At 40.3% G+C, this 60,948-nt stretch overlaps 3 protein-coding genes and 1 long non-coding RNA gene across 7 annotated transcripts in view; 2 read left to right on the top strand and 2 right to left on the bottom strand.

The window, feature by feature from the left end:
- Window positions 1–539: 539 nt before the first annotated feature.
- On the bottom strand, window positions 540–897 carry LOC117807071. Its single transcript, XR_004629904.1, has 2 exons — window positions 809–897; window positions 540–649 (listed from the first exon to the last, which is right to left on the bottom strand). It is a non-coding gene; the product is annotated as an uncharacterized LOC117807071 (long non-coding RNA).
- A 1,551-nt stretch (window positions 898–2,448) lies between these two features.
- fxr2 (fragile X mental retardation, autosomal homolog 2) lies at window positions 2,449–32,631 on the bottom strand. The gene is made up of 17 exons (XM_034676133.1): window positions 31,710–32,631; window positions 28,254–28,306; window positions 25,961–26,054; window positions 24,105–24,176; window positions 21,288–21,436; window positions 19,650–19,743; window positions 19,284–19,400; window positions 19,022–19,192; window positions 18,831–18,909; window positions 17,982–18,145; window positions 16,075–16,161; window positions 10,244–10,463; window positions 9,211–9,390; window positions 5,612–5,806; window positions 5,401–5,508; window positions 5,112–5,200; window positions 2,449–4,208 (listed from the first exon to the last, which is right to left on the bottom strand). The coding sequence occupies exons 1-17, from the start codon at window positions 31,758–31,760 to the stop codon at window positions 4,098–4,100; spliced, it is 2,034 nt and encodes a 677-aa protein (XP_034532024.1). The 5' UTR covers window positions 31,761–32,631; the 3' UTR covers window positions 2,449–4,097.
- Window positions 32,632–40,690: 8,059 nt separating this feature from the next.
- On the top strand, window positions 40,691–48,151 carry haus4 (HAUS augmin-like complex, subunit 4). The gene is made up of 9 exons (XM_034676563.1): window positions 40,691–40,904; window positions 41,104–41,243; window positions 41,497–41,628; window positions 41,745–41,885; window positions 44,236–44,332; window positions 44,445–44,590; window positions 44,725–44,855; window positions 44,975–45,043; window positions 47,771–48,151. Exons 1-9 carry the CDS (start codon window positions 40,838–40,840, stop codon window positions 47,955–47,957), a joined length of 1,110 nt encoding a protein of 369 aa, XP_034532454.1. The 5' UTR covers window positions 40,691–40,837; the 3' UTR covers window positions 47,958–48,151.
- Window positions 48,152–55,276: 7,125 nt separating this feature from the next.
- Window positions 55,277–60,948, top strand: part of dock11 (dedicator of cytokinesis 11) — a 139,291-nt gene continuing 133,619 nt past the window's right edge. For 2 of the 4 annotated variants that reach the window (XM_034677073.1, XM_034677076.1), the window contains exon 1: window positions 55,293–55,593. In XM_034677073.1, the coding sequence (XP_034532964.1) occupies window positions 55,489–55,593 (105 nt within the window). In that variant the 5' untranslated portion in view covers window positions 55,293–55,488. Of the gene's footprint in view, window positions 55,594–60,948 lie in introns of all 4 variants that reach the window. The other 2 variants (XM_034677077.1, XM_034677075.1) reach the window with 2 other exon arrangements.

The raw sequence follows: 60,948 nt of genomic DNA, 5'->3' as shown, positions 1-60,948 counted from the left end.
CATACTACTTACTACATACTGAATTTTGGACATATCAGTACGTACTGCTAGTGTAGTAGGCGATTTCGGAAACAGCCTTAAACACGACTCATTCCTGTTCTCGACCCGGAAGTTCTGCAGAGACTGAGGGGAGCTCCGTCAGGTCAATTTATCCCCACAAGCAAAACTGGTAACCTGATGATTGGTTCCCACCCAGCTGAGGGGCATAACCTGCTAATCAGCCGGTTACACATCGTTAAAGAAATGTTGTTCTTCTGAACTCACAGGTTTCTGAGTCAAACACTTCAGTGAACAGCTTCCAGGCCCTGACTGCAGATCAGTGGTCTGTTCCCTTCATCCCACTCACAGTAGATAGCTGGTCTTTGAAGGTGTTTACCAGAGCTCTTAACTGCTGCAGTTTTCCCTTATACACTAACAGATCATGTAGCACAGATACCTTGCAGTAAAGTTTGATCATAAAATCACATTTTAAATAAATCTTTGGAAAATAAAACAGAATACCAAAGAACCTCCCAAATAACAAACAAAACCATATTTCGCAAAATTAACATTTTCGCTTTTAATTTTACAACGTATTTATGGTGTAAAGCCTTTTCAGGTCTTCATCTTACATCATTTGAAGATAGATATTCTGAATCCCTAGGTTGAACTGAAAAAAAAGATGCATATTACATTGGTGTACTCCATTCCTACAAGGTTATACATGCCTTATAACACAAAAAAATCCAGACGTTCAAAAGTAGAGAAAAATGCCTTAGACTTCCTGAAGTTAAGTTGAAATATTTACGATATCTTTATCAGAACTTACCAGACGTCCTCCTGCTGGTCTGTGTTCCTCCTCATATTACAGTACCCTGGTCAGTAGTGATGGGGACATGAAGCTTCACAAACCACTAGTTGTATTTTTTGACTCCTCTAGATGGCGCTCTCTGTTCAACAAAGGGTTGAAAGCACACTGAATTGCCATTCATTGAGTCTTCATTTTTAAACCAAGAGCGCCATCTAGAGGAGTCAAAAAATACAACTGGTGCTTCCCAAAGCCTCATTTCCCCATCACTACTTGTCAGTATGCGTCTTTAACCATTGTTTGATAGTCTTATTATTTCTCCTGATTCAGCATTTACTTTGTTTTTGTGAGCCAAAATATGACATATTGCGGGAAGTGAAATAAAAGAGGAGTCCAATACTGGGCAGAGACTTGGCCCAGGATTAGAATCATTGGCAGGTTGATGCATCCACTAAAGAGGAGCAGCTGAAACATGTCCAAGCAGGTCCCTGTGAGTCCAGACAGCAACTGTGATCCTGTAAACACTCTGCTGAGTCACCCTGCTGTGTGGAGTGGGTTTATAACAAGAGAAGAAGAACGGTAATGTCCCTGTGACTGACTGAGACAGGTTTGACTGAGCAGCTCACATTTAAATATGCGAGGGTGAAAAAGAAAAGAAAAGGCTACATGCTAAAGAACTTCACTGATGCTCCTTGAAACACAGATTTAGTGCTGCTTAAAATAGCTCATGACAAATTTAACACTAGTGACGCACTTGAATCTTCTGTTCTGTTGATTTCTGCAGCCAAGTCAGACATATTTGATTTTATATTCACCCTGCAAGACTTATTACTGTCAGAGTCTGGACGTGTTTCAGAAAGCACAAACTGTTGAGAGGACGTGTATACCAAACAATGAAAAGTCCTTTATTGCCATCAGAACATGAGTGAGAAAACCAGAGACAAAAATCTGACAGAGTGAGGAGTCGACTGTACAATCAGCACGCACACACATACACACACACACACACACACACTCAGAGCAGCCAGCAGTCTTTCCACAGGACGGGAGGGATACAGATACATAAGGAGAATACAGTACTCACACAATGAGGTATAAAGGTAAACACAAACATACCAGAGAGGGCTTCAGACTCCACTCACACACATGCAGCTGAACTGAGGTACAAAGACTCAAGTGCTCGTTCATCCTTTAAAAACACAACATACAGGTGAGCAGCATCTGGGTCATCTCCGTTTAACCACGCCCCCGCTCGTCTGTCTGTCTCAGAACCTTTGGTCATGTGGACGCTTGCTTGTCTTGTATTTTAATACTCTGCGAGACTCGGAGTCCCTTCCCGACTCCGATCCGACTCTAGAAACTTTCAGGTGAGCAAGAGGAAGGAGGAGAAATGTGTTTTTTTTTTTTGTCTTTAAAGTCACAAATAAGTTTCTCTCTCTTCAAAAGTCGAGTTTCTACATTAGTTGGACATTCAATGTGTACATTAGCAGCAGTTCTAGTGAATGAAACAATGGCTTTGTAAGTCAGATTAATAAGAACACCCTTTTTCCTCATGCACAGGACAGGCACCAACGACTACTCGTTAACTAAACGCCATGCAGAGTTAGAAAAATAGACTGCAAACTCACAAGACAGAGAAATCAAAGTTCGTCTCCAGAGGATTTCTTCAATTTTTTATTTCATATTTTTCTAAGATGTGGAAATAGCAACAAAAAGAACTTGAGAGCGGTAACCAGACAACAGTAACAACATGAGCAGAGAGCCACTGAGGGTTTTTCAAGTCCCTCTCTGACTCCATCTTTCAAGCCCAGACTGCCAGGTACGAGACGGACGCTCGACTCGTGTACAGTTTCCTGCTGCGGTCCTTTACTGTGCGCCACGCGGGCGACCACGCCGACTTTACACGCACCCTGGTGTGTTTGTGTATACCTGTAAGTGTGGGCCTGTGTGGTGTCGTGTGGCTCTCATGTCATTTGAAGCTGTCCCATTCCCACAGTCCCGCAGTCTCCAGGCCCCTCCCCCACTAGCAGCACCCCATCCCAGAAAAGGTGGTCGCCCTCGTGTGCATCCGGAGCTGTGCGCTGCTGTGGTTTATCAAGACACTAGTGTGGCTGGAAGCTAGCACCGCCGCCCCCTCCGACAGAGAAAGAGGCACGGTTTAGTTCTCCTTTAAGTCTAAGTCTAGAGTTCAAGTCTGCCGTCGTCTGGTCTCAGCCTGTCCTGGTTAACGAGGCTGCACGGGTGCCACCCTGGACCCTCAAAGAACCGGATTTATCAGGTCTGGTGATAAGAAAGATGGTGGTAGAGATGCCCGACCGTGTGCCCGCCCCGGGCTGTGTTGCGCTTTTGTTACCTCACCCCACCTTGTTTAGTTTTGTGGTTGCCGAATCTCGCAACTGTGCACACAAACACACGTACGCCATCACGCACGCACTGACCCTGACGCTGTCTATTCTATCCGGAACGAGGACAAGCGCCTTGAATTTTTGTGTTTGGCACCACTTTGTTTCCTCCCTCTGTTGGCCAGCCACTTCCTCCTTTTCTATTTCCCTTTCTCTCATGTTCCTCATCACTCCCTCACAGGTCTGTTCTCTTCTTGGAACCAAAACAAAAAGGAAAACCTAGAGGAACGTCTCTCCCTCTTTTCTTCCTCTCAGGAAACAAAACAAACTTAATGGAAAAACTCAAGTTTATTATTTATTTTTTCAAATTCAAGGCACAATGTCGATCAATATTCCAATCTGTCTGTCTGTCTCCACTCCCCGGTACAGTGTGCGAACATCGCGTCGTATAAACTATTGGACTGTCTGCTCGTACACCGCTCCCCGACAGCTTACATCTCTCTCGTCTGTAATGTAACACTGTTAAGAGACGCGTCTGTTTTGGTTGAGAGAGCGACCGCCAAGTCCAAACCAGTGATAAACAATGAACAAAATCAACGGAACAAAAAAAAAAAAGACACAAATAAAGACAACCTTTTGAAAAACAAAGAAAAGTCTTGTCCTGTTTCTCGTATTTCAGTATTTTTAAAAATCAAGTCATATCCACCAGCTCTTTTTTGGCAAGCTAGTTGTTTTTTTAAATAAGCACTAAGTACTGATAGATAGGATAGCATACACCGTTAACGTGTGTTTTTAAGTAGATGCGTTTGTCGTTTTTTTGTACTTTTTCACTCTCATAGTATGAATTCAGGTATTTTGTCAGGTACTTTTCACTCATCAGTTTAAGGTTTAAGTTAATGCAAGCAGGGACAGAGTTTGCCATGGAGTCTTGCTCTAGACTTGGGTTCGCGAGGGGCACGGCCGGCTCTTTACGAGACCCCGTTGACCAAAGTCAGGGTCTCGCTGGGCGAGGTCATGCCTTTGCTGGGGGAACGCTTGGAAGGCGTTCGCTCCGGCTTTGGCGCGCTGGTCCCGTTCTCCTGTGGGTACAAGAGGTCCGAACATGTGAGGATGGTCCAATGAGGTTCATGTGTGTGAACAAATGAAGCCTGATTCACACAGGACCAGTATTTACTGACAAAACAAAACCCACCTCTGGGTTTCTGTGCAGAACATTTGCACAAGTCTGTTTTCAACATGACTTTACCAAAGCTCTGTTTAACATAAAGCTAATGATTTAAGCTAATGAATATGGGAGCTAATATACACTACCAGTCAAAAGTTTGGAAACACCTTCTCATTCAAGGGTTTGTATTTATTGTAATGATTGTAAACACTGTAGATTAATACTGAAGACATCAAAACGATGACATAACATATATGGAATAATTGAAAGAACAAAAAAGTGTTAAACAAAGCAGAATCTGTTTTATATTTTAGATTCTGTAAAGTAGCCCCCTTTTTCCTTCATGACAGCTTTGCACACTCTTGGTATTCTCTCAGTCTGCTTCATGAAGTGGTCTCCTGGAATGGTTTCTAATGAACATGAGCCTTGTCAAGAGTTCATTTGTAGAATGACTTGCCTTCTTAATGTGTTTGAGACCATCAGTTGTGTTGTTCAGAGGTAGGGTTAGTACACAATGGATAGCCCTATTTGACTACTGTTGTAATCCAGATTATGGCAAAACCAGATTATTTCATAGTTTTGATGTCTTCAGTATTAATCTACAATGTTGGAAATAATTAAAATAAATAAAAACCATTGAAGGAGAAGGTGTGTCCAAACTTTTGACTGGTAGTATAGTTTACAATTCTTCAACAGGTCAGATTCCCTCTCAGTGAAATCACCTCTTCAATCATTAAATTGCTCCAGGTCTCTACGTAATACTGGTCCTGTGCTAACAAGGCTCCAGGCTGATGGCTGTGTGCGTTTCTGTCCGTACCTTGGGCTCAGGGCCGTCATGGTTTTCCTTCTGAGGCAGATTCTGTCTGCTCTGGGACTCAGCACGAGAAATGTAGTCAGCAACCGTCACTGCAACACATTAAGACCCGTCAGCTGCAACAAGTGTTGGGGGCGTATGTGTCCGAACGGTGAACATGCAGATTCAAAATGGTCCTATAAGAGCTATCTGCTGCCATAATGAACTAATGAAAAGCAGGTCGAGCAGAGGAGGGCAGCTTGAAAGAACAGGATGAAAGATTTGTTTTATGTAGTGAAGCAGTCTGACTCACCACTATCAGCTGTCTGTCTGTCACGGCTGGTGGAACCTCCCTCGGGGCGGCTGCCACGATTACGGCGGCGCCTACTTCTGTTGCGACGTTGAGGTCGGGCTTCTTCATCTAAAGGTCGGATCAGAAAACGTGCAACACTTCAGCATGTGTACTCCTCTCAACAAGACACAACAACGACAAAGACACGAAGACACAACACCGAGGTCCTCACCCAGTCCGTTCTCACTGGGTCCAGCCTGGCCGTCAGACTCTGCAGCAGCATCCATCACGCTGGGCTCCTGGTCATTGCGGCGGCGCCTGGAGCGTCTGCGGCGGTCTCCGCCCATGCCGTCACCCAGGTCTGCGTCAGCCAGCTCTCCCTCGCCCTCCAGCAGGGAGTACGGGTTGCTGTCTGGGTCCCTCAGCACTGAGAAAACATCAGGAGGTTATCACGCAGCGTTCACTGGTTTACTCTGATTTCACAAGAAAGACAATATATAAATATCTTTGTTCAGCAGAAAGTCACTGCAGTAATGTTTCTCTTTCTCACATTACTGTAATCAGTCCCTCCAGGATTTCGCGGGATTTTTTTGTGATTGTTGCGGCCCAAAAAGCCTGAATTTGCGACAGCTTTTTGAAAAAAGCATTCTTGATGTGGCCACTGACTGTATTTTGATTCTCTTGATTCACAGAAAAATGCCATGAAAGGACTGTATTGCACATTTACGACGGTCCCTGAATGCACCTCGCAGCGACTGATGCACAGTCAGTTCACGCACTCTGAAATTAATCTGCATCTTTGATGACTAGGAGTTGATCAAAACTTACTGAATGTGTCTGATGTTTCACCAAACTGGATTAAATCAAGCTGTAGATGCAGAGCTTTTTACGGTAACCACGGCAACAACGTCAAACATCAAATAGTAAACAGACGTCCCCCGGTTGTGTCTTTGTCACTAACGCACACCGGGGGTAAAAATCATCAATGAAGATGGTTCATAAAGTACACCTGCTGCAGGTAGAGACCAAGCTAACACTGAGCCCCTCAATCTATAAATAACAACGTTGTCATGGTCACTTGTCCTGCCTGCTGTCCTCTCTCTTCACCCGTTCTCTGTGCGTGTTTTGTTGTTGAAAAGTGCCAATCAAGTGAGGACTTATGTTTATGTTCCAAGGAAGTCAAATTGATGACAAAACTGATGACATACAGGGGCTGAGATTGAGGTAATTGGCCATATTTGCGGGAAAGTTAAGCTGATAGTAAAAAATTGCAGGGCCGCGAAAAAATCGCGCTGATTGGTTGAATTTGCGTCGATAGTTGCGATCGCGAAATCGCAACTTCCTGGAGGGACTGTGTAATACAGCTTGAAATAAATGATGTGGTACACAGGGTTTCTGCAGAAATCAGCCAGTCAAATGTAATGCTTTTGAATGCCATTTTGATGCTACACTGTAACATTTGTAATGACATGACCGTGAACTCAAGTAAAATGAAACAGGTTTGTTTTTTGTAAAAGATGATTTTTGTATGAAAACTGTCACTACAAATATCTCATCTTAAACATATCAGAACTTATGGAGCCGAGTGAACTTATATTACACAGTTTTGTCCTTTCCACAGGTGAAACATTTGACTTTCTGAAACCGGAAACATTGCCTGGAACAATTCAGAAATGCTTTCATTGGATGTTTATGAGTGGTGCTGCACAGCAGTGCTCAGACACCAGAGCACCTCCGCCTGCAGCGTTGCATTAGCCCTAAAAGATGCCCGAAGACTGCTCGATTTTCCGACGGTAGCGGCGGCCCCGGTGGGAGCTACAGCTGCAGTTGTGCTGTTTGTGGTGGTGGTCGAAGTAGATGCTGAAGATGACTGCATGTGAGATTTCACAGCGTTGACACCCATTGTACCATGCTTAACTTTTCTTTTTTTTTTTACAAGCACTGCAAAATCCTTCTCGGTCTTGACCATCGTCGGGCGGTAGGAATTCTCTTAAAGGTGACATATCACGCTTTTTTCATCAATATATATTGGTCTAAGAGGTCCCCAAAACATGTCTTTAAAGTTTATGCTCAAAAAAACACTTTGAAATCAGATTTTGGTCTGCCTGAAGAACCCTCTTCTTCAGTCCTCCTCAGAACAGTCTGTTTTCTCTCTGACCACGCCCCCTCAGGAAGTGGCTGTCCCCTCGGCTCTCCAGCACGTTGATCTAATGTTTACATGTTGGCTGAATATACACGGCTGCTCACAGACCCCCGTTACTTCAACCCTCTGAATCTGATCCAGAATCTGATCCTGATGGAGAGGCGCCTGCAGCAGGACCTTTCTGAAGGATTGGTCACAGATTTAGTGTTTCTTGTTGTTTTATTTATCAGTATGTAGACGTGTGTCTTGGTACACAGCTACGAGCATGTAGCTATGTGGCTATGCTAACTAGCGCTAGCACTTATCCATGACAAATAAAAATCATCCACTAGATCTTCAAATCTGCAGACGTGGGGAGTAAAACCGACCTCTGCCAGAAAGGCAGCAGGACCTTTCTGAAGGATTGGTCACAGATTTAGTGTTTCTTCTTGTTTTATTTGTCAGTATGTAGACGTGTGTCTTGGTACACAGCTACAGCTATGAACATGTAGCTATGTAGCTATGCTAACTAGCGCTAGCACTTATCCATGACAAATAAAAATCATCCACTAGATCTTCAAATCTGCAGACGTGGGGAGTAAAACCGACCTTTGTGTTTATTAAGACAGCCTACAACTAGCATGCCTCCCTCCTAAGCTCCTTGTTAGCACACATGTGTGCAGGTAATGAAAAACAGAGGAGGGATTCAGTATTATTTTATACAGTCTATGGGCTGAACAAGCTCCGAGCTCTGACTCCGTGACAGACCGGATATTGTTGTTACGTAACAAAAACACTGAAGTCTGAAACGGCTCGTTTCACACACATTTACAGAAAGGTGGAGAAATCAAAACAGGGGCAGAATGGATTTTTTTCATTCTCGGGGGGTTTGTAGACATGCCAGGGAAACATATTTCAGGTAGAGAACCATTAGAAAGTCCATTTTGCATGATATGTCACCTTTAATTCCACGTTTTCTAGCCATTTTTGCTGGATTTGAATTTCCCCATTTCCCGTCTCTTTCTCCACACGGTTCAGCCGGCCACTTTACAAACATCTGGTTGTACGGCAAATGTACCCGACGGGCCACAGACAATTATCGCATGCTTACACAGATGCACATATCTGGTGAATCACAGTTTATAATTATATATTATTATATGATTATGATTATATATTATAAATAGTTTTCTTGAAAACTACAGGAAGAATTTTGAATGCCACTGAGAATCAAATGTAATGATTTTTAATGCCATTTAAGGCCTTAATTTTCACAAAATCAATGTAATGACTATTACTGCTTTTTAATGCCCTGCAGAAACCCTGGGTACAGGTTGGCTTCCAAGAGTGTCTGAACACAGAACTTTAATTAGAAATTCTTTGGTTCAGTGTTTGTTTTGGAGAGGAGGAGACCTCTGATGATAATATGACTCCAAGTAAAAACCTCTGAACGATGAACACTGAGGGGTACATTTGAGACTTAGTTTACAGCCTGCCAATATGTTGCTCCATTGCTTTGTGTGTGACACAGCTAAGAAACAGAGCTGTTAACATCATTTAAAAAACAAGAGTCTCCTCAGTTCATATTCTAGGGGAAAGCTCTAGTACGGATTGATCTAAAGGGCTGTGAAAACTGCTCCAAGTGTCCTTAAAGGTCCTGAAACTACACTAAACTCCAAGAAGAGAGTCTATCAGTAAACTTCTTTTACCTGAGCTGATGGAGTTAGAAGGCTTGGCCCCGGGCCCTCCACGGCCTCGTCCTGAGTTAGCTCCTCGGCCCCTTCCTCCCCGCCTGGAGCCCCTTTCATCTCCACCTAAGCCTCTGGGTCGCTGGTCTCTGTCGTTAACATCGTCTGACTCAGAGGCGTTGGACTGTTCAGAGTTTGTGCCTGGAAAAAAACCCACAAGTATTTAGTTTTAGGGATGTAAGGATAAATCATAAGACGGTAAAAATCCATACAAATAAGGGTGGATTAAAATCGATTCAACGACATTTGTATTGTGATATTATTTTTAAACAGTAGAAGGCGCTATCTGCATTTCACTCCTCTTGTTCAACATCATGAAGTCTCTTGCGCTGCTCTCTCCTCACTCACTGAGTGGAGCGTAACAGACATGGAGGCAGCAGGTGAAGACCGAGCAGGTCAGGATGCTCCTTTGTGTTTAAGGTCTGAGGTCTGGCAGCATTTTGACTTTCCCTGATATTCATGAAGAACAACATGTCAGTTCACAGCCAGGAGCATCAGCTGCTCTTTAGTTTATTTAAAGAGATTGACCTTATTTGTTTTAATATTTAATACTTTCATTTGGGAATCGTCCACTTTCCATTTCTTTAGAATTGTTCTGAAATTTTCCAACAAGGTATTTTTGTAAGCTCATTTTGAGTTTTTCTGCAAGGTGCTGAAAACAAGTGTGCAGTGGTTTTATTTGAGTTACAGCACACCTTCAAAATGATAAAGGATGACTTTGTTTACAAAGAAATATAAGAGAACAAATATATATTACAACTGTCCATATCTGAGAGTGAAATAAAATAAGTTATTTAGATTTTGAGTTCAATCCAGTTTTTGTGAAAAATGTTAGAGGATCATGAGTGAAGCAAAAATCAGGATTCAAATCAAACCGTGGGTTGAGTGTATCCTAACATCCCCACTGAGTTTATAACGACAGAATTATCTTCTCTTTTCTGTTTTACTTTCTGATATCTCAAACTGAGTCATGTTTCAGCCTCATCGTTCTCACCGTATCCAGAGTACTGGCTGTTGGAGGCCCTGCGGCCTCTGCCACGGCCCCCGTAGGTGCGAGAGGTGTGCAGTGAGTTGCTGCTCTCGTCTGTCAAGTAGCCTTTCTCCCGTTCGACACCAGGGCCCCCGGTTCGGCTGGCGGGTGCGCGGTACCCAACTCCGATCTGACGGAGCTGCTCGTCAATCTGGAGACGCTCCATGCGCAGCTGCTCCACTTCCTACAGGACAGGAACAAGGAGACAGAAGTCGACAGTGTGAATACAAATCGAATAAAAAGGACCAACATGAACGACAAGATGTTTCACTTTGACCATGAAGAATCTGTTCAGTGTAAAACTCTGAGACTGCTGTGAGAAGACAAAGTTTCATTCCAAAACTTGGAACTGTTTGTCAGACAAGATGTAGGTGAGCTCATAATAGAGCTTTAACCAATCCATGGTCTGAAGTCTCTGCTCTAGGCCTGGGCTCGTATGCACATCCAGCCATTACACCAGGGGTGTCCAAACTTTTTGCAATGTCAGAATACCTCGGGGCCAGTGGCTCCTACTGAGACTTTGGAATCCTAAAAGTTATCTATGAAATATTAAATAACAATTATTTTAAATGTTTTCTCAATAAAATAGTTAGTGGGAAAAAATATTGTCTCATTATTTTCCTATGGCAGGATCATGATCTGGATTTCATCAATCTTCTTTTTCATGTTGTTTTTGAGACTTTTCTGACCAACAGACAACATTCTTAGAACAAAATAATTATTTTCTTGAGTTCTGAACATTTTTTATCCACCAAATTTTACCTTTTCTGTACAATTTCATAATTTTGATCTTGTCTTGTGTCCTCTTTTGTGTCTTCTGAACTTTTAGTGTTCATCAAGAACATTTTCACATCATGATGAAAACATTAATTTGAAAACCTGTCAGCTTTAAGAGTTCTTGTGTTTCTTCTTTATTGCTGTCTTGCAGAATCCCCAGTGCTTTGGCATTATACGAGTAGTCCATGAAGCTTTTTGAGACGTTTCTGGATTGACTTTAGTTTTGTTTGTGCGCTTGAAAGAAACTGTGAATGTACAGATAATTCAGAATGTGATTCATTTTTGTGCTATGAATAACACATTTTAAGATGGAAGCTTGGGGCCATAAATAAATGGACCTCGGGCCGCAATTGGCCCCCGGGCCGTACTTTGGACATGCCTGCATTACACAAACGGGACCATTAGTCTTAGAGTACCGTTATGGAACGGCCTGTTGGGTCGTAGCGTTAGCTGCATGCACGACTGTAAATAATCGGCCAATTAACTAATTGCGCCATGAAAGGGAGGCTGGTGCAAAACGTCACATGTCCAGGGAACCTCCTGGAAAACCCTGATCCAACAAATTCAAACTGCACATGCCTACTACACATAAACAACAATAAACATGGTGAGCGGTACCGGTGTGACCGGGAGAAGATCAAGAAGAAATGGACATTTTATAATAAGAGTATAGAATGAACAAACAGCTGTTATCAGCAAGTCAATCCTCAAAGATAACAAACAAGGAACATTTTAAATAGTGAATAGCCTGTTAGGGTTGGGTCAGTGTTATGGTGCTCTCTCTTTAAGATTATGCTGTGTGTTGTATGAATGTGTACTATTTATTGTATTTTTTCATATTTATTTATGTGTTCTTGTGTCATAGTGGTGATTTTTGAAGGAGCAGGTAACATGTGCAGCACTGATATCAAAAACAAATTTCCCTACGGGGACAATAAAGTACATCGTATCGTAGAAAGGCGCACAGTAGACAACATGAAACATGAACGCGGCTTTGCGCAACAAGCACCGCATCCAACGTGGTCCAGGTGGAGGACCACCTGTCCCCCCATTGAAGGATGAGGACTTGTTAAAGGAGTTGTTTGGGACTTCCGGGTGAGGGGAAAGGGCGGAGATGATGATGGTTAAGGTCAATGTGTAAATGATACTAAGAATTATGATTAGTTCTACGGATATTATTAGTATTATCATGGCTATGTATATTTACTATTTAGTTATAAGATCTTTTTTTTTTTCTTATTGATTTATTTATTCTAAATTTTTTATCAAATCAAACTAATTACTTTTATTGTTTTTATTATTTATTTTTTTATTTGTTATTATTATTACTATTAATAATACTATTATTAATACTATTACTATAAATACTATTATTATTACTATTAATATTATTATTATTATTATTATTGTTGGTGTTAGTGGTGGTGGTTGTGGAATTGTAGCCCTTTGTTATGGTTGACCGGGCTTCTTGCTTGCCCATTGAACTAGTTCACCCCCCCTTTATTTTATTTTATTTTATTTTATTTTATTTTATTTTATTTTATTTATTTTTATTTTTATTGTGTTTATCTATTATTCTAATGATTTGGTTTTGTATGTCCCACCCCCCCCCTCTCCACTCCCCTCCCGAATTGCCTTCGCTGCCTTCTCCCGCCCAGCTTGTCCCAAACTACTGTCCTATTTTGATGCAGTTGTACATATGGGGAGACAAATGCCCACAAACACACACATACGGACTCACACAAATGAACACACACGCATACACGCACACACGCACACATGCACACACACGCACGCGCATGCACACGCACATTTGCGCACTAATTTCTGTAATGTTCACTTGTTGTCTTGTCTCTCACTTTTTGTATATTGTGTATGGTATTGTCATGTCTCTCACCTGTCTTGTATCGTTAAGCATCACTTTAATAAAAAAAAAACTAAAAAAAAAAACTAGCTCAGGCAATAAAGATTTCTCACCGGTAAAAAAAAAAAAAAAAAAGGGAGTTGTTTGGGAAGGATTCACTTCACAGTATTGCTGGTAGGTTACCTAAGAATTATGTTCTAACTTCTAATTCATTCATGTGAAATAATCTACTGAAGTACTTTTATTTACATTTTATATTTCATCTTAAGCGGTAACCCATAAGCACGATGTCCTCCATCCTTTAACCAGCCTAACAGGTGTGGTAATCCTGCCGTTAGCACCTGTAATGGTGGGGTCTACCTCCATTAAATGTAATGTTGTGTTGGGGCGTTAACCTGGATCATGCATGCCGCTAATTGATTTTTTTCTTCACCATTAGTACAAACAGCCAGTTTTCATTGCTAATGGCTGGACGTGCGTACAAGCCTGGGCCTGTTTTGTGCTCGTGATGAAGTCTTTCACTCCACCACTGAGGGGCAGTGACGCAGAATGTTCCAGATAGTTCTTGGGCAGACTCAGTCCCCTCCTCTTTAAAAAAAACTCTGCACATGGCCGTTTGTCTCACTCACTTCTGTTGAAACATCTAAAAAGTTCTGAGAGAAGTCTGGTCGGCTGAGTTTGAGCACAAACAATCAAAGTCTTCTGAATTGGAAATTAGGAAGAGTCCGTCTCAAACAGCTGAAACATCCTGGATGTGTCTGGAATGACAAACTGGAGACGGACATGATCCCCTAACTTCTAAATCTCTTATAACAGAGACCACATGAACTCCACATTGTGTGCTATGAGAACAGCTGAAAGAGCTTCACAGTGTGTGTGTTGGCTCTGACGCTCTCAGCCACTTTGATTCACAGATGCCAAACTGGATAAGACAGATTAGCCCGCCTGGTTGTTTAGATTGGTCTCAGGGGACCCTGAATTTGGAAAAGGAGCGGTGATGGGACTATTTTGACTGTGAAATATTCGACTACATCATCAGAACATTTCTAAAAACAGTCCACAAGAAGAGGGTGGAGACTCTTGGGATCAGAATGAAACCAAATGCTTAAGTGTCTCAAATCAAACTTCAACCCTGAAGTGAGCAGATGGTGACTCCACTTGTTGAAAATGAAGATAAATTCTGTGTGATCACTTCTCACTTTGTTTATGACCACAATAAAAACTCTACTGAGGAGTTTATGGTCTCAATTTAAAGATAACTGAAGATATACTGAGAAGAGAGACCACATCACACCAAGTTTAAAGTCTCTGCTTGGCTTCCTGTATGTTTTAGAATTTAAGATGATCTTATTGGTTTTTAAATCTCTCAATAGTCTTGCTCCTTCTTATTTATCAGATTTGTTTTTATCATGAGCCAGTGAGAGCCCTCAGGTCTTCAGGTAGTTGATTTTAATGGTACCAAAGCTAGAACAAAGACCCACGGTGAGGCAGCTTTTTATCATCACAGCCCACGTCTGTGGAACACCCTACCTGAAGATCAGAGGGCTGCACACAGTGTCAACATTTTTAAAAGCAAACTCAAGACCGACCTTTTGAGTCTTGCTTTTAACTGTGTTTTACTTCACCTTACTTTATTTCCTTATTTATTTAATTATTCAGTCATCCATTATTTATTCATTTATTTATGCATTCATTCATTTAATCATTATTTAGTTCAAATTTTAGTCACTTTTATTCTATTTTATTTATTTAAGTATAGCATCGTAATTTATTTTAATGGTTTAATATTTTAGTGTTTTATTATCTTAGAACTGTATTTTATTTTGGTGAGTTTCATTTCCTGCGTTGAGTTTTAACATCTTATTTTACCTCCAGTGTATCCTCATCAAGATATCAGGAGAGCAGTTTCTCAGTTCATTCAGCAACTTATTTTATTTGTTTTATTTTCATTGTTTTTATTATTATGTTGTTGCATATATTGTGTTCTTAACCTTAGGATTGTGGGGTGGGTTTGGGGTCTGGGCTGGGGTAGGGATTAGGACAGGGGGTCTTTGTATATATTTTTTTAATTGATTCTACCTAAAGTTGTTCTTATGTACAGCACTTTGTGTTAAAATGTCATTGTTTGAAAAGTGCTTTCTAAATTTGATTGATTAACTGATAGTGGAGTATGCTTCAGGGTGTGGCTACTTCTGATTGACACATTGTAACCACTAGAACCTGTTGACCAGCGTAGAGTGGTAGCAGTAGCAATGCATGTAATGTATGTGTATCCTTTTACCCAAATATGGCCGCCTCCGGCTCCAAAAGCACCAGAGAGGGACATAAAAATGATCCCAGCATCTAAAATGTAGTCCACGATCTGATGGGTGAAGCCCTGGCGGCTCCTTCATTCATACGGTCTATGATTCATATCAGTGTCATATTTCTGGGGATCCCCTCCACTACCATTCAACCAAACTCAACACACAGTGACATCCAGGACTGAGTTAAAGGTAGCATGCTGGCTTTTAAACAACTTTAACTTTTAGAGTAAAATCTTCCAGTTGAGCCACGTGTGCCGTGTGATACATGAGGGAGACGGGACCTGGACTCTTGCAGTGACAGCAGTTTCTCTGCTGGTTTATTGGGGGCTGATTGGGGGAGTCGGGGGGTCTCACTTTGCAGTGTGACAGCTGCCTCCACCAACGACAGCTGAACCTCAGAGGAGGTGTGAAGGAAGTGAGGCAGGGTACGGGGGGAGGTCTGGTGTTATTTTTGGAACGCTGAGGGTCCAGATAGCTGGTAATCTAAACTCCAGCATACCCTTCACCCCCTCGCAGAGAGAGGAGCTATTTATAAAAGCACATGAGGTAAGGGCAAAATGAGGTGCTCTCAGCAGCTTTCTTCGGGACGGGAGAGGGACAGGTGACCAATACGAGAAGCCCACCGCACATACACCCACACTCCCCAACCTCACCATGACACCCTGACCCATCCAGAAAGGATCTGTGCCTGCCTCAGCTAAGTCACCGGGTATTCTAAGAAGAAGCATATTCATGGGAAAGTGAAGGGAGACATGCAGTCAGAGGAAGAGCGTGTGTTTTTTTGAGTGACAGAAACAGAGGAGAGGATGGTGCTGCCCTCTACTGGTGAACACGGAGGACTGACTCACCTGGAGATAGGACACGTGGTACTCCAACAGAGCCTGGGCATTGCTGATGTTTTCTTTAGTCCCCACGAACACAAAGGGTACCATGCCCTGAGGACCACAGAGGGGGGTAAAGAGTTGAGTGTTTGTATTTTAATAACAGATATCACTTTACTGTTGAAAATAATTAAAATAAATAAAAACCATTGAATGAGAAGGTGGGTCCAAACTTTTGACTGGTAGTGTACATTGTGATAAATAAGAGACAATCCCTCTGAACAGAAACATACCAACCCATCAGAGACTAAGTGCAACTAGATGCCCACACATGTCAAAGCAGACAGGATACCTACTCTACGAGGCGCCGTTTGTAAAGTTGTGCACACTGAAAATAACAGCTACAATTCTCCACTTTGAGCTCCAAAACAACATCAAAATGTAGAGTGAATCTTTAAATGACACGTTTTTAAATCACATTTAGAGCAATATTGGTGATCTTCACATTTAATTTTGTTGTGAAAAATATATTAAGTTAAATCACTGTTAAATCCAAATGTTAAATATAAATCTAAATGTAATATATGAATCTGAATGTTAAATATAAATATAAATGTTTAATCTAAATGTTGAATATAAATATAAATGTTGGATGTTAAATCCAAATGTTAAATATAAATATAAATGTAATATATAAATCTGAATGTTAAATATAAATGTTTAATCTAAATGTTTAATCTAAATGTTGAATATAAATATAAATGTTGGATGTTAAATCCAAATGTTAAATATAAATATAAAAGTTAAATGTTTAATCTAAATGTTAAATATAAATATTAAATGTTAAATCCAAATGTTAAATATAAATATAAAAGTTAAATGTTTAATCTAAATGTTAAATATATATATAAAAGTTAAATGTTTAATCTAAATGTTAAATATAAATATAAATGTTCAATATAGATCTAATTGTTATATATGAATCTAAGAGTTAAATGTTAAATACTAATGTTAAAGTGTTTAATCTGAATGTTAAATCTAAATGTTAAATAGAAATAGAAATGTTAAATATCAATGTTATATATAATTATACATTTTATATAATAATCTAAATGTTAAAGCTAAATGTTAAATAGAAATAGAAATGTTTAATCTAAATGTTGAATATAAATATAAATGTTAGATGTTAAATCCAAATGTTAAATATAAATGTTAAATGTTTAATCTAAATGTTAAATACAAATATAAATGCTAAATGTTAAATCCAAATGTTAAATATAAATATAAAAGTTAAATGTTTAATCTAAGCTAAATGTTTAATCTAAATGTTAAATATAAATATAAATGTTCAATATAGATGTAATTGTTATATATGAATCTAAGAGTTAAATGTTAAATACTAATGTTAAAGTGTTTAATCTAAATGTTAAATCTAAATCTAAATGGTAAATAGAAATCTAAATGTTAAATCTAAATGTTATATATAATTATAGATTTTATATATAAATCTAAATGTGAAATATAAATATTAAATATAAATGTTAAATATAATTATAAATGTTATATATAAATATAAATGTTACACATAAACATAAATGTTAAATATAAATATAAATGTTACATATACATATAAATGTTAAATCTAAATCTAAAGGCTAAATATAAATCTTAATGTTAAATCTAAATCTAAATGTTATATTTAAATCTAATTTTTAAATGTTAAATCTAAATGTTAAATGTTGCTCTGCGATCTAAATATTTACTCTTTTATACTAATTCTCACTGACGCCTAGCGGAAATACCAAAATAAAAGCTTCATAAAGTGATACAGACTTAGAGAGAAGCACGTGGGACATACACTCTGCTGCAGTTAAGAAGCTTTGCTTTTTCAGAAAGCAAAAGAAGGGGAGGGGGGTTTATCGGGGGCTATTCACCTCTTTGCCGCTGGCAGTGTCGTCCCTGCTTGCCCCCTGCCTGGCCGCCGCCACCTCCTCCCGGGGAAGCTTTTTGTCGTTGTCTCCCTCGATCCGAACACGCACCACGCCGGACTTGTCCACGATTTCCTGGATGACTTTGCCGCTCTTGCCGATAACTTTGCCTGAGAGGAAGAGGAAGACAAGAAGGTTCAAATATCGTCTTTACAATAGGCATATACACTACCAGTCAGAAGTTTGGACACACCTTCTCATTCAATGGTTTTAATTTATTTTAATTGTTTTCAACATTGTAGATTAATACTGAAGACATCAAAACTATGAAATAATCTGGTTTTGCCATAATCTGGATTACAACAGGAGTCAAATAGGGCTATACAGTGTGTACTAACCCTACCTCTGAACAACACAACTGATGGTCTCAAACACATTAAGAAGGCAAGTCATTCTACAAATGAACTCTTGACAAGGCTCATGTTCATTAGAAACCATTCCAGGAGACCACTTCATGAAGCAGACTGAGAGAATACCAAGAGTGTGCAAAGCTGTCATGAAGGAAAAAGGGGGCTACTTTACAGAATCTAAAATATAAAACAGATTCTGCTTTGTTTAACACTTTTTTATTCATTCAATAATTCCATATATGTTATGTCATAGTTGTGATGTCTTCAGTATTAATCTACAGTGTTTACAATATTTAAAATAACTACAAACCCTTGAATGAGAAGGTGTTTCCAAACTTTTGACTGGTAGTGTATGTGGAGCAGTAATGAATGTGTGCTGTGATGAATGGGACGTGGTCACACACACAATATGAGCTCACTCATGAATGTTTCGTTGCTCACTCACCTACGAGGTTCCTGGGTACCTGAAAGTAGTCTTCTTTGAACTCAAGATATTCTCTAGCCTGTTTTACTGCCTCTGGGGTCTGTAATACAGCACACACACACACACACACGACCACATTACACCACCGTACATCTATCCAGATATGAGGACAAGAACTGACATTTAAAGATTTAATCTGGTGAAGTGTTTACCTCTCCGTAGATCCTGAATGTGCAGCTCTCCTCTTCCAGTTCGATAGCTGTGACACCGGTTACCTTCCTCGCCTGCTGGATGTTGGCACCGTGGGAGCCGATGGCCAGGCCCATTAGGTCCTCCCTGACCTTCACCACCTCCTGGTATGCAGAGGCTAACTGCTTACTTGTCTGGTAGGAGAAAGACATCAGGCGTTTGAATGAATCAGGAAGACTGTAGCAGCAGCACTCGTGTGACTTTATGATATTTCAGGGTGTTTACCTCCAAATGTTTGGTGGCTTCTTCGTTGCGGGACATTAGCATAAGCTTGGTTCGGATGCTGCGGAAATGCATGTCACTCAAAAGAGTTGCACGCTTTACTGTGGTTTCATTTGTTGACTGTGAAGATGAACAAAGAAAAGAGAGAGTTACATTTCTAATCCAAAAGAGGAGGATCCTTTGATATACTAAATTACTTTCTGGAGACAGGAGCAAGATACTGTGCAGGAGCTGGAGTCAAATCCAAACCCAACAAAAGCTTACAAAGAGATTGTTTTAAAGGAATACCACAGCTCCTTTGTGTTTGTCCTCCTTCTAAGTAACGAGGTCGTACTCTCATTCATGAGGTGAGCTGAAGTGTGTACTAACCAGCACAATGAGCTCGTGTGTCTGGGCGCTGTAGAAGATGCAGTTGGCTCCAATAGCTTTCCTGAAGTCTTTGTGGATGTTGTCATTTGCACAGCTGTCCATAAGAAAACAATCCACAGGAGAGGCAGCTTTGTTATTCATCAGCAGCAGAGGGACGGTTACAGACATGTCAATTTAACCATTCACACAAGGAAACGCAGAGTCTGCCCATTACACTTCAGCTCATCACCCGGCTTACTTACTCATCTTCTGGTTGTGTAAGAAGCTTGATTCTGATTGGTCAAAACCCCTTGACAACAGTGATTAACTTTCACTAACATGAGCAACACCAGAGGCAAACTGATCACACGTCATGTTAAATCAATCAAGAGAAACTATTTCATCACATTTAGAGGAATATTTGTGATCTTCTTCACATTTAATTTTGTTGTGAACAATATATTAAATAAGTGTTAAATACAAATGTAAATGTTAAATATAAATATAAATGTTAAATTTAAATGTAAATGTTAAATATGAATATAAATGTTAATATAAAAATAAATGTTAAATACAAATGTTATATATGAATGTTAAATATAAATAAATATAAATGTTATATATAATATAAATGTTAAATATAAATGTTAAATATAAATATTAAATATAAATGTCAAACATAAATGTTAAATCTAAATGTTAAATATAAATCTAAATGTTATATATGAATATAAATATTAAATATATATGTTAAATATAAATGTTAAATATAAATATAAATGTTAAATATAAATTTTAAATATAAATTTAAATATAAATGTTAAATATAAATGTTATATATGAATGTTAAATATAAATGTTATATACGAATATAAATGTTAAATATAAATGTTAAATATAAATATTAAATATAAATGTTATATATAATATAAATGATAAATATAAATGTTAAATATAAATGTTAAATATAAATGTTAAAAATTATAAATATAAATGTTAAATATAAATGTTAATATAAATCTAAATGTTATATATGAATATAAATATTAATTATATATGTTAAATCTAAATGTTAAATATAAATCTAAATGTTAAATATAAATATAAATGTTATATGTAAATCTTGATTTTAAATGTTGCTCTACGATCCTAAATATTTAGCTGATATGTAAATTCACACTGCCACCTGGCTGAAATACTAAAATGAAGGCTTCATAAAGTTATACAGACTTAGCAATAGCATCTTAGCTTGTCTGTACCAAAGACTGGGTCAGTTCTGTCTCTGAGCGTTGTGAAATCTCTTACTGGACTCCAAAACTGTCTTTAAAACATTTATAGCAGGGAGTCCAGCTATAACCTGTAGGAGACAGGATTTAACATTGATTTTAACTTTATATCTTTTTAACAAAAAAAACAAAACATGAAGAAGATCACAAATATTCCTCTTAATGTTATAAAAAAAAGTGACTTTTAAAATTAACATTATGTTTTTATGATGTTTCAGAGCTAAATGTGGTGAAATGTTGCTGGTATTTTCAGTGTGCACAACCTTACAAACAACGCCCCATACATAACCTGCTAACCATACATTATCCCTTACTTAGTGCAGCGCTGTTACTTCAAACAGATCGGTGAATATGACATCATAAAATCACTCACATGTCCCTCAGGTCTTCTGGGACAGGGATGGGGACTTTGTGGAAGGAGGTTTTCGAAGAAGGGCTGTTTGGGTTGAGGGGCCTTATACGCTCAGCTGTGACAATCTCATTGTATGTGGCGTCGCACGCCGCGTATTCAATCACATAGAACTGAAAAACAGCAGAAGAGACACAGATTCATCACAATGAGCCCAAGGCTGACAGCGCAGATAAGCAAACTGAATTTTGAAAACACAATCGAGACAGAAACAGAGCAGAACAGTGGTATTCAATTGATTTGTTAGAACGATGAATCAGCCAAATGTGTGTGTCCTCAAATTAAGAAATTACACTTCTCATTTCAGATACATTCAGTCAACAGCTTCATTAGGTTCATGAGATATCTCTCTCATCTCTCCCGCCGCTGACAAAGGAGGATGAGACGCAGAGAAAAATGGGAAAATGTGGAGACAGGAAAGATGGAACAGTGAGAGAGAGAGGCAGAGAGATGAACACTGCACACTCCATGCTCAAAGGACAGAATTAAAGCCATCAGTCAACGCTAGACATTCCTGCAGGCTCTTATCAGGCCGCTCCAAATAACAGCACTACACCAGCAGCACCTCCCCTGGCACAGGAGCACTACAAAGCCGTCCTTTCCATATCCCACTGACCCACTATTCAACCTGCAGATTGTGTCGGTGGAGGAGATAACCAGAGTGTTCACCAAAGAAGCAAACTGGTGGGGTACTGCTCTGACAGCGGAGGAAACAAGAGGTGCGTGGGAAATATTAATGAAGGTACTGTGTCAGAGTCAGACTGACTCTGTGAGCTCATCAGCCGGCAGTGAGGCCTGTGTTCACTCTACGTACAGCAGCACTCAGAGCTCAATAAAAAACTTCCTGGGCATTCGACGGCACACCGAGGCAGAGTGAAAGATAATTGCTCATCATTAAATACTGAGATACAGAGGAAGCAAGGCGAGCTGGTTTCATTTCAGTCTTCTCTATACGACGAGCTCCTTTTGACTAAACAGAAACAGAACATTTCACTCCACTGAACTGAAGCAAAGCGACAAACAATCCCTTCACACGCCGAGGCACTGTACAGATTAGGAAAATTGGGCCGGATTAAAAAAACAACAGCACGGTTTCAAATGTATTTTGCACTTCACAGCGACATGTTGTGTTTTGTAATTAACTGTTGTGTGACTGTGATGTTTGAATACATTGTGACTTAAAGAGGCTGAAAGGGGGATTTTGAAAACACCACAAAGTCAAAACACACATCTCCACAGTAGACTGAATGTGCTGAAGGTGTTTACTCCAGTCGCTCCACCTCTTCTTAGAATTCACAAGGTAAAACACTGTAAATAAGGTCTCAGTTTCTACCTGTGCTAACAAATGTATGGAAAGACGCATCAGCTGCACACAGCAGACAATTTTTTTTCTCCTCCGGCCGCGAGAATTGAAGTCAATGCCGAAGTGTTATAAACTGCAGTTCATCGAGTGACCGCATGAGGCTGGCTCCAGAAGTACCAGAAACCACATACACACCCATTCAAAGAAGACGATCTTCACAGCAGAAATAAACATGTTTACAGCCTGGTTCAAAAAACGAGTTTAGTCTGGATAGATCATTTCTGGATCGGCGCACACCGTACGGGGGGTGCATTTTTTCACAACACGGCATTTCAAAGGATATTAAGATTACGTTTTCCATTATGAGAGGCGGAAACACTGTAGCTGTTGGAGAGGAGGCTGAAGGCCCGCCTCTTTACATCACAATCGCTCAACAGCAGTTATGTTGAGTTCAGCATTTCCAATATGGCTGCTGCCAACGATCGGCTTCAGAAACAGATGGGTGACGTCATGGATAATAATACAGTCTATGGTTTCTACATCATGTTTCTCACATTGAAAAGGCGGATTTACAGAAGTGGACACGAGGAGTTATGCTTCTAAATATGGTTGGCGGTGACTGGAGAGAGGTTGCCTTGGAGGCGAAAGTTTCTGGTAAAGTATTTTATAATAATAACCCGGGACTTCCACCAGATCTGTCTTCGATCCGCTGCGGTCCTGATATGTGCTCTCTCATCATCTCTCGTCATCTCTTGTCAACACCCATCGATTGTGTTTTCAGAGCGCAGCACGGAGCAGGACCGCCGGACAGCTGGAGTCATGTGACCGAGGTTCTCCCGCAATAATCACTGAATCAAAGATTCTCCTCCTCCTCTCCTCATCCATGTTGTCTTTCTGGTCCTCTGAAAACCTCTGACCTGTTGACTCCAGGCCTGGCTCCACTCATCATGACTTTGGTTTGTTGTTGTAGTTAAGTGAAATACGATCTGGTGATAACACAGAGTGTTTTATTCTGAAAATTAACCGGATGTGTTCATTTTGTTTTGGTGAAACCTGACTTCCTGTCCCGCTCCATCTGCTCTGTTGAGATTGATGCGTCGTGCTCCGGCATCCGGCAAAAGGAGAAGTCTTGTGTATCTGATCCGGAGGACTCCGACCTGCCTGATCAGAGACGCAGCCGGAACGCAACAGAGCGGATCCAGTGGAAGTTAACACATTGACTAGAATAGAAACCTATAGGAGACGGACCGGACACGGATCTGGTGGAACTTGGCCCTAAGAAGTTAATTCTGTCGGCTATAGAGTGAATAGAAACCCATCCATCTTTAGCTGGAGTGGTTACATGTCAGAGTGACAGAGCAGACAGGTGATAGGTGTGATCACATGTGAGGATTCAAACACATCAAGTGAAGACTGAATGTATCTGATGTCATGCTATGTTAAGCAGTAGTCCAGGACGTCATTGGCTTTGAACTTACCTCTCCCTTCATCATTCTGACCCGGGCCAGCCACCAGCCACATGGCTCCTGTTCGTTGGCCCTGGAGTAGACCTGGAAGCAGGGTACATAGTTAGACTCTGCACCCAAAGACACAGTTTGTCCTGGAAAGTCAGATGTGATGACAGTAAATGTGGGCTTGGCTGCAACACCAGCAAGCTTTGGTATTTATGATCTATACTGAGTCATAAACGGAAATCCTCTCTGTCTATTGTACAACAAACTGAGGGACATTGTTCTACATGTAAGACCAGAAGGCTCGCCAACAGTCAATCTGATGAAATACAAAACAGAGCCAGCGATAAATCAAGTCTAAAGGGTTAATCAGATGTATCTTTCACAACAACCCTGAAAAATCTAAATCTATTTCCTTTTAATTACAGTACAGAAGCCGCATTACTTCAGTTCAGACTCAGGTTAGATGTTAACACGTCTAACATGGTGGATCTTAATAAAAGTGAGGAACAAAGCGACCACCTTCGGGCTTAAAAAAAGAAGCCCATGTGGAAGTGTTATAAACTGCAGTTCCTTGAGTGTCCACTTGAGGCTGGCTGCGGAAGTACCGGAAACCAGATACACACCCATTCAAAGGAGACGATCTTTACAGCAGAAATAAACATGTTTACAGTAGGGATGGGCAATTATATTCAAATATTCATTCACTTTGTAAAAATCGAGAGTTACTTTGAATATTTTCTCACTTTAAAAGTATAATTTTTCATCATTTTTACCGGTGCCTGGTTGTAATACAGTATTCCCGCCAGACGGTGGCTACAGAGCGTCTTGAAGCTGTTTGCTAACCACATTAAATAACAGTAGAAGAAGAATGCTAACTGCATTAAATAGCAAAAGAAGAAGAAAAAATTTGCAACAGTCGCTGTGATTTTCTCTGTTTCTGAATCTCACACTACTACACATGTATTTCAAGAGACTGAGCATGGCTGGAAAATGTAAACACACACGCCACGCCACGTCACAGAAACACAGACATAAAGATCCAGACAGACACTGTCAGTGCCGCTACTAGCAGCACCTCGTCCTGCTGCTGGTTAACGAGACTGACACACAAACGGACCGTTAATGAGACAGGCGTGTCTGAGTGTGTGTCAGGGGGGGAATATTTTGAATAATGGTCAAATAGATGCCAACGATTATCGAATAGCATTTTGGCTTGAAATGCCCATCCCTAGTTTACAGCCTGGTTCAGAAAACAGCTTCGGTCTGAATAGCTCATTTCTCTACCAGCACACACTGTACGGGGTACATTTATTATAGCGCGACAGTTCAGAGGATATTAAGTTTACAAGTTTTGCCCAAATAAGGACATGACTGACTTGATTGACAGGCGGGAACACTGTAGCTGTTAGCGTGAAGGCTCAAACCCCGCCTCTTTTCCTCATACTAGCTCAAGAGCAGTGAAGTTGAGGTCAACATTTCCAATATGGCTTCAAAACAGCGCTTCAGAAACATATGGGTGACGTCACGGATACTACGTCCATTATTTATACAGTCTGTGGTTTCAACATGTCTCCTCAATGTAAAGTGCTTCATATTCAGGGGCCACTCACAGGCAGCAAACCACTGTCTTTGTGAAGTTAGAGTTGAGTCTGTAGAAATAAGAGCTGCAGCTTCACTAATTCATTCTATTCTCAGCGCGCAGCTCAGTGTGAAAGACGTTTGTAACCCTAACTTTAATGCCTGCTAACATCAGATAACAGAAGCAACATGGACTAAAATTATAAATCTGATGTGAAATAGTTTGTATTTCTAGAGCATGAGATATCAATGTGCTTCAAATGCTGATGGAGACTGAAAGGCAGGGCAGCAGGAGGCCTTACCTCCACCTCCTCTCCTTCACCGATATCCTTGTTGTAGTCGGCTGGAGGAGGCAACCGCACGTCGCTGAAGGGCAACTGTCTCTCTGGCTGCCAGCTGTGCGAGGAAAACACAGACACAAGCACATGCTGGCTTATCAACAATCTCACAGGTTACAGAAATGAATCAAGCAGTGTGGAAAAGGTTCTCACATTAAGAGACATAATGAAAATAAGAATTAAAATGGCTCATTGAGTTTAATGAGGGAGTTAGAGAGGACAGTGAGTGACTGTGTTCATTGTATGATGTCTCAACAGAGAGTCATAAAGTTCAGTGAATGGGCTGCAGAGGTGAAACCAGGAAACATAAAATGAAACGTAGCTCACTGTGATGTTCAAATCTACTAGGGGTGTAACGATTCATCCACTACATCGATGTATGGATTTATATTCCTATGATCCGACTACATCCATCTGTGCTCGGCAAGTTGGCCTTCCAGACGACATATATCGATGTAACATCATTTTAAAAGGTAATAAATCCATTGTATCAATACTAGGAAATAACACATTGGATTTAATCACGGCAGACTTTATATGGATGTGGGTTTTTTGGTACTTTCAATGATAAAGACTTTAAACGTTACTCAATTCAGGCTGCCTGTCTGTGATGTCATCGCCACGCGCCAGCAGACAACAGAACATAGCATGGCGGATTGCAGAGGAGAAGCCGGCGAGCAAGAAATGATCAAGCCACCATTGCGGTCCATCATGTGGAAACACTTTGGCTTTTTTGCAAAGACAGAGATGTTCTAAATAAGTCGCTCGCCGTTTGTAGGATATGTAAAGGTCAAGTAAATTACTACGGCAACACCACAAATCTATCCAACCACCGACTAAGGCGCCATGGGATTTCACCAAGCGGCAACCTCCGGTCTCAAAATATGAAGCCCATGTGGAAGTGTTATAAACTGCAATTCATCGAGCGTCCACTTGAGGCTGGCTGCAGAAACACAGGGAACCACATACACACCCATTCAAAGAAGACGATCTTTACAGCAGAAATAAACATGTTTACAGTCTGGTTCAAAAATCAAGTGTAGTCTGGATAGCTCATGTCTCTATCAGCACACTCTGTACGGGGGGTGAATTTTTTTCTAACGCGACAGTTCAGAAGATATTAAGATTAGGAGTTTTTTGCCCAAATAAGGACATGACTGACTTGACTGACAGGCTGGAACACATGGCTGTTGGCGAGGAAGCTCAAACCCCGCCTCTTTACCTCACACTATGCCTGGTTGAGTTCAACATTTCCAATATGGCTGCCACAGACGATTGGCTTCAAAACAGCGCTCAGGAACAGATGGGTGACGTCACAGATACTACGTCCATTATTTATACAGTCTATGGATTTCACACAACGCCGGCCGTCCAGGCGCCTCTTGCAGTGTTCATCAAGGTAACATCAGCTCTGCAGAAGCCTCAGGTCTCTCCAGCATGTTTAGTCAGAGACTAGGACAAAACTCGGCTTGGGCCAAAAACATCACGGCAACAACTGCCAAGTTTATCTGCAAAGACATGCCACCCAACAGTGTGGGTGAAAATCCGGGGTTAAGAGTTACTGAAGCGATTTCAAGTCACTGAATCGTTTCGGATCGTTACGTTCTAAATGAACCAATATCGGCCTTTAATCGAATTGGCAACCACGGATCATGATACGAATCGAATCGTTGTTAAAAAGAATTGTTACACCCCTAAAATCTACAGAAACTCTGATGTGTGAGCCGTATCTCTGTGAGTCACATATAAAAGATGGTTTCCTCATTCAGCTTCTGACTGCACCACCTCCATGTGCTCACAGAAAGTAAAAGGAGAAGGGGGGGAGTAGGAGCCATCCCAAAACTGCCACCACCCCTCCCACCCTGCATACCTAGCCACTATTTTTAGGGGCACCCTGCTCTACACTCTGAGCCAAGTAGATAAAAAGGGACCAGAGAGATGGGTGGAGGGGTGGAGGGGTGGGGGGAGTTGGAAAGGGACAGTAGGTGGGAGGTGGGGCTAGGAGTATACGAAAGCAAGCTATCAGGATGGCAAGGGGCAGGAGGGGTCAGAACAGGAGGTAAAAAACTGTTGGAGACATGCATGGACAGCTGCATGCCAAGCAGGTGGAAGAGGACAGTTTTGAAAGTCTGGGTGAAGCACTCAGCAGTTGTTGTAACTCCTAATCACCACAGTTCAAGCCTAATTCCCCCACATGTGTGCTTTCAGTCGTTAGCAGACACGAGGAGGGAGGGGCTGAGAGAAGGAGCACACTCACTTGTTTTCAAAGACGATTGTGACAGAGTCTTCGTGGACATCTTTGATGTAACCCTGAAAGAGAAGCAGAAAGAGGTTTTAATTCCCATGAAAGCAGGAGCAGGAGACGGTGAGGAGGGGTGGGGCGGGGAGCATTCGAGTCTGCATGTAAACAATGCAGACAGCTGGCTTGTGAGCCGGGCTAGACCAAATACTGGGACTGTTGCTGCTGGAAAAAAGAGCATCTCAAAATCACATCGCTGACACAAATCTCTGGCTGTGAATTCAGCGCTGGGGAGAGTGATGAAGAACACCAACTCCTCCTGACAGCCTGGAAATCTCTCTCTCACACACACACAGAATCAAACCACATGAGATCTGTGTGTGTGTGTGTGTGTGTGTGTATGTTGAAAGGTTGCTTATAGGTTTACAAGTGGGCACATGTATTGCAAAGGAAGGCAACCCCTCACTCTGCCTAGCTTATGTGGTCACTATATGTATTATGTGATATCCCAGTGACAGCCATTAAAAGAAAGGTCACTTCAACTTCAACTCGTCCGTCAAGACCGTCCACAAATCTGTCACAGAGCTCCTCACAGCTCCTCCCTCACACTGAGCAATGACAAGAGGAGAGGAGAGGGGTGGGTGTGGCCTTCCTCTCAGCGCGACACTTCACCGTATATGGGACAGAGAAGTCAGGCTTCACTCGCGAGCATGTGTGTGTGTGTGTGTGTGTGGGGGGGGGGGGGTCTGGACTGGAGTGGGGATGTGTGGATTCACCTGATGGGGAAGGTGCTGTCTTTGCACTGCAAAAACTAGCAAGTCTGGCTCTGTGGCAATAAAGGTGGAGACACTTTTAGTATTGGTGTTTCTCTAATTTGAGTCGTGCTGAAGTTGGTGTGTGAGCCAGTTTCTATATCAAGACTACAGAAGTTAAATTTCACAGTAATACAGCTGAAAATACAAGCAAGGCAGGGACGACTAATACGGACTGTAACAGGATGAAAATATCTTAATACTCTTTCAAACCCTCCCAGGGTGTTTTTGCCTTCCTGCAGAGAGGTGTTGTGTGACTTTCTTTGGTTTCATGAGTTGTTTACGAGTAAATCACTCTATTGAAGCAGCTCTGTAGCATCCCTCTCTCTCCAGGCTCCCTTTTCCTAATGTTTAAGAAATCCTATCTTAAGACAGGGGTTGCCAAAGTGTGGGTCGGGACCCCCTGGGGCGGTCGCGAGACACAAATGGTGGCTCGTGAGATGTCTTCCAGAATGATTTTTTTAAGGTATCTAAAATATTTATTATTATTTGTTTTTGTATATTTATCTTGTTTCCTTAGGTTTATCTTCCTTTTTGTTTGTACAGTTACTTATTATTATTTCTTTATTATTATTATTATAATTATTATTATTAATATTTATTTTTGTTTATTTACCTTGTTTCCTTATGTTTATCTTCCTTTTTGTTTGTTCAGTTAATTATTATTAGTCATTTATTTATTATTATTATTATTTTTGTGTTTTGTATTACTTATATATAATTGATTAACTTGTGGTGAACAAAGAAAAATTGAAAAGTTGAATGACAAAAGTTATCTTAAAATTAGTACATTTTACACATTTATAGTAAAAAATAGACAAAGATAGTAGCTAAACTTGAAATAAAACCTTGCAAATAGAAAGTGTAATGAGTTTTCTGTCTTTCTTTGTTTCGCGATGACTCCTAAGTTTAGGGTTAGTGAACAGTTAATTATCAAAAGCATCAGTAGCAGCAGGTTCATTCATAACAGCACAGGAAACACAGACACATGCTCATATAGGTAGGGTCATTTTCTGCAGACCAGCTAAATGAAGACACATTAAATCACTTTGAGGGACAGTGGGGGTAGCGAGTCTTTGGCACTTATATTTTGGGGGTCGCCGGCTGAAAAGTTTGGGAGCCCCTGCCTTAAGAAACTCACTCCATCATTAACTTTATGGATCAATACACCGACACTAAATGTCTGTCAAACTCTATGAGAGCAGGTCCGAGTTAAAAAGTGGTCATCCCACACCAGGCAACAGCTGTGTGTGCATGTTACATCAGATTACTTCCACCTAGTACCACCAGGTCAAAAGGCAGGCAAGCCCTCTCTCTAGCATGACTAGTGGAAAGTAAGGGGGGCAGGCGGGGGTCACAGGCAGCAGCTGTGACGTAGGTCCATCTTCACGGCCTAGAGACACATGGAGATCCAAGTGGGGGAACCTGGGTGTCTCACACAGAACATGGGTTAGGTGGGAAAGTTGGTGATTGTTCTTCAAGCATGAAAATTAACTTCATGTGGAAGAAATCAAACTGCCAGGCGGTGTGCTGCTCTGACAGGTTCATAAATGTGATCCTGATTCACATAAAAGCACAAACTAACTGGCTCACCCTGACATACAGATGATGAGGTTCATTCAAAAGAGCTGAAGTCTATCACACAAGGTGATCTCCAATAAGGACACCAGATCAACGTGATGTTTATAATGTCTCCAACACTCGTCCACAGAATAAGAGCCGTGAGATAATGGACCTAACAGACATCAGTGGAAACATTCATCGACGCCACAGCCGAACTGTCAGCCTGTAAAACAGAACAACAGGTGAAGCAGCATGAGGGAGTAAATATAGGCTCATCCCTGAACCGCCATGTGGTGGGGAGACCAGCTGAACACCCAAAGAGAGCATGTGGAGAAGTGAATGTGTTATAAATAAGAGGTTTACATTGATCCACTACAATCATTATGTCTACTTCAGTTGGGATGATCTGGCTTTTTATTTACATTTCTGTAGCCAATTAAAAGACACATATTTGAGCTGCATTTCAATGGAGGTGAATTTGTAGCCTTGGTTTTAAGTTACAGGGTGTTTCTATCTTAGTTGTGACAAAGCATCAACAAAACCTCCATGTCATGTGTCAGGACATGAAAGTCCACTTTCTCCTGAAATGAAACAGAAACCTAAACTCCATTCTTCCTTATCAGGGAGGGAGATATAAGGGTCCAGGCTCAGAAGTGTCGCCTGGACGTGTGTTAGGGGTGAGGCACATGTACCAGCTCTGAAGCATCTCATCATACTTGTACGCACTAAGACCAGCAGCTCAGTCTGTAATGATATCATCCATCTGCCTGTGATCTGTTACATTAAACACCCTGATCCGTGTCAGCACCCCGGGGACCTGATCCCTGTGGATCCGCCTGTAGTGTCCCTGATACCTGCTCCCAGAAATCAAAATAAAGACCCTGTATCTTCATGACACCTAGCTTATGAGCTAGCTGGGGCTAGCTGCCCACCCCACAATGGTTCCAACCCTAATGGAGCCTTGATCCATCAGGGCTCCTCAGAACCGGACCGGAGCAGCCGTTAGTAACGACAGGCCGGGCCCAGACTCAGACGGTGACCCGAACTAAACTTTCCACCGGGACCAGGCTAAAACTAGGTGTGTAAGGAACCAGGTTACCTTGTAGAAGGCCCCATTCGAGCCGCGGACCTCCACGGCCAGCCCGTCCATGGCCGCCGGTAGATCCCCCCGGCTGCTGAGCGGGTCTGGAGCCGGTACGACTCCCTGAGAGGAGTCCGGTATCGTTCCCAGCCCCAGCTTGGCCGGCCCTTCGCCGCTCTCCGGCCGCTTGTGGATGTCCAGTGTTCCGGGTGGAGGAAGAGGGGCAGAGGAAGAGGGGTCGGGGAGATGGGTGTGATGGTGTCCACTAACGCAGCACAGACGAGGTCTCCAGCTAGTCTGGGAGCTCCGGACTCTGGTTTTAGTCTGAACGGGAAGGTCTCAGGAGGAACAGGAAGCTAGTGATGGAGGATTCTCAGTGATGGAGGATTAGCTGATGGAGGCTAGCTGCTCTCAACACCTTGATCCAGTCTGGTTCAGCTAGCTGCCTAGCATTGATAGCCCGGGTGCGTGTGTTGGTGGATCGTGTGGCGCAGTCGGTTCGTTGAATTATTCCCCTCAAGTCGTCCCCGAGGATGAAGGTTCCTCCAGGCTGTGCTGCAGTTTTCACCGGTGTGTGTGTTTCCCAAAAGGCGTTCACGTTGCTCTACCGCCCGGCGGCTCCTGACTCCTGCTACCCGTCCCCACAAACACACGCCGATAGAGTGGATCTGAGAGGGACTGAATGACCTCGGACTCTCCACCCCTCCAATGGAAAGACCCGCCCAGTGTGAAACCAGACCCGGTGGTTGGTCTCAGACACAGGCAATCAACTCCAGCTTTCAGTAATTGGTGCAGCAAATAAGGGCTGGTCCACAAGCAGGACCAATACTACCCAGAGACTCGGATCCTAACACAATCCATTGGTTTTATTCTGTGTCAATTACCATTTTACTCACACTGACTGGCTCCCATGTCTAATTTTGCCCACTCATTGATGAGTGAGGACCACCAGCCATTGTGTAAACAGCCCCACAGAGAAGTTACTACACACGCTATGCACCAAGGAAAAGTTATATCACATGTTACAATCATCAGTATCTCAATCTGTCTGGCACCTTCAGAAGTGTAAAATGTAGAATTGAAGTGTCAATATGTATGGATAGACTTCAGTAAGAGTATGAGAATGAATGCAGCAGCAAGAAGAGCAGATGGAAAAGGTAACAGCTGTGAGAAGAACACATAAGAGGCCAGAGACCATGGAACCCCCTGATTCAGTATGGATGGAGGACACTGGGCCAACACTTTCACTTACAAATATTTTTGACACAAGCAAGTAGGTGCAAATACTTGTGCATGAAGAAAACAGAAGCCCAAATATGGAAGGCTTATCATTTAATCTTCCCTCAACAAGCTGGTACACTGCAAACCAAATTGCCCTCTCGGATTAATAAAGTTCTCTGAATCTGAATCTGAATCTGAATCTGAATCTGACCCAGTCCTAGATGTCACTGTGCTAATAATTCAAATTGTCATATCTCCATACATCAACAGACTCTCCTCTACAAGTCAAGTTGTAGGCCTAAATTTACCTTGAAGAAGGTTATTGGCTCTTGAATGATACACAACTTTTTTAGGCTGACCTGTGAACACTGTAAATGAAGACAAACACTCATCACATGTTAAAATCATCAGTATCTCATTCTGTCTGCTCCCATCTTTTATCCTTGGGGTTAATTTGACTCCAGCAATTAAAACCTCCAGAAAATGATTGTAACCAAAATAGCCCTTTATATAAAATGTATTTTAAGCATAAACACAATTTAAAGCATTTAGGACTTTATCTGTAAAACAGAACATCAAACTGCTGAGAGTTTGTCATGCTCTCGTCGGCCCAGCCTTGTTTCTATGTTATCAAAACGTATGACACAGGACACATCATTGAATGTCATTATAGACATGGTCACTGGAAATATTATACCTCAATCTAAAGGTTGGCAGTTCAATCCCAGCTCCTGCAGGCACATGTGGGAGTGTCCTTGGTTATAGTGACCTCAATATCATCCAAAACAACCAAAACAAATGTGTGTAAAATGTTGATATTTCTTATGTTATAGCCAGCTAAAACAGCCTGGGGTCAAATTGACCCCAAGGAAATTGGAACATACCAACATTTTAATTTTACATGTTCCCAGTTGTCCCCATTAAATTAGGAAATGTCCTGAAATATGAAGCCAAAAAGATGATGTTATTCATTAATTTAGAGACGTTAAACATTGAATGGGGTCCAATTGACCCTAGGATAATCGGAGGGTTAAGTAAGGGTATGCAAAGGAATGCAGCAGAAAGAAGAGCAGAAGGTAAAGGTAACAGATGTGAGAAGAACACATAAGAGGCCCAAAACCACGGAAGCCCCTGATTCAGTATGGATGGAAGACAGTGGGCAACACTTTCACTTGAAACTTCTAACTAACAAAGCTGAATCACAAATCTCTTACTGAATGACAAAGATTTTACAATAAAATGAGTTGATCAAATATTTTTGACACAAGCAAGTAGGTGCAAATACCTGTGCATGCAGAAAACAGAAGCCCAAACATGAAAGGCTTATCATTTAATCCTTCCTCACCAAGAACTAGTTATAAAAGTCACTGTACTATTAATTCAGATTGTAATATCTCCGTACATCAACAGACTCCTCTACAAGTCAAGTTGTAGGTCTATATCTGACTTCAAGAAGGTTATTGGCTCTTTAATTGATACACAACTTCTTATATTATATTTAATTTGTGGAAACAAGATATTATTTTGTGCACACTGCAAATACCTTGTGGGCATAATTTATAATCTTTTGAGAACAGAATATTATCTTGTGAACACAATACACTTTTCTGGCAGTAACAAGTTATTATCTTGTGTTTACAAGTTCATAACTTGTGCGTATAAGATAGTATCTTGCGGGTGAAATCCAGCTATCATATGGAAACTTATTATCACCTTGTGCCCACAAGTTCAAGAATCAAGAATAAAAAAAAAGCTAGTAAATGGCGCCCTCCAGAACTTCCTCAGCACTTGGGATGGTTTTATTATATTTTTTCAGGGATCTTGATGGTCTGCAGTTGGACCGATTAACATCCAGCAGATTTGGTATAGTATTAATATACTTTGACTGGCAACACTTTACATATGTGTGCAACTGGGCTCCAGTTGATAATAAGTTTCCATATGATAGCTGGATTTCACCCGCAAGATACCATCTTATACGCACAAGTTATTAACTTGTAAACACAAGATAATAACTTGTTACTGTCAGAAAAGTGTATTGTGTTCACAAGATAATATTCTGTTCCCACAAGATTATAAATTATGCCCACAAGGTATTTGCAGTGTGCACAAAATAATATCTTGTTTCCACAGACTAAATATAATATAAGAAGTTGTGTATCAATTAAAGAGCCAATAACCTTTTTGAAGTCAGATATAGACATACAACTTGACTTGTAGAGGAGTCTGTTGATGTACGGAGATATTACAATCTGAATTAATGATATTAATAATTAACACTGTATTATATGTGTGTGTGTGTGTGTGTGTGTGTGTGTGTGTGTGTGTGTGTGTGTGTGTGCGTGTGTGCGTGTGTGCGTGTTCTTGTTTGCTTTGGGTTTTTTATTTTTTTATTTTTTTTAACTTTTGTTATTTTTTCTAACATTTTTATTAACTCCTCAATTTCTTGTTTATTAAATATTATTAGTATTATTTCATTATTTATTTTTCTTTTTATTGTACTTACTCTATTTACCTATTTTTGTTTTTTGGGAGGTCTCTGTTGATGGTCCAGTGGTGTTTAGTAAGTTCCACCAGCACCCCAAGTGTTCCTTTCAAGTCTAACTTTGACTATACTATGGATATTTGTGTCTATACTCACCATTGTGTCTCTGATCATTATGAATGTATATCCATGAAAAATCAATAAAAGTATAGATATAATAAAAAGAATCAAGAAAGCTTTATTTCCAAGGGAGCTCACACACACAAGGAATTTGACATGGTGATTGGAACACCGGCACTTAACAACAAGACAGTTAGGACAATAATATAGAAACCTAAATACAAACATTCAAAGTAAAAATACTTTCTGTACAAAGAAGTATAAAAAGTACTATTTAAAGACATAAATAAATACATTTGCCTAAGTTAGAGTGCAAATTTTATTAGATGAGTAAAATAATAAATAACGTTATGATTAAATTTCAATATTGCACATGGATATTGGGGTATTGCAAAGTATTGCACATGTTGGAGTTATATCTATATTAACCAGGAGTTAATATCTTGTGTAATTATATTGTTGGAGCAAGTTGTTATCGTTTGGGAATCATATAATTAAACTGTTACATGGGCTCTCACATAGCAGTACTATATCACTTCTTTTAATGTCATTGCTGAAATACCAGTTATTCAGCATTTTTTTTTAGTTACATTATGTATTAATGTACAATAAATAACATATTATCTTGTTGTTGCGCTCTTGCTTTTGTTTTTCAGTGTTTTAAATTGATGCACACAGCATGTCAAATATATTTCTGCTAGTTTAACGCAGGGGTTCTCAAAGTGTGGGTCGGGACCCTCTGGGGGGTCGGGAGACACAAACGGGGAGTCGTGAGATGTCTTTCAGAATGTTTTATTAAAAATGTTATCTAAAAAAAGTACATTTATAGTAAACAAATATGAACAAAAATAGTAGCTAAGCTTGAAATAAAACCTTGAAAATAGAAAATGTAATGAGTTTTCTGCCTTTCTTTTCTCCAGATGACTCCTAAGTTTAGAGTTAGTGAACAGTTAATTATCAAAAGCATCAGTAGCAGCAGGTTAATTCATAAGAGCACAGGAAACACAGACACATGCTCATATAGGTAGGGTCATTTTCTGCAGACAGAAAAACAATTCTGGAAGACATCTTAGGAACCCCAGTGGTCCCGACCCACACTTTAGGAACCCCTGAGCCAAACGAAGACACATTTAATCACTTTAAGGGACAGTGGAGGTCGTGGGCTGAAGAGTTTGGGAACCTCTGTTTTATCGTAGTATTATCCAACATGAAAAGGCAGACGCAATCACCCTGACTTTTGATTCATTTGATTTATTTGTGGCAATTCAGTGTAGTATCTATCCGCATCATAATCTGTCAGACTACACTCTCTTCTCTTTTGTCACAGTCAGGGTCCTTCAACAGGAATTAGTTTTATTTCCCAGAATCACACTCTCCTCATTGTTCTTGCAGCTCTATGCCTAGCCTTCAATGTGTCTGCTGATGGTAAACACAGGGGATTCTATACAGTATACAAAGGTATGGGCATATAAAGCTGTTCCATCTGTAGAATGAATTTGTGCCACATGTTGGGACAGTCATAGAAGAGATTTGTCCTTCTTCAGACAGCTGCCAGCTGCTCTTTAAGGTGCACAGCTGAAGGTAAATGTCTGCCCTTGCAGTCTGCACTTCATGGCCTAAAAGGCAGAGATGATGCCTAAAGCTAAGCTTTCATGATGGAGGGATTCTGACCACATATGGATTTGACATTCAGAGCAAAATGAGAACAGTAAAAGTGGTATTACATAAATTATCTTTAACTTCCTGATGACATCATTTTGTCTTTCTAGTTGATTATAAATCTCATAATAAATCAGGCCGATTCGCCCAGTTAGCCTTGCATTACTGCTTCTCAGTGGTCGACAAAGTACACGTCTTCATGACTTAAGTCAAAGTATAGATCCTCCAGGTCAAATATTACTCCAATACAAGTGAAAGTTGTTCAGTCAAATTATTACTTGAGTTAAAGTACTGAAGTACTTCCTTTTAAAAATACTAAAGTATTCAAAGTACTTTTTAAAATATCTCTATTTTCACAAAGCATGATGACAGCAGAGAATATATAGAGTACATTCTGTTACATTCTGTTTATTTAGAAACCATCACTTGAAATCTTTAAAAACTACACCATGGAATAAAAACAGACACTAAGTTACTTTAAGTACAGACACCTTAGTTTGAAATGTTCATCTGAAATGAAACAAACGTTACGTAGCTCAACACTCTTTCTCAGGTTGGACTGTGAATGTTTGTTTGTTTGGTCAGAGTGGGAAACAGGGAGAACATTTCAAACCATACGTATCATTCTTCATTTCAAAAACCTCTAACATGGGCTGAAGATATGGACATGGGTGCTCAGGTGGAGAATTATAGCCATCATTACCACCTCTACATGAACTGCCTGATCTGAGTGATGCTCTGTGTTTGCTTCACATTCAACCGTGGAGACGCACGATATACAGGTACGACTAAACCACTGAGACAAACAGAACTACACAAACACAGTTTACTGTCTTAGGATCAGATTTCACAAAAGAGAAGGAAATTCATGAACTGACTTCAAAGATAAAGTAGTGAGTAACTAGAGCACTGATAGAAATATAGTGAAGTAAAAAGTAAACTAATTGTCTTCTGAATGTAGTGGAGTAAAAGTAATAAGTTCCCCCAAAAAATAATACTCAAGTAAAGTACAGATACTCAAAAAGTGTACTTAAGTACAGTACTCAAGTCAATTTACTCTGTTACTGTCCACCACTGCTGCTTGTAGAAATATAACTATACAGGGATTCTCATGATCGCCATTTAATGCGATTTGCAGAAACACTGGGATAAATTTGTCTTTCATGGTAACTTCTTGGAAAAATGTTTGCGTGTTATTCTCAGAATCTTTTAATTTGATACTTCACAGATGAATAATAATGTTTCACTATTTCACACAACTAATATGAATGTTGTTGTGCGACAGGAGCTCTCGCAAGATATGTGCAGTTCTCGCAGGCGTGAGTAGTGACCTCACAGGTCAGGTAGCCAATAGGAAAATATCCTGAAAGTTCCCATTGGAAAAGGAGAGGCCAGATCTCTGATAAGGAGGGCAGTAAGGGATGTGTGGCAGAAAAAGTGGGATGAGGATACAAAAGGTAGGCATTTTTACAGCATCCAGAAAACCATTGATGGGACTGATTTTAAAGGGAGGAATAGGAGAGAGGAGGTGATAGTTGGCAGATTAAGATTGGGTCATACAGGATTGAAATCGACTCTGTACTTAATAGCCAAATGTTTATCAGTGAACTGTGATGTGTGTGATGTTGAGGAGAATGTGAAACCTGTGGTTATGGAATGTAAAAAATGTGGCATACAGAGGAGGAGATTACGTGGTAGAGTATTTGGGCTGGAGCCATACTATATTTATATTTCTTTTATATTTATTACTGTTGTCTTCCTTTCAAATTGTGTGTTCTTTGTGGCTTCATACGGGACCTAAGAATCAAAATTTCGTTCCATATCATGCGATAGCTTGTGTTGGTATGACAATAAAAAACCTTGAATCCCTGAATCATAGACTGTATAAATAATGGACGTAGTATCCGTGACGTCACCCATCTGTCCTGAAGCATTGTTTTGAAGCCAGTCGGTGGCGGCAACCATATTGGAAATGCGGAACTCAACCGGTCAAAGTGTGCCCTAAACAGGCAGGCTTTGAGCCTCCTAGCCAACAGCTATGTGTTCCTGTCTGTCAGTCAAGTCAGTCATGTCCTTATTTGGACAAAAACTCGTCATCTTAATATCTTCTTATCTGTTAGAAAAAAAATCACCCCTGTACAGTGTGTGCCGATAGAAGAATTAACGTCTTAGACCCAAGCTGTTTTTTGAACCAGGCTGTAAACATGTTTATTAATGCTGTAAAGATCCTCTTCTTTGAATGGGTGTGTATGTGGTTTCCTGTGTTTCTGCAGCCAGCCTCAAGTGGATGCTCGATGAACTGCAGTTTATAACATTTCAGCATGGGCTTCATATTTTGAGACCGGAGGTTGCCGCTAGGCTGGAGCGGAGTTGGAGTTTGAAGGGAATTCTGGGGAGGAGTGATGGGATGGGAGAATGCTATAGGGCCCTTTTAGTATATCTGAAAGAAACAGGTTTACATTGTGTGATATAATTTATGTAGTTATTTATTTAATTAATTTACTTATTTTTATTAGTTATTGGTTTTGTTTTGTTATTTATGTGTATATTTTAATTTTATCTATTATTATTATTACTTAGTCGCTTAATTTCTGTTTATTGTTTGGTTATTTTTTTTCATGTTTGCATGATGTAGAATCATGGACTGTATGTGTAGAATGTCTGCTGGGGAGCAGGGAGCACAGACAGGGACAGGAAAAGACTTAACAGACTGGTCAGGAGGGCCAGTTCTGTCCTGGGCTGTCCTCTGGACTCCATAGAGGAGGTGGGTGAGAGGAGGATGTTAGCCAAGCTGACATCCATCATGGACAATCCCTCTCACCCCCTGCATGAGACTGTGGGGTCCCTGAGCAGCTCCTTCAGCAGCAGACTGAGACTCCCACCCTGCAGGACGGAGCGCTACCGCAGGTCCTTCATCCCATCTGCAATCAGACTGTTTAACACCAGCACTGCTGTGTCCCGTTAATCACCTGTTCTCATCTTTCATTCCACTACATGGAAGTTACTATGTGACTTGGCACATTCACAAATAACTACTGTATCCATCTGAATCGCACTGTTCTTCATACTGTGTATGTTTGTTTTTAAATAACCTGGTGCAATTTTTATCGTGCAATAACTTACCTTATCTATTTATCAGATAGAAGTGTACATAGGGTGTATATATCTGTAATAGTTGCCATATTTCTTTTTTTTTTAACTTTATTTTAGTTTCTTTCTTCTATTTTATTTTTATTTTTTTATATTATATTTTACCCTTGTCATTGCTATTATTATTGTTATTATATATTTTTAACTATGTTTGTACATTGTTGTATTCCCCTGTCCCGTGTTGTAAGTTGTTGTAACAAAAGAATTTCCACCAAATAAAGTATATCTTATCTTATCTCATCTTACCTGAAGTACAACACCCTGTAGTTACACACTCCGGTGCAGTAGGTGGCGGTATGCATCTTTTTAAGTTGGTGACGATCCGCCATTAAATCGAGGGAAGAAGAAGAAGAAGAAGGTAGCCAATAGGAATGCTTCCTCAAGGCGCGCGCAAGTTGAATCCGGAAGTGGGCAGTTTGTTTTCGTGTTGATGTCATGAAAGCGAAATAAAGGCAGAGAATCAAACTCTTCCAAGTTATTTGTAGATCAAGGAGCTTTATAGAGATAAAAAATGTCTGCTGCTGCAGAGTCGACGCATTTATCGTCTCTGGGGAAGGGTGACAGCTTACATCAACAGGGTGAGGAAACACAGCTGCTGCTTTTATTCTGCTTTTTGTGTTGACATTACTTTGACGACATGCGACTGTGTTAGATGTACATTTAGATGTTTAGATACAAGTTTCGACATAAAGAAGCAGTGTGTGCTGTGTTTAATGTCCCTACAGTGATTCGGTTCAGTCATCACTAAGATAGTTCTGTATTTGTTTACTCCCACAGTTCTTGCCTCCTTCCCTCTTTGCGACATCACAGAAGACGATCTGACCCAGAACCCTCAGCTCTGTAAACTCCTGGCTACCCTGTCCCAGCATGTGGACCGAACTGGACTCACTGCCCCACTGAAAACAGAGCTGGATAAGGTATCAGCTGTGGCACTGTTCGTTGTCACCAAACACATCTTTCAATCACATGCCGTAATACATTTAAAGTGTGCTTGATGTGCCCCTCTGTGGGGATGTGATATTCAGTTTTATTTCACAGTAGCTCCTCAATGACTCGTCGACCTCTACTGGTAAACAGGAAGAAGTGCAGCCACAGAGATTGGGTCCTTCTCTTCCTCCAGTTTGCTTTGACTTTTGGACCTTTAAGAACAAACACATCTTTATTTTCCAGGCTGAGCAGAAGCTGCAAAACCAGAGGCGTCATTGGCTTCGCTCTGAGAGTCTGAACAAAGGGCTGCAGGAGATGATCCAGGATCACTGTATCAGAAAGCACCATGCCACCATCCCTCCTGACCAGAACATGGTAGTTATTTTGCATGAATCATGGGCAGAAACCCATTTACATTTAGGTGAATACATCTCTGAAGGACCTTGGATGTGTTGATTCAAGTTGTCACTTGCTTGTGTTTTTGTGTGCAGTTCTATGAGACAATGGAGAAGTGTCTGCTGGTGTCTCAGTGTATCAGACAGCTGGATCCCAGCAGTACCACCCACCAGGATCAGCCCTCAATTCTGGGTCTGAGCACCCAACAGGTGATGGAGCTCATGCCACTAGAGAAGGTGAGTCATAACATTTGCTTTGGTGCATGAAGAAAAGGATTTAGGGATTATTTTGCACCAAAATACAGTTGAGGCCAAAATGATCAGCCCCCCATGAATTCTGGAACATTTTCCTTAAATTCTGCCCAATGTTTGCATCATTGATCAAACTTGATATAATCAAGCATTCAGCTGTGCTGTTTAGTAGCTTTGGTACATTTTGGAATGTAAAATATTGATTTAGGATAGCTTTATATCAAATATAGTAATTAATATTACGATCAAAAATATAAGCCCCCATGTGAATTTTTGCTTTCAAAACACACCTGTCGGTCAACTGGCTTCCTGACAACACCTGAGCATCCAATCAGCATTGAGCTTTACTTCAGGCACTCCAAACAGGGCACTTGAACACATTATTCAGAGAGACTACTCTTACTAGCCATGTCAAAGACAAAGAGAATCAGCCTTGAGGTCAGAAAGAAGATAATTGAGGCTCATAATAAGGGGAAAGGCTATACTGTCATTCCCAGGTGTTTTACAGTGTCTAGAACAGCTGTACGTCGCATCATTGCAAAGTATGAGGAGACAAACTCTGTTAGAAACAAACCTGGACGTGGTAGAAAACAACAGATTTCAAGAACTTTGGAAAGAAAAATAGTTAAAGATGCCAACAAGAATCCCCGGACATCTGCCAAGATGATTGTTGCTGACCTGACCTCCTCTGGAGTTGATGTTTGAAGGAACACAGTTGTGAGGGATCTTCATTGTAGTGGGCTTCAGGATTATCGTCCCAGAAGAACCCCTTTACTCAAAGAGCGGCACATCAGAGCCAGACTGAGGTTTACCGTGAACAGTTGAAAGGTAAAGATGAGTTGGTGGTGGAGGGATCATCACAGTTAAACATGGTGGAGGGATCATCACAGTTAAACATGGTGGAGGGATCATCACAGTTAAACATGGTGGAGGGATCATCACAGTTAAACATGGTGGAGGGAGCATCACAGTTAAACATGGTGGAGGGAGCATCACAGTTAAACATGGTGGAGGGATCATCACAGTTAAACATGGTGGAGGGAGCATCACAGTTAAACATGGTGGAGGGAGCATCACAGTTAAACATGGTGGAGGGATCATCACAGTTAAACATGGTGGAGGGATCATCACAGTTAAACATGGTGGAGGGAGCATCACAGTTAAACATGGTGGAGGGAGCATCACTGTTAAACATGGTGGAGGGAGCATCACTGTTAAACATGGTGGAGGGAGCATCACAGTTAAACATGGTGGAGGGAGCATCACAGTTAAACATGGTGGAGGGAGCATCACAGTTAAACATGGTGGAGGGATCATCACAGTTAAACATGGTGGAGGGATCATCACAGTTAAACATGGTGGAGGGAGCATCACAGTTAAACATGGTGGAGGGATCATCACTGTTAAACATGGTGGAGGGAGCATCACTGTTAAACATGGTGGAGGGAGCATCACTGTTAAACATGGTGGAGGGAGCATCACAGTTAAACATGGTGGAGGGAGTATCACTGTTAAACATGGTGGAGGGAGCATCACTGTTAAACATGGTGGAGGGAGCATCACAGTTAAACATGGTGGAGGGAGCATCACTGTTAAACATGGTGGAGGGAGCATCACAGTTAAACAAGGTGGAGGGAGCATCTTACTGTGGGGCTGTTTTGCAGCCTCAGGCACAGGGAGCCTGTTATGTTATGTTGACATTTTGAGCGATAATATGAAGAACTCTGTTCTTAGTCTAGGCTTAGGTCGGCGCTGGGTCCTCCAACAAGACAATGACCCAAAGCATTAGTCGAAGTTGGTCCAACAGTTCTTAAAGGACACCAAAACCAAGGTCCTGGAGTGGCCTGTACAGAGCCCAGATCTAAATCCTGTTGAGAATATGTGGCAGGTGCTCAAAGTGAATGTCCATGTTTAGAAACCATGTATTTTGGACCAGCTGGAACAGTTTGCATTGGAAGAATGGGACAAAATCCCTCCAGAGACATGTGCTGACCTTGTAGAGAACCACTTGAAGAGGTTGCTGTCAGGTGTGGCTCAGAAAGGGTGCACTATTGACTACTTATGGCCAGGGGGCTAATCATTTTGGACGTGTCATTTTTACCTTTTTCGTATTTCAATTCATTGCATCAATAAAATATCCTAATCAAACTTAGTGAACATTTTGAATTTGTTATTTTGTAAACAAATAAACCATAAACACTTGTTGTTAATGGTCATTTTCATGGAGAAATCAAGGGTTTTATCTGATTTTATAAGGGGGGGCTAATCATTTTGGCCTCAACTGTACACAGATTTGTAGCCTGTTTACCAACAATGCAGTATTTATCTCTGACAGAATGTACACAGGATGAAACAGGGTCTCCCAGTGGAGCTGGAGAAACATCTGAAGAAGAAGTGTTTGAGTCTACTCTCTTACTACCAGCCTGAATGGGGTACAGAACTAATCGCTGATTTTTACTTTCAATGCAAATACTCATCCACCCTTACTCCTTTATCACCTCACAGTTCTGCATGCTAACTTTGATTGTGTCTGGTTTCACTTAGAGAATGAGAGTGAAGGTCTGAAGACCATTAAACTATCACATCTGTCGGCTCAGATGGACAAAGAGAAGAAAAGAGCTCAGAGTGTGAAGGAAACCTGCCGGGAAAGCACCGTTCTTCTGCAGAGACAGACTCAACTCTACCTCTCTGTAAGATTTGAAATTCATTACTTTCTGAATTTCATTGAAAGTCATCTGTTAAAGACACAAGTGTTTCCTGTTTTGTTTGTTATCTACGGTAGTTGTATTGTTGCTGATTTCCCTTCCCTTCGACTCGTATCCAGGAGCTGATTAAGTGTATCCAGCTGCTCCAGTCTCTCATATTGGACCACAGGCTGAGGATCCAGACCGATCTGGACAGGAAGAAGTTAGACTACTTTGAGGGGAAATTTGAACTAGTCTTACAGAAAATCAAGTAAGGACTTTCAATCATGCTTAAATGTATTTTGGTGCTCTCACTCAAAGATATTCCCTGTAAAAAATCAAACCTTCATGATATTTTTTCAACCTTTGCTTCTCTTCTTCCCCTTTGAGGACTGAGATGGTGGAGATTCAGCTCGACACGTACACGGTAGACTCATTATCAGCTCATAGAAAAATAAGGTGAGGGCCTTTTTGTCCATCTCTGTCTTCCCATTAATCACTTCCCCATGCAATGACTACATATTTGATATAACTCAACCCAATGTTCTGAAATGTGATACAAGTTGACAGCACACTGCAAAAAAGGGTAGCTTAAATATAGGGTAAAAAAACTTAATTCAGGGTGAAGATTTCTTAAAACTAGTGAATTTATCTGTCCATGCGGCAAGTTCATTTAACTTTATAATAAATGTTAAAATGAGATTGTTAAATCTAGAAATAAGCAGGCTCTGAAAAGTATTAAAAAGGGTTGAATAAGTAGAATATGCAGATTTTTAGCTCAAACTATATGAAAATAAACTTCCTACAGCACAGTTAGAAGTGACATATACTGAATATAAGCAAAGAAACTCTCATTTATTTATTTATTTATTTTGTATACTTAATTTGAGCAACTTAAGGCCTTGGGAGAGAAAAACAACACTAATTTAAGTAAAAAATGACTAACTATTAGAAAACTAGGATTACACTGTCTCTTGATATAAACTGGCTCATCTTAAAGCTGGGGTTGGCAGTCTCGGAAACCAGCATGAATTTGAACGTAGCTTTTCCTCAGGACTCCGTCTAACCCCTCCCCTCCTCCCTCAGAGCTCCTCCAAAACGCCCCCCCCCCCCCCCCCCCCCCCCCCGCTCACATACACGAGCGCCGCTGATTCTGGACCATATGATGGTGACTGATTCAAAACCAGTCCTCACCAAAACATTCTCATAGTGAAAGTTAAAAACACAAACAAACATGGCTGCTGTTAGTACTCACAACTGTCATGCTAGCATTATCCAGTTGTACTGGTGACACGATATCAGGAGAAAAGTTAAAACACATGTAATACTGTAACAGCTCTACTGTTTGTCAAACGTGTTCAGTGTAGATGTTCTTAATTCCTACAGTGTTGACGGTCAGTGAAGGCATCAGGAGAGTGTAGAGTGTGCTAGTGAGACCATAGACTGTATAAAATATGGACGTTGTATCCGTGACGTCACCCATCTGTTCCTGAGAGCTGTTTTGAAGCAAATCGACGGCGGCAGCCATATTGGTAATGTGGAACTCAACTAGGCAGAGTGTGACGTAGTGTGAGTCTCTTAGCCAATGGCTGTGTGCTCCCGACCGGGAGTCACGTCAGTCATGTCCTTATTTGGGCAAAACTCATAATCTTAATATCTTCTTAACCGTCACGTTAGAAAAAAATTCACCCCCCGTACAGTGTGTGCCATTAGAGAGATTAGCGTTGTAGGGCCAAGCCGTTTTTTGAACCAGGCTGTAAACATGTTTATTAATGCTGCAAAGATCGTCTTTTTCCCATTCATATCTATGTGGTTTCCGGTGTTTCTGCAGCCAGCCTCAAGCGGATTTTCGATGTATTGCAGTTTATATCACTTCCGCATTGGCTTCATCGTTTGAGACCGGAGTTTGCCGCTTGAGTGAGAGAGAGGAGAGACAAGAGGAGAAGTTCTTCATTCATTCAAACATTGATTGTTGTTTTGTTGGTTGGCGTGATCACGGCCGACAGTGACCGGTTATTAAAACTCAACATGTTCACGAATTGGCTCGTCATCACTACAGCGTCCGGACGGACGCTACAATAAATCTCTATTTTCTGTAGGACTTATTGAACGTCATTATTTATTCTGCTTGTTGGTGAGAGCTTTTTAGACTCTGATCCGGACTACAGTCCTGAGCAAAGCACCTCATCAGGTCAGAGGGGACAGGCCCGAGGACGAGCGAGAGGGACAGTCAGTAGAGTCAGGGGAAGCAGAGGCAGAAGACGGGGACTCGGAGGAGTGCACGCCGGGGAAATGTACGCGCAGGAGGCGGGCAGAACGGCTGGACAGGATTTGATTGGTTTAAAATTTGGGGAGCCAAAACACGGTGATTGGTTGGTGTTTTCTCAGGTTTACTCCGGCTGTAGATAGCAGCTTTTTTTCACTCTTTTTTAGGAACACATCATGCATTGATTGCCATCAGGACATAAAGATCATTTTAACCAGTATGACAAAAAGTGTACCTAAATCTGATTACCAACCCCAGCTTTAAAATAAACCTAATCCATCTTAAAACTAAAATCTTTAAACCAGTCCTTATTCTTAGAATATACCTCTGAAATGTTTCTACAGAAACCACAACAGCAAGCTGGATTACTGGCAACATTTAATGCATTTCAGGATTAACAACAAGAACACTATTAATAGTGGCTCAGGGTTGATGCATTCTTTTAAAACAGTCTTTAGAGCCAAACCAAAACAAATATATCACCATTTTGCACAGCAGAACTCTGAGCAATCAATAAGATACAAGCTGAACTGTGTCTTGAATAGATGCCTCATGTGTTGTTCTTAAATCAACTTGAAGTTGTTACTCAATCTTGAAACAAGTTTTATTTTGATGAGACTTTAGGTGAGACAACTAATGTAGCTTATTTTAACAGTCATTCACTCAATTTAAGATTCCCAGACTAACTGAGACAAAAAAGACATGTTCATAATCAATTTAAGATTCAACCATACATACAAAGATTCAAGTAAAGAACTCTAAAAACAAGGTGATTCATCTAACATGTCTCAATCCAAGAATTCAAATCTTGGCAAGTGCTGAATTATTTGCAGTGCACACAGAGCACACAGTTTTCTTACTTCTGCTTACATTTGCAATGCTCTCAATAAGTAATGCTAATATAATATTGTTGTTTTCAGGGAGAAGCTGGGCTCTGAGCTGAAGGCCTGCCAGGTGGAGAAGCAGTCTGTGGAGGTGAAACTGGCCTCCTTTAAGATCCTGGGCAAAGAGTTTGAGGCTCTGGCTGAGGAGTACAGCAGACTGTGGCAGGAGATAGAAATGAAAACCTGGGCTCTGAAGGAGTTCACTCAGTACAGTAACAAGTAAGGGTCACATGCTGGGTTATCAACCGGCCGTCCACGTTTTCAGCATGTGATTGTTCATGCCGACTCAATGACTTACAGGCTCTTGGACGCTTGGTTCAGAGGCTGTGTTAGACTCAGAAACAATCAGAGCACCCAGATTAAAATGTTTAATAAACTTTAAATACAGTTCCATTAAAACTGCCTGGTTTCATCAAAGCATCACTCTCTTTAGACTTTTGAGTTAAAGACTTTTCTCTGCTCACATTATAAGATGCAGTTTTAAAATAAGTTTGAAGTGTCTTGCATGTGAGTAAACATCACAACATCCATCCTGAAAAACAAAGGTGCCTTTGCCCTAAAATTCAGCTTCCTGGTCTGTAGATAAAGCAGCAGAGAATCTGTTCAACAAGGCAAGTTCATTTATAAAGCACCATTCATACAAAGAGCCATTCAAAGTGCTTTACAGAGTTAAAAACAAAAACCAGAACAGGAACAATCAACAAAAACATACAGCAAACACTTTGAACATTTACATTTTACATGTAGCCAGTTATACTTGATCCTCCCCCCCCTCTCTCTCTCTCTCTCTCTCTCCTCTCTCTCTCTCTCTCCTCTCTCTCTCTCTCTCTCTCTCTCTCCTCTCTCTCTCTCTCTCTCTCTCTCTCTCTCTCTCTCTCTCTCTCTCTCTCTCCTCTCTCTCTCTCTCTCTCTCTCTCCTCTCTCTCTCTCTCTCTCTCTCTCTCTCTCTGTACTTCTGTAACTTAATGTACATAGTAAATAGTGTTGGGTCTTATTATTTCTTTAAATTAGGAGGGATTATTCTGGTGGTCTTGTTACACAAATAGAACACAGCACGGCGGCAACCCTCTGCGACCCAAGCTTCAGTAATGATTGTGGACACTAAGGGTTGCTTAATCATTAGTATCACCCCACGGATTTTTTTTAGCATCATGGTGAGATGGTCCCTCTCCATCTAAGTGTGTTAGGTCTCTCTCTCCTTCTCTTTCCCTGTCCCTTTGTATATCCTTATGTAATCTTTCTTTCACTTTCTCTTATTTATTTTTTTGGCCCACCTAGGTGTGCACGCCCTCTTTTACAGAACATGATATTAGCTGCCAATAAAAGATAGGCCAGAGTTCTAAGAGGGATGGTGATGGTTGCATGCACACAGTCACAAGCACAGAAGAAAAAGGTTTTCTTTCTTTTCTTTTGCTGCAAGAATAAATTGCATTAATATTTGACAGTTTGTGACAAACATGACACAAACCAGAAATATATATGCAGACAAGAGGAAAAAAAAAAAGAAAAAAAAGGAGGGATTATTCTAAATATTCAGCCCCCTTTGCAGCTCTGAAGTCCGTAACTCACAGAGTCTTACTGTCCTGCCGGACACAGAATCACAACTGGCCTTGTCTTAACTGAAATGAACCTTTAATCATTTGATTAATCTCAGAACTCCTCCAAAGGATTAAGACTCACACATTGAGTCTTTTCTGTGTCGAGTCACAGCCTGAAGCTGGCTCAGACCTCTTAACACCCCCGCAGGGTGCCCGTATGCCCAACATCTAACAGATCCAATATCAGGTTCATTCCATAACACCATACCTTGTCAGAAAATATCCAATTTAAAATAGAAAGAAGAAAGAAATAAACTACATTAGTTAAAAGATTTCATTAAAACTCAGTTTGTTAAAAGAAATTGATTGTCTCCTCAAACATCAATGTGTAACTCTTTATGCAGTAATTTACCTCTGTAGTCAGCACACAGGAACATGTGCCAGAGTCTGTCCAGCTTTCCTACATACCTGTTCATTGTGATAAAAAAGTGGAGGATGAAATAAACTTAAATGATGTACGAAGACTAGAGTTTGAAGGTGAGTAAAATGTTGCTCCTTCAGAAACGTGTTGTTAGGATGGATTGACTGAAGCCACCGTTCTCATCTGCTCCTTTGTTTCAGAAACTCCAGCTTCTTAATATTTATAACATCAATATCTCTGAAATGTGTTTCTTTGTATAAAAAACAACGTGAAGGAAATACCCCCGATCACTTCAAGACTTACACTACCAGTCAAAAGTTTGGAAACACCTTCTCATTCAAGGGTTTTTATTCATGTTAATTATAGTAAACACTGTAGATTAATACTGAAAAACTATGAAAGAACATATATGGAATTATTGAATGAACCAAAAAGTGTTAAAAAAGCAGAATCTGTTTTATATTTTAGATTCTGTAAAGTAGCCCCCTTTGTCCTTCATGACAGCTTTGCACACTCTTGGTATTCTCTCAGTCTGCTTCATGAAGTGGTCTCCTGGAATGGTTTCTAATGAACATGAGCCTTGTCAAGAGTTCATTTGTAGAATGACTTGCCTTCTTAATGTGTTTGAGACCATCAGTTGTGTTGTTCAGAGGTAGGGTTAGTACACAATGGATATTATTTCATAGTTCAGTATTAATCTACAATGTTGGAAATAATTAAAGTAAATAAAAACCATTGAATGAGAAGGTGTGACCAAACTTTTGACTGGTAGTGTACTTCAAATTAAATTCACAGGTCCACTCATCAAACTTTATTTCTTCATCTTCCTAAATGTTTGACTGTAGAAGTCAATTCTCGATACGTTTCAGGGTCACCAAACTCTGGAGTATTTATTCCAATGTGGTGAAAAACTGTTTGTCTTTAAAATGTTATAAAAGATGCTTAAAAAACATTAAACCACTGTTACTTAATTATTCTGATTATGCTCAACCACATACTCAGGTTTCCATACACATCATATTCATATTTTCTACTTTTGAGTTCTGTTAATTTAATAACTGTATTCATATTAACTGTTAATTTAGTTAACTGTTGTGTTATTTCATTATTAGTATCAATTATTGTCTCTGTGTGTGTCAATTTAGTATTTTCTAATTGATTTGTGATATTAGAACTTGGAGTGGAGGCTTGAAATAAGCTGAGTTTTCTGCCTCTTCCTGCTCTGTATATTAATTATCTTTGCTTTTTTGTGTGTATTTTTTTTAATTTAGCAAATGAATTAACATTAAAAAACATAAACATAATATCCCTTAACTTTCACAGTTCTCACTCACACTGAAAAGCTCTTTTGTGAGATTTTTGTTGAGAAAAGAAAAAGGCAAAATCGTCCCCTGCAGTTTGCAGCCCTAACCACAAGGTGGCAGCATTATAGCACATTCATATCCTTGGTATTGGTTTGTTATTATTTTCTTTGAGAACAACTCGTGATGGTTTATGAAACATATAAAGTTGTAAACATGGAACATCTAAGTTTAGAAATGACTATGACATGTTTATTAATTTTATGTTAGCTGTTCAGATGAATTATATACAATCAATCAATCAAGCTTTATTTATAAAGCACCTTTCATACAAATCAAATGGAACCCAAAGTGCTTTACAGTGATTTAAAACAAGAAAGAAGCAGAAATAAAATAATGGAAAGATATTAAAAAACAAAAATGGATTTTGAAATAGAGACTAATCCACACCACCAACAATAAAATATGTGTAATTAAAATAAGCTAAAGCATCAAATTAACATTAAGAATATAAATAGTTAAAATAAATAATTTAAAAAGGGTAAGGATAAGAGTTGAATATAAAATAAAGGCAATAAATGTCAATAAAACTGAGTAGATAAATAAAAAAACAGATATTTAAAATTAATAAAATAATAAAACAACATTTAAATCAATATAAAAATAAAAAGTAATACAATTGTTAAACCCTACATGAAGCCAGACTTATTATGCTGTTAGCACATTTCTGCAACCATTAACATGTCTATATGCACTTAGTCCGATTGTTCATTTAACTTTAAAAAAAACACTTTATATTTTTAAATACTTTATTGTGTCAATATTGTTCATACATGAGATACATTACAGATTCAAACCATTTTAACACAATGTTTTGTTGGAACTATTGTGACCCTTCACCCATACAAAATCAGAAAATAAATTATATAATAAAGAGAGAGAAAAAAAGGGGTATATAATAATAATAAAAACTAAGTTAAAATAAATAAATGAATACATGAATAAATAAGAGACATAAGCTTTGATATTTTCATACACTCATACAGGTAAATAACATTACATTTATTCATATCCTGTCCTTGCTACGAAAGAAACATCTTTTTTCGATCGACTTTTCATTTTTATTTATTCTATTAGTTACTTTTTCCATCCAGTAAAAGTTATCTACTGTTTCTAACAACTTGTATACATTAGACATTCCATTTTCTTTCATTTTCTTGTACTTTGCTTGAGTGCTGTTATTCTGAACATCCAGAAGCAGTATAACTCACTTTTTAGTCCTTTAGTCCAGGGGTTCCCAAACTTTTCATCCCATGACCCACAAAATATAGATGCCAAAGACTTGTGACCCTCACTGTCCCTCAAAGTGATTTAATGTGGCTTCATTTAGCTGGTCTGCAGAAAATGAGCCTCCCTATATGAGCATGTGTCTGTGTTTCCTGTGCTGTAATGAATGGAACCTGCTGCTACTGATGCTTTTGATAATGAACTGTTCACTAACTCTAAACTTAGGAGTCATCTGGGATAAAGAAAGGCAGAAAACTCATTACATTTTCTATTTTCAAGGTTTTATTTCAAGGTTAGCGTCTATTTTTGTCCATATGTTTTATTAGAATGGGTAAAATGAACTATTTTTAGATAATTAAAAAAAAGAAAAACATTCTGGAAACATATCACGACCCCCCATTTGTGTCTTGCGACCACACGGGGGTCCCGACCCACACTTTGGGAACCCCTGCTTTAGGGCATGCTGCCAGGAGTATATTTTGTTTTCCTTCATTGCCTGTTTTACCTAACATCTGATCTGGAAAGAAAACCCTTGAGTCCTTTTTAAAACATATTAATATGTATGATGCCAGTACATTTTCTGCTCTGTCAGGAGAGATCAGGAGGGATGAAGTCGTCACAGCAATAAACCAACTAAACACAGGTAAATCTCCAGGTCCTGATGGCCTGCCTGCCAAATTTTATAAACAGTGCTTTGACGACATCATCAACCTACTGACCTGTGTTTTTAAATAAGATTTTAAAGGACTGTGCTCTGAGTGACTCCTTTCACCACGGTGTAATGTGTTTGTTGTACAAAAAAGGTGAGAAACATGATAAAGACAATTACAGACAAATTACAATCATAAATGCTGATTACAAAATATTAGCTAAAATAATCATGAACACACTAAATTATGTTTTAGATGTAATTATAAAGAAAGAGCAACATGTGCTATAAAAGGTTGTCAGATGTGGGACAATCTAAACTCTTTAAGAGAAATAATTTATGGTAAAAACTTAGATTTCTATGTCCTGGGTTTAGACCAGAAAAAAGCTTTTGATTATCTGTCACATGAATACCTAAGTGACAGTACTTACTGTTATGAAAGCATTATGGTTTCCTTTGTGATTTTATCAAAAGGATTCAATAATTGTATAAAAAAATCAACTGAGAGAAAAAAAAAACCCAAAACAAAGGTTGTCTTTAAAGACCAAATAAGCTCATTGATGTCTTCAACTTTTTACTGCTTGATTCTAAAACAAGTCAGACTAAAAGGATTAGGGATGCACCGATCCGATCTTGGTATCGAAAATCAACTAGATCGGACTCAAAAAGCTAGATCGGATATCTGTGATGTTGGAGCTATTTGTTTATTCTTTGTATTTAGTTGTTTATTTAGTTTGGAATTAATAAGTAGTATTAGTTGTTAGATTTATCTAAACTTTTCTTTTTATAACTCATTTAAGTTAGATTTTGGGGGTTATATTTTTTACTAGTCATTTGTTTAGTATATTTAGATTTTTTGTATATTTAGTATTTCTTTTGTATGTTTTCCTTTCTTTGGTAATTAGGAACTGTGGGCACCGGAGGTTATTTAGGTAGGTAGGTGGCAGAACGCTGGCATACACCTGGGTGGGCCTATGGTATTTTTACCAGCGCAAGAGAGGCCGCAGAAGCTCTGATTTCTTTGTTCCTTTTTGTTTGCTTGCTGGCCATCAGAAATAAACCATTGAAAACCGCTGAACTTTTGCATTGACATTAGACTTCTTTTGCCTGCGTACATCACATCCCCACGGTGCATCAGTGACCCTTTGATTAAGTTTAGTTAAAGTTTGAGTTTGATACTTTAATTATTCTTTGAGTTTTTTATGACAAATGGCCACTACAGGTGACAAGGGGCCGATATATAGAGCCGATCCATATCATGAGTTGTGTTATTTGGACGTCTTTATAAAATGTGCTGCTGATTAATATTGTCACAATATCAGACGCAGAGAAGGGAAACAGGAAGGGCAAAGCTGGGTAGAGTAATAATGTATTCAATGATTTTAATAGCCCTCCTCCCTGCCACAGGTACACTGTACTTCTGTGGGAAACACTGTGTTGACATTTTTTTATTTTCTCATTTGAAGCAGTTTTTTATAAAGAATATTTAATTCCTCTTTTCCACTGCTGAGGTTTACAGTTGAATTGTAATATCTGTTGGTGATGAAGATTAACTCACTAAACTGCTGGTACACATTCATAATCTCTTGAATAATGATACTGTCAGTTTAAAAATGTGTATTTTATTTTGGTTTACAAAGTCAGAAAAGCCTGAAGTTGCCAAAACATGATTCTATCCTCACATTAAGGAATAAAGATTGTTAAATCAATACCGGGATCGGATCGGCTAGTATCGGTATCGGCAGATACCAAAGCCCAGGTATCGATATCGGTATCAGGACCTAAACAGTAGGATCGGTGCATCCCTAAAAAGGATCAATCAGTTTAAAGCTGCTGGGAGCAACTTTTGGTTTGCATCGATTTTGGCGCCCCCTTGAGGACAAAGTGATACCTCTCATCTCTTGTCCTGTACATGCAAAATTTGTGTCTTCAGACAATAATCGCATGCTGTTGCGTTTAACACATAGATTTATCACACGGTGTGATTATTTGCCATGAAAACAGCCAAAAAAGGATGTTTCTAGAGCGGGATGTCAATCATCTGATCTGATACCTACCCCCTCAGAACAGTTTCAGGCATTAAAAGAGAACAGAGAAGGTATCAGGGTTGTTGTGGATGGTCTTGTTTGCTTTTGAGGGTCATAAAGGGGCATCAGTGTCACTTTCAGTCTGTTTCTCAGCCAGTTAAAAACTCCTCACAGTGCCTTTAATTAAGTCTGGTTTGTAATTGACTGGTTGACGCCCACTCTGTCGTCCTCTTTACATATACGATCTTTGTTCAAGTCTGCTCATTGACCTGAAGCGGATCTAGGTAGGAGTGAGACCTCTCTCTCTGTCACCGCCTCTCTGCTCTCCTCTCATCAGCAGCAGCAGCAGCAGCCCCGCCTCGCGACGCTCACCGCTGGCTGCTTCTCCTCCGACACAACCCACATCTGGCTGTCACACACTCACACACACTCACACACACACATTACAGAGCTGCTACGCCGTCCGGTACTGCGGCATGCTCACATTCACCCCGGGACACACAGAGTGGATTTACAAAGAAGAGGAGCACCATGTCTGAGGTGCGGAAATTCACCAAGAGGTTAAGCAAACCCGGGACTGCTGCGGAGGTGAGGCAGAGCGTGTCTGAGGCGGTGAGGACCCCGTTGGACCTGGTGGTGAGCTTTCCTTATTAATAAACCCTGTCGCTCATTTTAGATCAATGTGAGGACCCAGCGCGCTGTTCGCCCGAACACGCGTCCCTCGCATGTCTGGTCGCTTGTTGGGGTGAACTAAGATGTTGTATCTGTTTAAAAACCTCCCAACAAAGGCGTGTTACTGTAAACGACACCAGCATTATAGTCAAACTCATGGTTATGACACAGTGAAGGGGGGGAGCTGGAGAAGTCGCGCCACCGGTTCGCTTCGCTTCGAATCCGCCGCTCGCTGTTCACAATGAATGGGAACGAACGCGTCAGTTCGCTTTCAGTTCGTCTGCACCGCTACAGCGATATTAGCCTGCTAACTCTCATACCACTGTTCTCCTTGGGGATTTAAGCGTCTCCTTTCATAGTTCCTCCACCTCTCTCTTCTTTAAATCCTCACATTACTCAAAATATTTCACATCTGTTTCCTCTTTCCGCTCACTTCGCTTACGAACCTCCGCGTTAACCTACAAAGCTCTGCTGTCTGTGAATGCACTCAAACAGTCTCCTCGTGCTGGTGTCTATCTTCTGTTTAATGCTTAAAGACAGAGTGTGTAAGGTGTCTGTACATGGGCATGGTCTCCCGGACCCTCAGCAGGACCACATAGTCTGACATTGTGCAGGGGAACACATGGTTTCAGGGCTCTGCGGCTCCTTTTGTGTGCTGGCGGATGAGGAGAGGAGCCAGTTGGACAGCTGCAGCATGGCTTCCCCGTCACTGCCTTGGAGCTGTCTATGTGCCTCTTTATTCCTGCTGGAAACACACACATTGTGCAAAAGAAGGCAGTCTAATGCATGTTCTTATAAATGGTTACATTGCTTATGACTGGAATGCAGACTCAAATATCTCCTGATGGATTATATCTCCTTAATTTGAGTGACTGGCTGGGAATAGACTGTAATAATGAGGGGATTAGGCGCTCTGGCTTGAGATGAATAGTGTTTAGGATCCTGCTGATGCTGCATTTGTGTGTGTGGGAACTTATGAACATGTCAGTGTGTGAAAGACGGACATGTTTTTACTCTCAGGGATGTCAGAGCTGTCTTTTGGATATCTTTCTTTTCTTTTAGTCATTATGAAATCCATCTGTCTGTCTTTATGTGGCACATCATTGGTAGTTTAGAGACTGGATCTGTTTGTGTAAGACATAAAGTCTTGTTCCCCTGGGATTAGGCCTCAGTCTTATGATGATCATCTTTAGTGTGACGCACACAGATTACCATCATGTGAGAAGGTTTTCTGTAACAGGGTCTGGAGTGTGTTTGTGTCTTTCCTCAGCCACGTGTGATAAGCGTGTTTCTGTGTGTTCAGGTTTGGCGGCTCATTTTCTGGATTAAACGGTTGGCTTGGTAACTGAGAACAAGCGCTGCTTTGTGGAGGTTTCATGACCGACGTTCCTCTCACATGGGGATTCCCTCTGGCATGATGTGACCATGCTTCCTCTGTGTGTTCATTCTCTACTTCCTCGTCTCCACAAAGTCACTCTTGATTAAGATCCGCTGTCTTTCCTTTTCTTGCCCTCGCATTTCCAGAGAACCAAATGTTTTCTCATGTTTCCAAGAAGGAACTCAAAAGAGGAAACATGAGAAAACATTTGGTTGAGTACAGAATCTGAAAGTTGCTTTTCAGTAAAACCCAAGAAGACTGGATCCCAAGATCCTTTTCCGGCTTTAGGTCTGCAACATGCTCCTGAGTAATCTGACAGTCAGCATAAATATATGTTACCAATAGGGATGTAAGGAAACGCTCAACCCACGATTCAATTCAAATCCTGATTTTTTGGTTCACGATACCATTCACTCACGATTCTCTGATGTTTTTCAAGAAAACTGGATTGAACTCAAAATTTAAATAACTTATTTTATTTAAATTCTCAGATATGGACAGTTGGGATATATATTTGTTCTCTTATATTTCTTTGTAAGCATTTTGAAGGTGTGTTGTAACTCAAATAAAACCACTGCACACTTTTTTTCAGCACCTTACAAAAAAACTCAAAATGACCATACACAAATACCTTGTTGGAAAATTTCAGAACAATTCTAAAGAAATGGAAAGTGAACGATTCCCAAGTGAGTGTTTTAAATATTAAAACAAATAAGGTCAATCTCTTTGAATTAGGGATGTGCATTTCAAGTATTTTGCATGATTGATCTTTGGAAATGTTAACGATCAATTATCATTTAATCATTAAAAAAACGTAAAAGTTTTCCATGTCAAAAATAATGCCAAATACGTTTTTTTCCCCTAAATCAAATTTTACTTCACGACACAATGTATATTACTGACAGTATTAAACAGCTATGGATCATATTGAGGTGTTCAAAATGTTAAACACGCTGAATATCAACGTGAGGAGCAGCACCTTGCAGAAAAACTCAAAATGAGCGTACAAAAATACCTTGTTGGAAAGTTTCAGAACAATTCTAAAGAAATGTAAAGTGAACGATTCCCAAATGAAAGTATTAAATATTAAAACAAATAAGGTCAATCTCTTTAAAGGTGACATATCATGCAAAATTGACTTTTTAATGGTTCTTTACCTGAAATATGTTTCCCTGGCATGTCTACAAACCCCCCGAGAATGAAAAAAATCCATTCTGCCCCTGTTCTGATTTCTCCACCTTTCTGTAAATGTGTGTGAAACGAGCCGTTTCAGACTTCAGTGTTTTTGTTACGTAACAACAATATCCGGTCTGTCACGGAGTCAGAGCTCAGAGCTTGTTCAGCCCATAGACTGTATAAAATAATACTGAATCCCTCCCCCGTTTTTCATTACCTGCACAAATGTGTGCTAACAAGGAGCTTAGGAGGGAGGCATGCTAGTTGTAGGCTGTCTTAATAAACACAAAGGTCGGTTTTACTCCCCACGTCTGCAGATTTGAAGATCTAGTGGATGATTTTTATTTATCATGGATAAGTGCTAGCGCTAATTAGCATAGCCACATAGCTATATGTTCATAGCTGTAGCTGTAGCTGTAGCTGTAGCTGTAGCTGTAGCTGTGTACCAAGACACACGTCGACATACTGACAAATAAAACAACAAGAAACACTAAATCTGTGACCAATCCTTCAGAAAGGTCCTGCTGTCTTTCTGGCAGAGGTCGGTTTTACTCCCCACGTCTGCAGATTTGAAGATCTAGTGGATGATTTTTATTTATCATGGATAAGTGCTAGCGCTAGTTAGCATAGCCACATAGCTACATGTTCGTAGCTGTGTACCAAGACACACGTCTACATACTGATAAATAAAACAACAAGAAACACTAAATCTGTGACCAATGGTTCAGAAAGGTCCTGCTACAGGCGCCTCTCCATCAGGATCAGATTCTGGATCAGATTCAGAGGGTTGAAGTAACGCGCTCTCTGAGCAGCCGTGTATATTCAGCCAACATGTAAACATTAGATCAACGTGCTGGAGAGCCGAGGCACATCCACTTCCTGAGGGGGCGTGGTCAGAGGGAAAACAGAGTGTTCTGATGAGGAATGAAGAAGAGGACTTTTCAGGCAGACCAAAATCTGATTTCAAAGTGTTTTTTTGAGCATAAACTTTAAAGACATGTTTTGGGGACCTCTTAGACCAATATATATTGATGAAAAAAGCGTGATATGTCACCTTTAACTAAACTAAAGAGCAGCTGATGCTCCTGGCTGTGAATTGACATGTTGTTCTTCATGAATATCAGGGAAAGTCAAAATGCTGCCGTACCTCAGACTGTAAACACAAAGGTTCATCCTGACCTGCTCGGTCTTCACCTGCTGCCTCCATGTCTGTTACGCTCCACTCAGTGAGTGAGGAGAGAGCAGTGCAAGAGACTTCATGATGTTGAACAAGAGGAGTGAAATGCAGATAGCGCCTTCTACTGTTTAATTATAATATTGCAATATAAATGTTGTTGAATCGGTTTTAGTCCACCCTTATTTGTATTGATTTTTACCGTCTTGAGATATATCCTTACGTCCCTAGTTACCAATTAACACTGAACTTTGTTCATACATCCAAAAAAAGGTGACGTAACAGCACCATCTGTCTTGTCCCATGGCGACGCTCATGCTATTTAGAATCAATCAGTCCCTCCAGGAAGTTGCGATTTCGCGATCGCAACTATCAACGCAAATTCAACCAATCAGCGCGATTTTTTCGCGGCCTTGCAATTTTATACAATCACCGCAACTTTGACCAATTACCTTAACCTCAGCCCCTGCACGTCATCGGTTTTGTCATCAATTTCACTTCCTAGGAACATAAACGTAAGTCCTCCCTTGATCGGCACTTTTCAACAATAAAACACACACAGAGAACGGGTGAAGAGAGGGGACAGCAGGCAGGACAAGTGACCATGACAACGTTGTTATTTATAGATTGAGGGGCTCAGTGTTAGCTTGGTCTCTACCTGCAGCAGGTGTGTTTTATGAACCAGCTCTCCTCACCTCCATGCATCTGTCTCATCTTCATTGATGATTTTTACCCCCGGTGTGCGTTAGTGACAAAGACACAACCGGGGGATGTCTGTTTACTGTTTGATGTTTGACGTTGTTGCCGCTCTCACCGTAAAAAGCTCTGCGTCTACAGATTGATTTAATCCAGTTTGATGATACATCAGACACATTTAGTAAGTTTTGATCAACTCCAAGTCATCAAAGATGCAGATTCAGTTCAGAGTGCGTGAACTGCCTGTCAAGTGCATCTGTCACTGCAGGTACATTCAGGGACCGTCGTAAATGTGCAATACAGTCCTTTCATGGCATTTTTCTGTGAATCAAGAGAATCAAAATACAGTCAGTGGCCACATCAAGAATGTTTTCTAAAAACAACTGTAATTTGGCATATTTACTTGCCCCTGAGATGTTATTGGGGGGAAAAAAGCAAAAAATAAAAATCGCACCTTTCACCGCAATTTTTTCAAAAAGCGGTCGCAAATTCAGGCTTTTTGGGGACGCAACAATCACAAAAAAATCCCGCGAAATCCAAGAGGGACTGTTATGGAGTTTTGACCAATCAGGATCAAGCACTTAACACAGGCGGGGGATTAGTAAAAGGGCTGAGTGATAACCAAGCGGCAACATCTGGTCTTAAAATATGAAGCCCATGCTGAAGTGTTATAAACTGCAGTTCATGGAGCGTCCACTAGAGGCTGTCTGCAGAATCACCGGAAACCACACACACTAGGGATGGGCATTTCAAGCCAAAATACTGTTCGATAATCGTTGGAATCTATTCGACCATTATTCGAATAATCACCCCCCCTCCCTCACACACACCCACAAACACACACACACACCTGTCTCATTAACGGTTCGTTTGTGTGGCAGTCACGCTAACCAGC

This window comes from Notolabrus celidotus, chromosome 23 (genome assembly GCF_009762535.1).
Source record: "Notolabrus celidotus isolate fNotCel1 chromosome 23, fNotCel1.pri, whole genome shotgun sequence".
NCBI classification, from domain to species: Eukaryota; Metazoa; Chordata; class Actinopteri; order Labriformes; family Labridae; genus Notolabrus; species Notolabrus celidotus.
This window is presented reverse-complemented; position numbering and strand designations above follow the sequence as displayed.

What these genes read in the sequence shown, in the direction of transcription:
- fxr2 (XM_034676133.1), bottom strand. Translation starts at nt 31,760, where the DNA reads ATGGACGGGCTGGCCGTGGAGGTCCGCGGCTCGAATGGGGCCTTCTAC. An exon ending in CCAGAAGACCTGAGGGACAT is followed by an intron (nt 19,744 to 21,287) that starts GTGAGTGATTTT and finishes TCTTATGGACAG; the next exon opens with CTGTGCAAATGACAACATCC. An exon ending in CATTCAGGATCTACGGAGAG is followed by an intron (nt 18,910 to 19,021) that starts GTAAACACTTCA and finishes GCTGTATTACAG; the next exon opens with ACCCCAGAGGCAGTAAAACA.
- haus4 (XM_034676563.1), top strand. Translation starts at nt 40,838, where the DNA reads ATGTCTGCTGCTGCAGAGTCGACGCATTTATCGTCTCTGGGGAAGGGT. An exon ending in AGACTCAACTCTACCTCTCT is followed by an intron (nt 44,591 to 44,724) that starts GTAAGATTTGAA and finishes ACTCGTATCCAG; the next exon opens with GAGCTGATTAAGTGTATCCA. An exon ending in CTAGTCTTACAGAAAATCAA is followed by an intron (nt 44,856 to 44,974) that starts GTAAGGACTTTC and finishes TTCCCCTTTGAG; the next exon opens with GACTGAGATGGTGGAGATTC.